Raw genomic sequence first — 69,788 nt, 5'->3', positions numbered from 1 at the left:
AGCACATGATTCGGTATCCAGTACCCAATCATTAAGAGAGTTCGCAACATTAATTTCAATAACATAAATACTTGAGACTGAGACTTTTGAGACATTCTCAAACTTCATATCTCCAAGATACTCCGGGCAGTTTCTCTTCCAGTGACCTTTGCTATTGCTAAAATAGCAGTCAGAGTTAGCAGAAACATTTATCTTGGGAGAGTTCGTTCCTGGAACCAACTTCCCTTTGCCTTTGTACTTAATCGCCGTTTTTCCCTTTTGCTTTCTTGATCTTCCTCCCACCTTCTTGGATCATGAGGACATGAGAGCTATTCTCGATGTCTTTATCAGTGATCCTCAGCATCCCTTGGGGCTCCTGCAAGCTCTTATCCAACTCTTGCTTATGGGAGTTCACAATGAACTCCGAATAACTGGGAGGAAATGAGTTCAGGATAACTTCCGTGGCCAACTTGTGGCTCCACGGACAGTTAAGCTTCTCCAGTTTCTCATCATCGCTTGTCATACGAAGCGTGTGAGTACTGACAGAGCTGCTCTCTACTATTTCAGCAGGGACCGGTGTATTTAGGATATATTCCTTTTTCTCATGTATGTCTACCTTTTCGAGTAGGTAGCGTAAAGAGAAAGACGTTTCTTTAGCCATATTTCTACAACGTTTTAAAGTAAAGATTTTAGCTTTGTTCATGTAATGTTTTATTCAATAATAAAACTCCCACTGCAAATTTGTTCTATTCCCGTTTGCAGTAGGACCAAGATCCATATTTTCACTAATAACCAAGGCAGTGTATGCATATCATGGCTGTTAGTTATCTTAGGTAAGCAAACTTACTAATCACATCTCTTTGTGATTCTTGGTTTCGTTAAAACATCACGTGTATTTAACGAAGACTTTGCCCCGAGCCCAAAACTGTTTTGGAAATCATCGGTAAGTAACCTCACTCTATTTGGTTTGATATGTCGGACATAACCCTCGACCACCAAAGGTAAAAGGCGATGTCTACTGAGTAGTTTACCCATCAACCAATGAACAGTGGTTTGAGGAGGATAGAGTGGGAAGGGCATACTACTTAATATTTAATGGGTTGGTGTTTATGCTTAACAGTGCCAGCAATCTCCAAAGGGGAATGTGAGAAAGAACGACTAATGTGATTCTATTCGTATCTTTATAGCGACTTCTTTCATATGCTTCATTAAGCAATTATGGAAATGAAGTCTTGAATACTGAATGTGATCTCCATTTCTTTTCTTATCTTATGTCAGAAAGAACGATTAATGTGATTCTATTCGTATCTTTATAGCGACCTCTTTCATATGCTTCATTAAGCAGTCGTGGAAAGGAAGTCTAAAATATCGAATGTGATCCCCATTACTTTCTTTTCTCAGCATATGTAAGAATGACTAAATGTGATTCTATTCGTATCTTTATAACGACCTCTTTCATATGCTTCATTAAGCAGTCGTGGAAAGGAAGTCTTGAATACGAAATGTGATCTCCATTAGTTTATGTTCTTATCAGTACCTCTTTGATACGCTTAGCTTTGTTAAGCAGTCAGTTCTTGTAACTGACTTTAGCTACCGTCTATCTTGTAGAGGTAGTTTATATGGTTTCTTATAAAAACGGTAAATCTAATCTATACGTTTTTATATGATAGCAGTAAATCTGATTTACCTATATATGTGACCGAGTCACGTATATTTCTTTCAGTTCGTAATGTTGACCTTGGTCAGCGTTACGGACACGTGAAAGTTGCTTGTCAGAAAAATATCGATTGTGATCCAATTCCTATCTTCCTCAAAGACCTCTTTCATATGCTTTACTAAGCAGTCGTGGAAAGGAAGTCAGACAGAAAGAATAGTGAATATGATCTCATTTACATTTTCCTAAAAGACCTCTTTCATATGCTTCAGCAAGCAGTCGTGGAAAGGAAGTCAGAAAGAAACAATGTCAAATGTGATCTCACATTCATATTTTTCTTCAAAGAAAGTTTTCTTTCACGGTTCCTTAGAAAGACGGTAAATCTAATTTTACTCATTTTTCATTTTAAAGCAGTAAATCTAATTTACTATAAGCTGTAAATCTAATTTACTTATATACAGGACCAAGTCGGGTATATAATCTATCAGTTACCAATTCTTTATTTTGCAGCTATGCTCAGTTCTTATTTATACCATTTAAAGCACATAAACAATTTATATGTTTTAAAATCAGATATTCTTTTCGGTCCATAAAGCAATTTGGTAACGTGACAAAGTTCCTTTTGGGCCAGTCATTAGGACACGTGAAAGGGGCTCCCAGGAAAGATTGGGGTCACGAGGACCGCTTAGACTCAATCTTTCCTAGACAGAACCATCTCTTTCTTGTGTGGAAATGACAGCTCTTACTCAGGTACTTTATTGCTTCATCACATTCTTCGATTAACTTTACTTATCCGAAGGTTTTCGAAAAGGCGAAAAACTTACACTAAATTTTGCCATTTCAAAAGCATAGAGTAATTTGGTAACGTGACAAAGTCCCCTTTGGGCCAGCTATCAGGACACGTAAACGAGGGTTAGACGAAAAGCCGAGACTTTTCTTGTCATTAACCTTGTCGTTTACGGGTGGAGATTAGCAGTTCTTACTTGGGTACTTTATTGCTTCATCACATTCTTAGATATACTCAAATGCAGTTGAAAGTTTTGAAAACGAAAACATAAAGAAAGCATAAAATCCTATTTTATCTTTCTCGGTCGGAAAACCGATCCAAGAAATGTAAAAGTTTACATTTCATAAGAAAGCATAAAGAAAGCTTAAATCTAATTTAACTTTCTTAGTCGGTAGAACCGATCCAAGAAAATCTCATTTCTAATCGGTTTTGGACTTAAGCTGCAAATGTAAGAATTAAACTGATATGCGGTATATGCACCTAATTTGCATAAGTTATAACTTTTAGAAAATCAATCAGCGGGAGAGCCTTGTGCTCTGATACCACTGTTGGGGTTTCGCGGTTCTAACCAAAACCCCTTTTAGGCTTAAGGTGCGGAATGACCGCAGAACAAAAATTTCTATGGCCAACTTAAGCTCAGGATTAAACGGGGTATGTCAGGAAACTTTCCAAGGCGGTCCACCTTCAGTATTCCTTTGGCATCAAAACCCAATTTAATCCTTTTACAGATCTACTCCATGATTGATTTCTAAAACTTTAATCTACTTACAAATTAAATAGATTAATATAACATATTTATACCTTGTTTCCAAATCACAGTTGGAATGCAGACCGAGCGAGTAGAGCCTCACCAGGGAAGGAATCGACTCGGAACGGAGCATCAGACGTCTGATGCCTCTATCGGTTGTCCACCAGGACTAACCGGAGAGCGGTTTATTTCTTCTGCCAGAAATACCGTAAACCGCGGAATTCTGCAAAAACACTATTCACGAGGAAAAGACGAAAACCCGTAAACACGAATTTTCGGTTGCTCAGTTTCATCAATATGCAAAACTGACATACCGCTAAATTCGGTAAAACACTATTCATCGATCCCGTAAATATTCTCCACAACAACCCGCAAGATTATACGTCAACTACGTATAACTTTCTTTTCTCAACCGAAACACTATTTGGGAGAGAAACCGAGAAAGAGAGAAAATACCGATTCGTTTCTGCACGAAAAGATACATGTGAATGTGCATATGTATATATGTGAATATGTCTTTCTCTCTCTACCCCTCCACCCCTATTTATAGTGTTTAGATTCGGTTGCAAAAGACCAAAATGCCCTCCAAGTTCGGCCTATTTACAAGATATGCCATTGACACCTCATCCTTTTATACGTGAAATGACCAAAATACCCCTTCCACACCCTTCCACATTCTTCTCCATGCTTCTACACATGCAAGGTGGCATAGGTGTGAAATGACCATTTTGCCCTTGTGGATAGGATTGATGACATGTCATCTGGATAGGATCAATGACGTGTCATGCGGATAAGCACGAATCTGAAAAGACCCGAATGCCCTCGGCCCGAACACAAATAATATTCGTATAATTATTCTGAACAATTATATATATATTTTTCTTTCGGTTATTTGTTTCGGTATCGATGACGTGTCATCTGGATAGGATCGATGACGTGTCATGCGGATAAGGACGAATCTGAAAAGACTCGAATGCCCTCGGCCCGAACACAAATAATATTCGTATAATTATTCTGAATAATTATATATATTTTTCTTGCGGTTATTTGTTGTTTCGATAATTTATACAATGTGTCCTGCACATTTATAAATTAACCGGTTAACTTTTATACAACGTGTCATACACGTTTATAAATTAACCAATGTTTTTGCTTGTTATTTTTACATAACATTTATAATTTAATTATAACACGTATAATTAATTATAACCATCTTAATATTAATTATAATCAATTTATAATTAATCAGTAAGATTCTCCGAGTAGCTCCTATATGGTGTGACCCAATAGGATCTGTGTTATGTTGGTAAACAGAGTTAAAACTGTTTTAACTTCTGTTAGTCATGGGTGGCATCTGGCAACACATCATGACCATCCAATTACACAGATGATGCTGTACTGTACAATATCACGATCCAGTAAACAATTTACTTGTGTCTGTTCTTCTGTCTCATAGCTATCAGATTAGTTTCAAGGTAGATGTGTGTCATCCTTGCTAACTTAATCTTTTCTTGATCTTGAGCAGATTATCAAATATAATTACTCTTGTAATTATACCGCTAGCAGATAATCTTACTCTATCAAGGGGCCCAGTGATGCTATAGCTCGTATAGAGATACGAGGGACAAATAGTATTCTTGGTAAACTATCACTTCCTCAGCTAAGCTATACATATGGAAAAGCTACCGTTATGACTGCTTTTTACGGACAGCGGTGGATAACAATCACACATACATATTTCTCAGTGGGAACGATAAATACCTCATACTGTAGAACGTGACACTGAATGAAAACATAAATGACACGAACACAATTCTATTTAATGTTTCATTCGAGGTCTGTCAAATACCATGTTTCTAAAACATGTATCTATGTGATTAAAATGACATCTCGTGTCAGGTGGTTTGTAAAACTTAACCATCTTTTAATCCACATACTAACCTTATCGCGGTAATTAGTGTTCCTGCTAATTACCTTGGTCAGTGACCTTTTAAGAGTATATATCATCTATATTATGGAGTTTCACAATTTCAGTCATGAACTCGAAATGATCCATAAATTCAATAATACTCAAGGCAACAAAATGCTATATAAATAAACATTCAATTCATGAACAAAGCTTTATGATAAATTATCGTATTATTGACTTCTAGATTATTACAAACTAACAGATTGTTGTTTGAGTATTCATTGTTTGCTTGATTGTGATTTCTTGATTGATTCTTGATTGTCTACTGTTAGATGTCTATAGCATCTCTTCTAGTAATTTGGCCTTGATGTATCTTGTAATTGTAATTGAGCACTTGAAGTAGATCTAAGATCAATAGTAACCGAGAGGTGAAATTTCTATTATCGAGAGGTTATAGATACTTCTAGTTAACCAGACAATCAATCTAGGTTAGATACCAGTAGGCGAGAGCTACAGGTCGAAGCCTCGCACAAGAAATCAACTTAGATACGAACTCATGTCAGCTCTGCTCGAGGGCCATGCGACCCGCATCAGAGATGATGCGAGTCGCATCACACAGGTCGCATCAGAGATGATGCGAGTTGTATGATAGGTCCAGAGAAGGGAAAGTTTGGAGATGAAGTCTGAAACCCTAAGAACACCTTTTATAATTGATTCAAAACCAAACCTTTTAATCACTTTCATTTACCTTTAATTGAATTGTCTTTTGAAATTTAGAAATTGAAACAAATCAAACCCAATTCTTCAAACTTCTAATACCTAACTTGGATTTGTGAAAGTCTAGAATTGAGTTTAACCGTCCCTGAGGATCGATACCTTATTTTACTACACGGATAGGATTGTACACTTGCAATCCTAGACGTGAGTGGATTCAAGGTTTAAAACAAGTACAATTAGTTGTATTTGGAATTTTGTAAGCACACTCTGAGAAGCGAACAATGGTCTGGATCAGTTGTTTGAACTTTGCAAAATAGAGATTAATTCATAGTACAAAATAATTTGTAATATGCATATTACCATAGCCGCACTCTTATAATTGTTATATAATTAGAACATTAAGACGTTTTAAAACATTATGTATAACTAACTAATTAACATGAAGGTTCCAATATTCATATATGTATTATTGCTTATCGGGATATGTTACATGAATCCCGGCTATTCGAAGTTTTTGCATGCAGAATTCATAGAGAGTTAGGGGCTAGATGTTCAGCCCAAAATTCGGCTGCAGAAAATTATCAACCAAATTATGAACCACACACTCCTCTATTCGTACCCGGACCAATGCCAGTACTAGAACCAGAACCAGAAATATACAGTATTTCACCCCAATCTCCACCTTTTATCCAACCCTGACCACAATGTCCACATTTTATCCCACCTATATCTGGAGGTTCTCCATCCTTACCTGGGCCTGAACCAAATCCTCACCCCAGACCGCCACGAGTACAGGAAGATCCAACGGAGTCGGAATTTGAATATATGAATGAGGTACCGGATGAGAATATGCAAATTGGGGATGAATGGGGGAAGGAGACTGGGATGATGAAGAAGATGATTCTGATGATGTGGAATACACATAGCCCACTGTGAGGCAAAATAGAAATATGCCGTTAAGTGGCCGTTCTGATACTCACCCGTTCGTAAACTTCAATGACACGTCTGCTTTTCGAGAAACAGATGTTTCTTACTATGGTCATCGGATTGAATACAAGAGTGAGCTCGCAAAAGGCTAATACTTTTCAAATAAAAAACAACTGAAAAAGAAGATCAATGAGTACTATGTTGACAAGAACCAGGAGATATGTACTCCGAGAAGTGACAAATCTTGGCTGTAAGTTAAATGTAGCACTCTGGGTTGTTGTTTCATTCTGAAGGCAAAAGCAACGGGTCATGGAGATACATGGATGATAACTGAGCAAGACATGTCTCACACATGCACATCTGAGTAGTCCAGGATCGACCATGCACAACTTACGGCATCAATCATCGCAGATATCATCGAGACTAGCATTAAGGTAGACCCTTGTATGAGCATCCAGAGTGTGGCAAACTGCGTGAGGGTTAGATTTTCCAGTATAACCCCCAAGTACAACCGACTTTGGAGGGGTCGTGAGCTTGCAGTAGCCCGACAATTTGGGAGTTGGGAGGAGTCGTACAATTTTATGAAACTATTGCTTATCGGGATATGTTACATGAATCCCGGCTCGAAGTACCATTTTCGGACCAGTCCGAGCATTGATAAAAAATAGGACTGGTCAAGCAAGGTGTTCAGGAATTTTGGGCCGTGGCATGGGCTTACGGACCATGCATCACCGCAGTTGATTACTTGAGACCGGTGATCAGTATAGATGCAGCCTTCCTTTTTGGGCGGTATGAAGGAAGGCTTTTGATGGCTTGCGGCTATGATGCTGACAACCAATTGCTGCCTCTAGTATTTGCAATTGTTTATAAGGAGGATGAAGAGAATTGGGGTTTTTTCTTGCACTGGTTTAGGGTTAATGTGATTGGTGTTAATAGATTCATATGTGTTAATATCAGACTAACACAAGGGGATCAAAGCTGCACTGAAACCTGAATACGGATGGGATGGGCAAAATTTTGTGCATAGGTATTGTATGCAGCATGTTGCTGATAACCTGGTCCAGGCATGTGGGAAGGACAAATGATATGGAACTAGGTTCAAACAAGGAGCCAGGAAGAAGAAGCCAAGAAGGTTGAAATAGATGTTCGTGGATTTTGCCAATGTATGATTAATTTTGTCTAATTTATATCATTTTTATTTAATTTATTTAATTTATTTAATTTTTTAAGTTTTACTTTGTTCTATTGCAGCAAAATCCTCAGGCTAATGCATTTTTGAGGAGAGTGGGCAAGACCCGTCCTAATGACTCCATGGAGCCGTCAAATTATGAGAAGATTTTCCAAACCTGTGATGGAGGATACCGATTTGGTATCATGACAACAAACGGCTCCGAGTCCCTGAACGCTGTCTTCAAGGAGAGCCGAATGTTGCTCGTGGCTGCACTTGTGGAGGAGACATTCTACAAGTGCAATAGTTGGTTTGTGCAGCGACGACAGGCAGCGATGGAACAAAGGGATGCAGAAAAACATTTTTTCCAAACGGGTACATGATAAGCTACACAAACGGTGGAGGAAAGCTGAAAAGATGGATGTCATCTCATACTCGCACAGTGAAGGTAAGTTCCAAGTTACGGGTCCAGATGAATATCTTCCAGTAGTCCAAACGCAGGATGGAACTATGTCCATGATTCACAGAAGGTTCCAGTATATCGTGACGTTCGGGCCCAACAGAGCAGTGGAATGTACATGCAGAGGTATACAATTAACTGGAATTTCATGTGCTCATGTGTTAGCGGGTTGTCGCCACAATAACTGGTCACCCGACTTATTTTTTGCCCACTGGTATAGGGTGGACTACATTTTGAGTACTTGGAATGCCTTGTTTGTTCCTTATGGTAATCCTGAAGATTGGCCCACGGCCACTACTGATAAAATTGAGCCATCCAAAGGTTGGATACGTCGTGGTAGGAGAAAACATATCCGTCAGGTAATGACCATGGATGAAATGCAAGGTAGGCGAATGGGGCACCGTCCTCACCGTTCCACTTCTGACAGGCAGAGGCGAGGCATGTAACATTCAACTCTAATTATATTTCATTCTAATCTTGAATAGCTTACTAACTAACATATTTGGGCTGCAGAGGATCATAGCGCAGCAAATGCAGCAGAAAATGAGCAAGTTATGGCAGAGGTAAGTGGCTCGCAAGGGTCGCGGTGAAGCACAGCCAGAAGCCGTACAATCTGCGAAAGTGCAGAAATGATGTATAGGGAGGCAATGGGAGAAGTACTGGCAGGAGGGGAGGCGGTTGGAATGCAAGGGCCTTTGGGTAGTACCCAGCGAAGAAGAAGCACAACTCAAGTAGGTAGAAGAGAGAGAGAGAAAGCAGCGGGTCAGTCTATATATACCCCCGGACTGCAGAAATTTTCCGCGAGGCGGAATTAAAAAGCCGGGGCGCGGATATTTTTTGTGGGGCGGAATTAAAATTTCAGGGTGCGGATATTTTCGTCGGACTAGGTAGTAATAAATATCTAACTCAGAGCTGGTTATTTTTAATGAAATATTTATGGTTTTGGTTATTTTTAAAAAACTCGGTCGTATCTAGAAATGTCGATGGCAGAGATGACAAGTACGTGTCCTGCTCTGATTGGCCATTTCTACGGTTGCAAGCTCCGTGCTATTGTGTGGCAGAAACACATTATTTCCCTTCCTCCACGTGTCGGATCCTTCGTGAATGAGCATAGTACAACGGATGTGATGTGAGTTTGTATAATTCTGTATCCGTTGGCCATTGCTTCGTTTAAAATGATTTGTTATACATTTAACTACAAACTAATGTTCACAGAATATTAGAAATGAAAATAAAATATGAAGAAAAATTATCCCAAATTTTTATTTATGTTCTTTAAAAGACAAAACACCCCAAAATAGGATAATTCTGTATTTGTTCTGCTAAGTCATCTCTGACTCATTTATAAAAATCTTCAAATTGGCTTAAAGATTCTTTCAAAATTAAATATATTCTATATTACAGTGTATGTTTTGGACTTTTGGAAGACCGCCAAGCTATGTTGCATGAATACGGGTACGAATATTGTATCGGTTATGATACGGAAACGGAAATTTTCAAAATTCTAGAATACAATACGTCTATTTTATATATATATATAGAGAGAGAGAGAGAGAGAGAGATGGGCTATGGTGAGTTGCGAAGTAAAACACGTTTTTACTTCACGCAATATCTTCATTTTCAAAGTTCAAATAGTTGATCCAAACCGTTAGATGTTTAATCTATAATAAAATATGCCTGGAAACTAAATTTTATATTTTTTGGAGTTTTTTTTACTATTTATTAAGTCACTTTGAAAATCTGAAAATCCGGGTGAACAGTAAAAACAGTAAAAAATTCTGAACCGCTGGATCGGTGATTTTCAAAGTGGCTTAATAAATAGTAAAAAGATTCCAAAAAATGTAAAATTTGGTCTCCAAGTACATTTCAATATGGAGATCATGTTGAACGGTTCAGATCGACGTTTTGAACTTCAAAATCGCAAAATATGAGCATGAAGTAAAATAGTCGCTTTACTTTGCAACTCACCGTAGCCCATCTCTCTCTCTCTCTCTCTCTATATATATATATATATAGAGAGAGAGAGAGAGAGAGAGATGGGCTATGGTGCATTGCAATGCATAGGCACCCCTGTGCATTGGACCATAAATCACTGATTCAAAGTCCAAATGACCGATCCAAGCTGTTCATCTTATTCTCCATATTAATATGTGCTTGGAGACCAAATTTTACATTTTTTGGAATTTTTTTACTATTTATTAAGCCACTTTGAAAATCATTGATCCGGTGGTTCAGAAATTTTTACTGTTCATCTGGATTTTCAGATTTTCAATAAATCTAAAAAATTGTAAAAAAATTGTAAAAAAATTGTAAAAAAATTGTAAAATTTGGTCTCCAAGCACATATTAATATGGAGAACAAGATGAACGGCTTGGATCGGTCATTTGGACTTTGAATCGGTGATTTATGATCCAATGCACAAGGGTGCCTATGCATTGCAATGCACCATAGCCCATCTCTCTCTCTCTCTCTATATATATATAGAGAGAGAGAGATGAGCTACAGTGAGTTGCAAAGTAAAGCGACTATATATATATATATATATAGAGTTAGGCTGGGGTGCTATGGATAGCATAGTGGCCTCCCGTGCTACGGCTCAATATTCAAGTTTTCAAAATCCAAACGGTCGATCCGAACCGTTCATCTTATTCTCCATATTAATATCTGCTTGGAGACCAAATTTTATAATTTTCTGAATTTTTTTACTATTTATTAAGCCACTTTGAAAATCGCTAATCCAACGGTTTTACTGTTTTGTGCAGCCACCGTTGGATCAACAATTTTGTAAAATACTTAATAAATAGTAAAAAAATTCAGAAAATGTAAAATTTGGTCTCCAAGCATATATTAATATGGAGAATAAGATGAACGGTTCGGATCGACCGTTTGGATTTTGAAAACTCGAATATTGAGCCGTAGCATAGAGGCCTCTATGCTATCCATAGCACCCCAGCCTAACTCTATATATATATATATATAGGAGGGTTCAAATGCCTCCATGTTTTTGTGCCTCCATCATGCCTCCATCTTTCTCCATCATTTTCAAAGTTCAAACAGTCGATCCGAACCACTCAACCTAACCTCCATACTAAAATATGTTTGGAGACCAAATTTTATATTTTTAGGAATTTTTTTACTATTTTTTTGGATAGGTACAAAAATATTGTTTTTAGATGGTTCAGATTTACTGATTTTGTACCTATCTAAAAAAATAGTAAAAAAATTCCTAAAAATATAAAATTTGGTCTCCAAACATATTTTAGTATGGAGGTTAGGTTGAGCGGTTCAGATCGACTGTTTGAACTTTGAAAATGATGAAGAGAGATGGAGGCATGGTGGAGGCATGGTGGAGGCACAAAAACATGGAGGCATTTGAACCCTCCTCATATATATATATATATATAGAGAGAGAGAGAGAGAGTGTGTGTGTGACTAATGTGCATTCGAATGTATATGGGCCGAAATACATACGGTCCAAATTTGACTTTTTAAAATCCAAACGGTCGATCCGAACCGTTCATCTTATTCTCTATATTAATATGTGCTTGGTGACCAAATTTTATATTTTTCTAATTTTTTTTTTACTATTTATTAAGTATTTTACAAAATCGTTGATCCAATAGTGGCTTAACAAAACAGTAAAATCAGCTGTCACCGTTGGATCAACAATTTTGTAAAATACTTAATAAATAGTAAAAAAATTCATAAAAATGTAAAATTTGGTCTTCAAGCACATATTAATATGGAGAATAAGATGAATGGTTCGGATCGACCGTTTGGATTTTGAAAAGTCAAATTTGGACCGTATGTATTTCGGCCCATATACATTCGAATGCACATTAGTCTCTCTCTCTCTCTCTCTCTCTATATATATATATATATAAAGAGAGAGGGATGGGCTACAGTGAGTTGCGAAGTAAAACGCGTTTCGACTTCACACCGTATTTTTATTTTGAAAGTCCAAACGACCGATCCTAACCGTTAGATATTTAATCCATATTGAAATGTGCTTGGAGACCAAATTTTACATTTTTTGGAATTTTTTTACTATTTATTAAGCATTTTTGAAAATTGCTGTTTTGCTGTGAACAGTAAAATTTTCTGGACCATCAGATCAGGGACTTTCAAAATTGTTTAATAAATAGTAAAAAAATTCCAAAAAATGAAAAATTTGGTCTCCAAGCACATTTCAATATGGAGAACAAGATGAACGGTTCGGATCGACGTTTTGAACTTTAAAATCGCAAAATATGAGCGTGAAGTAAAATAGTCGTTTTACTTCGCAACTCACCGTAGCCCATCTCATATATATATATGAGCAAAGCTAGGGTGTGATGTGGTCACCAAGAGGGTTTGGTGAGCATAACTCTAAAAGTATGTCGGGTCGACTTCAAACTCCAAATCCAAACCGTTGAAATCCATGTATTTTACGAGTGATGCACGTACATGCAAAATTTTGAAAGTTTTGAGTTTATTTGCTACAAGATCAAGCGGTCAAAGAAATGAACTTTCTATAAGTTAATTAATAAGTTGTTTTATATATTCAATTTTTACCATTCCTTTGACTGCTTGACCTTGTAGCAAATAAATTGGAAACTTTCAAAATTTTATATGTACATGCATCACTCACGAAGTATATAGATTTCAACGGTTTGAATTTAGTGTGTGAAGTCGATCCGGTATACTTTTGGAGTTTTACTCACCAAACCCTCTTTGTGAGCACATCACACCTTAGCTTTACTATATATATATATATATATTAGTTTTTATTATTTTATATATTGCATTTAAATAATTATAATAAGTGTAAAATAATCAATTTTTTTATTTATATCCAAAAATTAAATCAAATTATATGTATATGTATATGTATATGTATATGTATATGTATATGTATATGTATATGTATATGTATATGTATATGTATATGTATATGTATATGTATATGTATATGTATATGTATATGTATATGTATATGTATATGTATATGTTTATAACCATATGTATATGTATATGTATATGTATATGTATATGTATATGTATATGTATATGTATATGTATATGTATATGTATATGTATATGTATATGTATATGTATATGTATATGTATATGTATATGTATATGTATATGTATATGTATATGTATATGTATATGTATATGTATATGTATATGTATATGTATATGTATATGTATATGTTTATAACCATTTTGTTTATAACCATTTTTTTTATAACTATATTCTGGTTTTTAAAAAAAAATAACATGAATTGTTCCGAAAATTAATTTTCATGTTTCAGAAAAAACGCATAATTTAAAATTATAAAATAATTTTTTTTGAAATTTTTTTTTTCTGTATCATGGAGGTCAATTTGTTTTGAAAATTAATTTTCAGATTTTATTTACAAATTTTATTTATAAATTTGATAGATATAAATACGATGTTTATTTTTATAAAACGTATTTAATTGAGATTCATTGTTTTGGAGATTTTTTGAATGTATCTTTTGGAGATGCATTGAAAAACAATAATCTTGTATAGTGGAAATGGTAGATGCAAAGCAAAACCATGCATCTTTAGTTGTTTACGGATCTTATACAACTGGGTTGGACAATTTTTTGGTCCAAATGAATCACAACCATTCAAAGAACCATTTTTTCTTAAGAATTCTCGGAACTTGCCGAATTTCAATTTTTTCGGATTTGATGGTTCATGATCGGTGTGCACAATTTTTATACTTCTGAATTGTACAAAATCCATTTCTAGTTCAAACAGCGGCAATGGACGTGTCCATTATTGTAGGAAATGGAGAGGTCTATCCCACCGATTCAAGTTAAATGAACTTGGTCCATTTCTTCCTCATGAACCCCGAAAAAAGAGAAATTTTTTTACTCCCACTGCGGCTTGAACCCATGTCTCTTGGGTGGGAGTATACTAGAATAACTTTCTTGTTACCATCTTGATTCTTGTATATTATATATACGACTTGTATAAATTTTCTAGTCTATATAGTTTCAATATTTCTTGTATAGTGAATAATTTTTTTTTGAATGTATACTATATATATTCTATATATATTCTGTCCGAATATTTTTTTTATTAATATTCAATATAATCTATATACACTATATATATTATATATATTAGCGCCACTGAAATTTTAATTATGAGTTGTACGGATTTAAAAAAAAAAATATGTTTTATAATTTTTTTTGTTTGTTAAAATTATATATTAAATGTATAATTTTCAGTGGGAGTTTTGCACAGTGAATATACATACACATTGTTGTACCCTAAAATATTGCCAATTAAATATTGGTAATAATTTTAATGCTTGGAAAGATGCCAAATGTTTTAAAACATTCCCAAGACAAAGGGAAATGATATGCTAAAATTCATGGTAATATTCTACATTTAAAACCATGAATTTTGATATAAGATTCAGATTCTAACTCCAAATGGTCAAGGAGTTATGAATTTTCAAAGTTTGTGCTGATTTGGCAGCTTCTGAGTGGTGCCACCTCAGCCAGGGTACTCCTAGCAATAAACCTAGCTTCTCTGGGTGCAAATTGGGAGTTCCTAAGTTAAAACCTGACCCTGGGACCCATTGTCAGTCTCTCAAGGTTAAATTTCGCTGAAACTCGGATATGAGTGAACTCAGCGCATGGAGAATGAACTCCATACACCGAGATGACAGTGCAATGGTGCACGATGCACCCTGTCCAGCCAGATCAAACGAGGGAAGCGCTGAGTTTAAACTCAGCGCCTTTGACCTCTTCAAATCGCGTGCACCCAGAGTGCCATACACCGTGTCGCTGCCCTCTACACGGTCTATAATGCGCCAAGCGCAGATGGAATAAGGGACAGAGTAAAGAGAGAAAAGAAGGCACGTCAGGGTCACTGACGAGTGGGCCCCTTGCCCTGACAACTCCTTCTTCCTCCTCCGCGTCTTCTGAGCTCCAATCGGAGCTTGAAATTCATGAAAATTGAAAAGGAATTGAGCAGATGCTCACCTAAACTCGAAAGAGGTGCACTTCCTCTACTCCTTTCTATATTCTCCCAAGCCTAAGCAGTGGCTACTCTCTCTAAACAAAGCCGAGAAAGAGGGAAGATGAGAAAACGGGATGGCCGGTTAGGATCGCCTCAAGCTTTGAAACTTGGCAGGGTAATGCCTAAGGCCAACACGATGACCTTACAGGTGTCAATTTGATCTAACCAAGTCCAATTTTATGAGAATCATGAATCGGTACTATGAGAAGTCCGACTAATGGCTAAAGCACCAACCCAGCTGTCTAAACGGTAAATTGAGCTTTGGCACACGATAAACAAGTGAAGGCGATGCCATGTGTATATGCTTTGCACCCTGAAGCACAATAATCAAGGCAGGTGCAAGTTAAGCTCAAGACTAGCTCGGCACAGCACACCATATGCACTAACGGCTAATGAACAGCTTACAGGTCCCCAGGACACGTGTCAAATGAACCTGAGGTAATGCCAAAATAGGAGAATATACTCCTGGAGGCTGGGAGCATGCATTCCCTCATACCTCATCCACATGGCAGTAAATCAAGGGCTATTGATGCCCAGGGCTGTTGTTGATGCAATCTAAAGGCTCAAATGCATCCAACACATTTAAATGACATGTCAAAGTATAATTGGGTGATCCCCTACACAAAGCACACATGGAATGAAGCCAATCAAGCAGAGGCATTTGATCAAACACCTCTGGCCAAGATAAGACCACCTCAGCTGGGGCATTACGAAACCCTAGCTCCCTGCCTATAAAAAGGCACCTCAAATGAAGCTCACAACAACACACAGACAGAAAGAAAGAGACAGCTAGAGAAAGATACACACAATCAAGCTCTAGATACACACAAACACACACTTTACATACAAACAGTGGTGCACACACACACCATAGGCTTCCTCAAGCTTAATTCATAGGTAATTAAGTCTTGGATTCAATGTAAGGCCCCTAGGGGGCCACTTCATGTACTAATTTCATGAATAAAGCTTTATTTTTGCCATTTTGATCTTCTTTTTGTTATTCTTTGCTTTATTTTCTGTTTCTGATCTGATCATCTCTCTTTAAAATATCAAAAATATATATACAAGCATTTAAAATACAAAAGTTTATCATTCTTGTACAAATCTTTCATAAAAAAACATATTTTTGTACATTTTCTTCTATTTTTCTCTCATCTTTTTCTTTTCTGCCTCCTTGGATCACTTTTGCAAATTAATTGAGGGCTAGGATGAGTGTAGTGAGCCAGCTGGCATCCTTGCTCATCTAATCCCTTGATTTCTTTGATTAAAAGTGATTAAAAAAGGAAAAAAGTGACTTAAATCAAAAGATAATCACACAAGGGCTGTTTAAAGTGAGCAAGCATCCTTTGCAGTTCTCAACCCTAAGTTCCCTTGAGAGAGCCTATTTGCAATTAAATCCAGAGAAACAGTGAGGTTATGCCCTTTTAAATGGCTAATTTCATCATTTTAAAGGACCTAGTTGCAAAAAGTGAGAAACTGAGGACTAAGATGTAAATAGACAGCAGTTATACTGCCTCATGTCATTTACTTTCTTTATCCAACGAAGTTTTGATGATTTTGCTCTCTAAAATCAAGAGGACATGCTCAAAACATGATTTCAAAATAATCAGGGATCTCCCTGCATATTTCCAAGTCATAACCTGCTTTTTAAATGATGGTTCTATGAAAATTGAATCCTTTAATCTTCATTTTATGCTTACTGGTACAATAACAGTGGCTAAATGCCCTTGAAAACCTGTGTTGGACCAAACCAGACCTTTGATCTTGTATAAAATGATCTACACTACCTCCTGGTATCACACCAAGTATGGACCCAGCACAATATCACATGAAAAGCACCTCTGGTATAATGAAATTCATTGAAATGACCTTTGCTGATAGATCAGTCATTTCAGAACATTAGAAGGACCAAACTGAAAAAATGAACCTCACAGCTAAATAAAGCACTTTAAAATACACAAAATTGATATAAAGCTTGCATCATTTGGATATTCCTACAGAAAGTTATGGATCTCCAAAGTTCATCTTTAAAATATGGAAATTCTGTAATTTAAATTGGTAAAATTACCATCAATACCCCTGACATTGAACAAGTCATTTGATTGAGTAAATAAACTCAGAAAAGTTCCAAATTTGGAACAGAAATTCTTAATACATATATCTTTGAGATCATAAAATAAAATGGGCTCATCATATACATAAATCATGAGAAAATGGATCTAAAAGAACTGAAATAATAACTTCTAATATGTTTTCCATGATAAATTGATCTGGAATTCATTTCAATCCAATCCAATGCCTCTGACATGCTCAAACAACTTGTAAATGACTCAAATAAACTCTCTGAATGTCTAATCAAGCTTTGAAACCTCTGTACCATCCTCTGGTACCAATATGGTATTGAAACCGAAACCACAAAACCCAAATCATGTCTGAGGCCTCTTTGGATGAGAAATTGATGTCACCAAGACCTTCCATAGCCTCACACGATCTCAAATGACCAATCAATTGAAAGTAATTCTAAAGAAATCGATTGTAGTCGATCTGGAGTCCAATTGGTACCGATAGGTACTGTAGATACCTATTCCACCGTCTCCGATGGTCGTCGACGGCCGACACCGGCACCAATCGACTCCTAACGTCAAGACGATCACAACCATGCCTTTGGCCGGCACCGCCGTGACCTAGATTGGCCGGACTGAGTTCATCGAGGAAGAACCCTAGCCGGGAAACCCCCTTGCACGATCCTCAAAGCAAGAAACACAAATCCTAAAGCAGTCTTTGCAATCTAATGGATCAAATTCAAATCAAATCCAACGGGTCCTGACACTTGGGCCCCACATGTCATATGTTTAAATCAATTAAGAAATTAACCCGAATCTCAAAGTTCAAATGAATGGTGTCTGGGGCTTTGCACATTAATTAATGACCCAGTATACATCTTGAGGCCCAAAAGCCTAAATCTTGATATTAAAACCCAAATCTTGAAGCCCAATTAACCAAATCACCTCTGCACTAATCCTGAAGCCCAATGATTTCAATCCAGTGGCTTGTGCACATCTCAAAGGCCCAAAGCTCAAATCTCAAAGCTCTACACTGATCTTAAAGTCCACATATGACCAGAAGATCCTCTTTTGCACATAAACTCCTCTGTTTTATTAAAATATACAGAGAAGTCCTTGAAAATTTACATAAAGGTCCCTGCCAGCATAAAGTCTCCTCAAATAAGCCCTTAAAGGCCCAACTTACATTCCAGACCCTGTCAAAAGCCCAAATTACAGCCTCAGGTCCCTAGAAATTTACAAACAGGTCCCTGGAAGTACAAAATCCTCACAAATAAGCCCTTCCAAGTCCTTTTTGGCCATAACTTTCTCATACCAAGTCCAAATCGACTCAAACCAGTTCCAAATGAACCCAAATTCAATCCTCTTTAATTTGAAATAATATTTGGACATATTCAAATCTCAGCCATAATCTGAAATGACCAAAATGCCCCTCTCTTGACATGTTTTATAAACCAAAGTATAAAAGTGACATCAAATATTGCTTTTTCATACTAAAACTATACAAATGACATCTCTTATGAATATCCTATACACTTGAAATGTATAAAATCCATGTCTTCATGCATATATCATGACAATTGACCAAAACACGCTTATAAATTAAGTGAGAACCAAATATACGACCAAACAAACCATACATGAGTCCCTTTTTAGCCTCATTATTCAGTTCAATTCGAATAGGCACAAATCCCGGAATGCATGAGGTATTCAATCTGACCCGAAAGGTCTTTCTGATGTAATTAACGGCGGGTGCTTGCACCTGTCGGGAGTAAAACGTCCTCACAATCGAAAACAATAAAACCTCCGACAACTGATCATGAACATAGGTTGTCACAAGGGGTGAACCAGGAGGAACGCAGAGAGAAATCCCGAGTGAATGCCTTCCCCTAAGTTCGATGACCTGCTCACATTCGAAGAAGCAGAGCACTGAATCCAGCCGGGAGCATTACCACTCACACCCACATGCAAAAATACCGCACTGTTAGCTAACCTGACGCCGTGCAACTTTCTGCCACCTACACACATACACATACACATACACATACACATACACATACACATACACATACACATACACATACACATATACATATAAAATAAAATTCGTATTTAGATTTATCAAATTTACACAAAAACAATTTGTAAATCAAATCTGAAATTTAAAATTACATATACATATACATATACATATACATATAAATATGGTTATAAAAAAATGAGTTTAAAAAAAAAAAAAAAACCGGTTATTGGATAACCGGACCAAAACCATATTTCCGGTTATCCAATAACCGGACATTTTTTCCAATTCCGGGAATTGGGTAACCGGAAAAAAAAATCCGGTTACCCAGTAACCGGATTGGGTAGTTTTCAAATTTCAATGGTACTTCGGTTATTTTTGGTAATTTGATTTAATTTTTGAATATAAATAAAAAAATCGGGTAAAATAAATCACAAAATCTAATTTACTGAATAAAGTTATAAGAAAATTAAATGTTTAACTTGAGTATATTAACATGAGTATATATTAAATATTATTGTTACCAAGATATATCAGATATCAAACTTCGGTGGAGTGGTTCATAGTTTGGCCCACGAGTGCGGACGCGGTTCACGGCATTGATGGGTTGGATATGGCCATATCCGCATGTATTTAGACGTATCCAGCCGTTTCAACGAAGTATTGGCGTTCGTATCGATTGAGTAAAGATAAGTTACGTAAGCGGATATGCCAGCTGGCTGGCGTATCCGATACTTATTGGTGCCGTATCGAGCGCGTATCAGTATCCGATACGTATCTGACACAGGTACGAAGGTAAATATGAAGTATTCAAGTAACATAGCCGCCAAGCCAATCTGCACACTCCATAAATAGACAACAGATTTAATTGGCTTAGCAGTTCGAGTAAATGTGGAATTGAAAGTGTTTTGGATTAATTTTTTTTTTTATACTATTAGTAAAAATTTCGGAAAAAAAAATACAAAAGAGAAGATGTGTCGGCAGACCTATCGAAAATAGTATAACAGGATAAAATTTGTTGTTTCGCTGAGAAAGAAAACAGAGGATCTGAGATACAAGGAATGATGAATAAAGAATTTGAGACTTGGAAATAACAGAACTTCATAAAATTCCAAGGTCGTGTCGCTTTATGGAACCAGTGCAATAAGTGTAACAATCAATGAAAGATAGCCATTGTAAATCTGTAATTAATTATGATCCGCTGTTTTTTCGGTGAAGTACATAGAAGTTGTTTCTCCGAGTCTAGCCCATAGTAAAATTGGGTGTGGCAGTTTGGTTCTATTTTATAGTGTAGATCTGAACTGTTTGCCTTAATCAAATAGGTTAATCTGAATGTGATTATATTAAATACAGACCGAACTTTGTTGTAAGTTTCAGATTAAATAATTAAGATTGCACTTTGACAATCAATTTTCATCACATCCGAATTGAGATTAATAATAAGTTGCTAATAGTTAAAATCAACATGAACCGGCAACTCTAAATCGACCCGATTGATCTCAAGAACCAGGCCAACTACGATCGATGACCAGTGGAGGGTAGGGGTGTTCATTGGATCCGGTTTAATTGGTTTTGAACCGAACCGAACCGAATTAGTTTGAACCAAACGGTTCATTTTTTTTAGTTTAATGGTTCAGTTCGGTTTGTTTTTTAAAACCGAATTATAACTTCTGTTCGGTTCGGTTTGAAAATTTTCAAAACCGAAATAACCGAACCGATCGAACATTTATAAGAGAATATCGAAGAATCCCGTTCTCCATTCAAAAACAAAACATATCGAAAATAAACATCATTTCATAAGAGATCATATTGAAAAATGGGATGTAGAACTCCATCACATTGACTCCAAAAATCAAATTACCGATATATTCACAAAACCCCTAAGTACTCAACAACATATTGTTCTCCGCTACAAATTAGGATTACTAGAATTGGAAGACTAATTTCTGGTATACAAGTTAAAATTATAAATATAAAATATTCATTAATATCTCAAAAATTTAACAATAAAATGCTATATGACATCTACCGTTACCATTGTCCAGAGATCATCGTAACGGTCCCCAGCGGCAGACCAGAATTTGGACTGATTTTCTTCCAGTTTTTGTCATATTTTCCTCTCCAAACTTTTCAATTCTTGATTAATTGATTTTCTGTCAAAAATCATGATTCCACTTCCAAAATTTTGTGTATTTCAAAATTCTAAATTGATATATTCCTCAATCTATATTAAGTTGCCATATAATCAAAGATGTGTAGCCCTAATTACTTCTCCTATTTAAGCACATCTTAGAATACACATTTCATATCATCATTATTCATTCTATCTCACTTCTTTTCACCTCATAATACAAATAAAATATGTCTTCAAATTGCTCCCAAGACTCTCAAAATGAATATTCTTTTCATGCTTTTCTTCCCGACCTTGAGTCCGATGCCAAGTCTCATATTGAGTACTACACATGTCTTGTATGTAACAAAGATTCATGTTCACATGCAATGATTACAACAAAGCATTCCATCATCGTTGTGTACTCATCAATCTGGTCCATCCTACTGACCTGAGGTTCAACTTTTTTCTATGCGTTGATTACAAGTGCATTCGCGAAGCACAAGAAAATCACAAGAAGAAGCCTAATGAAGAAATCAACATGAAAGATGCCAAAAAGCCAAATAAGGAGAAAGAAATTGAAGTGGAGACTAAGCCCATGAAGAAATAAGTCGTAGGGTTCTTAGAAAGAACTCATTTAATTATCTATGCGTATATATATTTCTATGTTTTTGAATTAAATTTCATTCCAATGATGTATTCTAGGGTATTACTACTATTTTCAATATATTCCGTTAAATCATGTTCTCTAATGATCATCACGAATATGAAATCATTTCTACAACTAAACACACCCTAACCCTTAAAGAAATAAAATGATCAAATTTGTAATCCAATCTCTACATTCCGCCTATTTGAGAGGCATGAGTATCGGAAAGCATCTAAAATAAACAAGAATAAAATAAAATTTTAATTAATTAATTAATTAAAATTGACTCCATCAATATAACTTCAATAATTCCGCCTATTTTAGATGAACCAACACTTGATCATTTATTAAAGTTCAAATTTATACCGATTAAAAGAATCACCATAATGATCAATTAACAACCTTAAATTTTAATATTTTGCCTAAAATAAGAGGCATATGCACTTGATCAAGATTTAACCTCAATATTCTCTTAATTTAGAAGACTTGATTGATCAAGTTAGGTCAAATTTAACTTTAACAATTATATGACCGAAAAGGAGTTAAAAGTTACATATATTGCACTATATAACCTCAAAATTGATAATTAGTGCAAGTCTTCATGCTTTAAATTCAATATTTTATTTATATTTTTTATTGTTGGCCTTAATTTACAATTTTACCAATTTAAGGGGGGAGTGCATGAATTGAGGGGGAGCCCTCTCTTCGTTTTGAGCATAACTATGTTTTATTTTTTTACCCTTTTGACCATTTCCAAAAAGGGGGAGAGATATTACAAGTTCATGCTATATTAGTATTCCATGACATATACACAAACACAAGAACAAGGGAAAAACAAAAACTTCAAAAAATTGAATTTTCCATACTTTGTGGGAATAACCAATTTATGCACTCACTTGATATGCATGTTTTGCAAATCGTCAAAAGGGGGAGATTGTTGGCTTTTGGGAGCCCTCGACTTATCTGTTTGACTAGATTTGCAAAACATACATAATTGCATTTTACACTTTTCCTCTTGAGTATCTGTGTAGGTTCATGACAAGTGAAGAAGTAGTAATTACACATCAAGGATGAATTAATACACTGCAATATAACATCATGGATGTGGTCATGAATGCACAAGACATTGAATAGCAAAAGCATTAACTCAAGATTAAGGATAACGTATATGTAAGATTGGTAAAATAAGCTTGAGATTGACCTAACTGAGGCCTACCGTTGTCACGGTCCAGTGACCGTGATAACGGAATAAATAAATCATGTACAAATCCTGTGATGCATAAAATAGGTTTTAGCGTCACCGAACGCTAATCCTTCCAGAGGATTTCTGTGGTGGGAACCGTTGTAACGGTCATCTACCGTTATCAACAGTGATCACCGTCACACTCCAAACCACTCCGATTGACCTACCGTTGTGACGGTCCCCTGTACCGTTATAACGGTCAGCACCACTTACTTCTTTTTTATCAACTCTCTATAAATAGAAGCTATACCAAGGTTTGGAGTATCACTTTAGCCGCCTCCAACTTCAATATTCCGTATTTACATATCTAGAGAAAACTGTTATTGCTTGTGCACTCCAACTTCAATATACACAATCAATCTCAAGCTTATTCGATCAATCAACCAACTCCTAGAGTGATCTTGCGTGATCGAATCATTTACTACTTCGAGCCTTATGCTCATCTTGCAATCCTTGAAGTCCTTGTGACTCGGATTGTCCTTTCTAGAAGAATTGTAAGGGCTCACCGGTTCCACCTTGTACTCCTTTCTAATTGGGTAAAGAAAGGCACACCATCAAGAAGGTCGCGAGCCCCGGAGATGTAGACGTTAGTACCGAACTCCGTAAACAACTCTCGTGTTCAGTGTCTCTAAACTGTACTATTTATTTTATTTACTTTACATTTAGTTTAGGACAAAGTTATTATAATTTTTGCCAATAATAACTTATAAACACGCTAGAATATTATTACTTAGACCAAAAATATAAAAAGATCTATTCCCCTCTAAGTGCCTTTGGGACCAACACTAGGCCGGTTTTTTTTGTCGCTGAAATAGCAAGTCTTGTTTAATTTAACTATAGTAGCAAGTGGGGCGCTGGACCAAATATGTTATTATTTCTCTGGTCACTGACCGTGTTATTTTTATTATTTCTGAATCAGAAATATACTTTCTTTTTATTCAATAGACTCAACTAAAATTCAGAAATTTCTTTTTTAAACTCAAAATAATTTTTTAGAACTATAACTATAGTGATTGGATAAGGTCCAAAAAAAATCTACTTTTAGTTATTTTCTAATAATAAAAATAAATAAAATAAATAGTAAATTAAGTTGAAAGAATTAAAGAATAAAAACTTTTTTTATTACGACATGCTATTTTTTTTTCTATTCATTACCTTTGCGGATCAGTCGCAGTTTTATAGACTCTGCTAAAAATCTGGACGAATTTTTTCATTGTTGGATTAGAAATAGACACATGATATAAAATAGACACTTTGTTGTATTTCTGACGTGGGCTTTTTTGAACCCGCCCTTGGTGATAACCGTGATATATAAGTTCAAAACAATCATGAGTTAGCTTTTACTTTGAACCGATGGGTTTGCATTTATTAGTATTAGCTCTCTATATATAATTTAGGAGAGATTAAGGCATAATGTTCTAGACTTCTACTCTATATTACCACAATTTTTCTTGTAGGCGATTGTATTTGTATATATTGTATACATATCCATTGTTAATATCCATGCATGCTCGTGTGGTACATCTATCACATATCTTAATTTGCAAGTAAAAGCTCTAAACTTAGTTACATAGATATGTACTTTTCATAAATTCTTCAAATTTTGATTCTTACTCTATATACAAAATTAAAAATTAAGATATGGATTTTATATTGTAAAATGTATTTAGATGTTTGTGTTTTAAATAATTTTCAATTTGAGTGAAGTTTGTGTTAAGCCCAACCGATTCTTTTTGGAAGGACAAGTTGAGTGAGGCTATGGTACTATGCTTAGCGCAGATTGATCCGTACTATAAATTAATAATATCTTTGTTTTTAAAGTTTAAACAATCGATTTGAACCGTCTAATATAATCTTCATATGAAATATCAAATTTTATATATTTTTATAATTTTTTAACTATTTTATTATGAAGTAGAAAATCCCTTCATCTAAATAATTTAGATCATTTAAAAGTAATGATTTTTTATCTATCTAAAATAATAGTAAAAAAATATAAAATTTAGCCAGTAAATATATTTTAATATGGAAATCTTCTTGAGCCATTCAGATACACTATTTAAATTTGAAACACTGATATATTAATCGATCGTACAGACCAATCCTCGCTACATAATACCATAGCCTCATTCAGGATAAGTTTGCAACTGTCAATGGATGTAATTAATTGGATTGATTATCGTGCATGAATGTTGCAAAGAGTTATCTCTTTTTTGCTTTCTAAGAAGTAAAGATACATTTTGCTTCATCTTTGAATTTCTCATGTTATTGACTTGTAAAACAACTAAAAAATTTATAAATGTTTGCATTATCTTGCAAATAATCATAAAAAATTGGGCCTTGATAATTGTCCCCCCCACTCTCATCTCTTCATTATCCCTCCAATTTTATTTGTTCAATCTCGTCTGTATTTCTCACGATCTACAAGAAATTTTGCGAATCTAAAACTATGAACGTCTTCTACACAATTTTATCTTTCAAATGAGATCCATGATGACATACTTTCGAGCTCGTCATCATACAAGTATTTATACCTCGTCATTTAAGTATTTATACATAGTATTTTCCACATATGACACTGCTGACATTTAAAAGTATTAATATAAAGTATTACAAGTATTTATACCTATGTACTGAAGTATTTATACCTATGTGGTCAACTATTTTTATTAGATAAAGGTTGACGTAGGGATAATTGGGGAATGTTGATGCAGAGATGCGGGATCCGCGATTGGAGATAAATACTTACAAGTATAGGTATAAATACTTGCACGATGAGATATAAATACTTGTGTGACGATAAGTCCGAAAGTATGTCATCATGGATCTCATTTGAAAGATAAAATTGCATAGAATACGTTCGTGATTTTAGATTCGCAAAATTCCTTATAGATCGTGAGAAATGTGGATAACATTGAAAAAAAAAACTCACCTCTAAAAACGTGTATGATTCTTCTTCCCATGTAGTTTGAGTGATCCTCTCATATAGTCATATCAAGTTAGACATGCAAGTATAAATATCTTAGTTTGCAAGTATTAATTTATTATCTTCCAAGTATTTATACCTATGAATTTAATTAAACTTAGAAGACTACAGTGTTTTGAATAAATTTAATTAAACTAGTTAGTTCAGTTAGTTTATGGAAGTTAAAATATATTTAAGAGATGGGGGAATGATAGGGAGATGCGGAGATGCGGGGTCCACGATTGGGGATAAATACTTACAAATATAGGTATATATAAATACTTGCACGATGAAGTATAAATACTTGTGTGACGATGAGTCCGAAAGTATGTCATCATGGATCTCAATTGAAAGATAAAATTGCGTAGAATACGTTCGTGGTTTTAGATTCACAAAATTCCTCATAGATCGTGAGAAATGTGGACGACATTAAAAAAAAGAAAAAAAAATCACCTCTAAAATCTGTTTAAGAGATGGGGATGATGGGAGAATGGAAGTGAGGGAATTCACATAATTATTCTAAAAAATTTAGTTGCACTGATGTTCGCATATGACAAGGGTTTCTAATTAATTTATGCCAATTAAGAGATTGTCATATCCTTGAAGAGATCATTGATATTTGCATGAGTGTTGTTGATTGTAATATTATTTTCCACATTAAATTCAGAAATCAAATTCAAGCACTAGTGTTATTGGGTAATTTAAAATGTTGTTGGTGATGGAGGTTCATATCATAATATCGGTCATTGAACTTTATTGTTTTTTCTTTGATTTTTTTTCCTTTTTTTCCTTATAATTAAGCTATTTTTATCTTTTGTTAACGGTGATTGTTTTGGGTAAGATGTTTTTATTTTATTTGACGTAAATAATAACATAATCAATCAGTTATTTGTGGAAAAAGTTTAATAAAGCGATCAACTAAAATAAATTTAATATGATAATCATCTTTAATGTAAGTAGTTAAGACGTTGCTCTTTATATAAAAAAAAAAAGTTGCATATATCTAATTCGAACTCTCATCTCATATTGACAATAAATTCGAGGTGTATAGTTGATTGGGACTTGGGAGAGATTTCGAATTTCATTTTTAATTAGGAATATTTGATCAATTAGCTACCAGTCTACCACTGTAGAAAATTACACAGTAAATAAGATGCGCATTACAAACAGTATTCCTAATTAATGCAAGATACCGTACCTAAATAATATCACTTGGATGCTTCTCGGGACTTCAAGTCACATGTAAGATGTAACCTCTCAATTTCATAACTGTTGACCAATAGCAATGCTCACATGATTATTTTCATGAATATAAAAAAGATATGTTACTCTTCATGCACACGTGGCAACATTTAAACAAAAAACTGTGATCATAAATTAATTAGGTCTTCCTTCAGATCTTCATAGAAGACGCCTTATTGGTCGTTTGCCACCTAAACAATTTAATACTTATTATATTTATTGAAAATATAATGGAGCTACTCATTTGAGACAGCTAATTTAATTTAATTACAATTTTCGGACCGACTTTATTAGTGAAACTGATCAATTTTCATTTCTTATAATGAAATTAAATATGGTAGGTTGTTATGCCTCTATTATTACTTGTATTTTATTTGTCAAACTATGAAACACAATAGAAGAAGACCAACGTGTAGTAGATGACTAAAAGGAAATTAGTATCTGATAACCAGAGAAAACAATGGATCCAATTGACGCAATGTTGCCATTTATTATAACTTTGAATATAAATGAAACAAATAACTATAATTTTTTTTTAGCAAAGCTAACAAACATGTGTTATGTTCATCAAGAGAATTTGATAAGTATAATTCTAAAATTTATTGAATCAACTTTAAATGTTGAATCAAAATCATTAAAAATAATTTACTTCACAAGTAATGTGTATACATACAAAATTTTCAAATTTTCAAATTCATTCACTACAAAGTCTCAAAAAAGAATGAAAAATAAATGTATTAAAATAACTTATAAAACTTCATTTTTTTACTGCTTAACTTTGTACTAAATAAATTTGAAAATTTTCAAAAGTTTTGCATGTATGTACACACATCACTCATAAATTAGATTGGTTTCAATGATTTAGATTTGTCGTTTAAGTTAATATGATAAATTTTGTAGTTATCATTTCCAAACTCTCCTGGTAAGCATAGCACATTCCAGCTTTACTATATTTTTATTATATATAATAGAAAAGATAAATAAAAATAATTATGGGTCTCCCATGGCTTAAATTTTTTCAAATTATACTTCTATTTTTATTTTTTATTTTTGTTTAAGAAACTTATGAACCTGAAACTTAAAATAATTATAAAATTATGCTTCATTTATAATTAAATTCTCCATCCTATTAAATATTTTTGCTCTACCTTTGACGTTAAATTGTAATCTTCTTAGATTGCTAAGAAGCTTCAACTAAGTGCATGATCTGTTTTTTTTTTTCTCTTCTCTCAATTAATTTCTCTTTTGCTATACGTACTCTTTGTAATTTGGTTTATTTCTTCTCCTTCAAATAAAACTAATTGGTAAATAAGAAGAAATACATGAATACTTTTAGTCAATGTCTACCAAGTTCTTCTCGCCAGACGAAGCAAAGAAACTTTAATTCTTGATTTAACTCTGTTATGCTCATTTCTATTATCTATTAAATTAAAATGAGTTTTTTTCTAAAACTTAGTTCACAGCAAAGTCTGAATTTCTTTTTATAGTATTAGTACTATTGCAGCACAGATTTTGGGATTAGTCAGATTTGGGCTTCCTCAGGTTACAAGTTAGTTAGGTCCAAGTCAATTCTGATGTACAAATAAATTAGGTCCAGGTTTGTTCATGTTACAAATTAGTTGGGTTCGGATCTACTTAAATCCTCCCTTTGTCAATCATTAATGAACAACAAATGAATACTACAAACAAAATAACAGGACCCATACTGCAGCAGGGGCAATTTGGGACAAAAAGAAAACTGTAAGGGCATAATTGAAAAACATGTGGAAGCAGAGAAGATAATACTTTTACAAGTTCCAATTATCTCTGGCGGGAAATATCATTGTTTCCCTTATAAAAACAGCTTATAACAGATAACAAGATAAACAATTCAATATGAACAATAAATCAGTAAAAGAAAGATATCTTTCCTGTCTCAAAGAAGGCAAACAACTAGAAAAAGAAATCAAATCCATGATACCGCGCGCTATATATATATACACACCTCTCTGTTTGTCATCCATATCACTAGAGCAAATCCCTTCTTGGCTTCTATATATCCTCTCTAACGATCACCTCTCCAGTCTCAGCCATGTGCGAGTGCGGTGCAAACGCTCAATGCCACCATCAACAACCCCCGCACCTCGCCCCTCTCATCAATAAACAAAGCCCCAAAACCCCAAATGAACCCCACCAAGCGAATAGCCTTGTACCGGTCATGGCTGAGGTCCGGTCTATATTAGCGCTATCTTTACCAATGGTATTGTCAGGGCTGTTACTGTATCTCCGGTCGATGATTTCTATGCTATTTCTCGGTCGGTTGGGCCGGTTATCGCTTGCTGGTGGCTCGTTAGCACTCGGTTTTGCCAATATAACCGGTTACTCTGTTCTCTCTGGTCTTGCCATGGGTATGGAACCAATATGCGCACAAGCTGTTGGTGCCGGTCATCACAATGTCCTCAATCAGACTCTACGGCGTACAATTGTTCTATTGCTCACCGCCTCTGTACCTATTGCTGCTCTCTGGTTCTCCATGCAAGACCTTTTACTGGCCTGTGGCCAGGACCCTGATATAGCCACTGCTGCACATTCATACATTCTTTTCTCCTTACCGGATCTCTTGTTACAATCTTTCCTCCACCCAATCCGTATCTATCTCCGTACACAATCAATCACCCTTCCCCTAAGCTATGCTGCATTCATTGCACTTCTATTCCATTTTCCTATAAACTATTTGCTTGTTTCAATTCTTGGCCTTGGTATAGAAGGGGTTGCAATTGCCTCTGTTTTGGCCAACTTTAACCTTCTTCTATTCTTATTCTTTTACATTCTTTTCTCTGGTGTCTCTAAAAGCACCAGAGATATTGATACCGATAATTCAAGTAGTGATGAAGAAACCTTATTAGAGTGGAAATCACTATTAAACCTTGCGATACCAAGTTGCATTTCAGTTTGCCTAGAATGGTGGTGGTACGAGATAATGATCTTGCTCTGTGGCTTACTTGCTGATCCAAAATCAACCGTTGCATCGATGGGTATCCTCATCCAAACAACATCTTTGATATACATTTTCCCCTCTTCACTAAGCTATAGTGTGTCGACCCGTGTTGGAAATGAACTCGGAGCGGGCCAGCCTGACAAGGCCCATCGAGCTGCACGTGTCGGGGTCGTATGTGGGGTGGTTTTAGGCATCGCAGCACTTTGTTTTACAATAATTATAAGAGATATATGGGCAAGTGCATTCACATCAGATGCATCAATTCTACGACTCACAGCGACAGTGCTTCCTATATTAGGCATGGCAGAGCTGGGCAACTGCCCTCAGACAGCCGGATGTGGTGTTTTGCGTGGAAGCGCAAGGCCGAGTGTGGCCGCAAACATAAATATGGGTGCTTTTTACGGGGTTGGCATGCCGGTGGCTTTAGTGTTGGCATTTTGGTTGAGAATGGGATTTACCGGCATGTGGCTCGGAATGCTGGCAGCACAAATGGCATGTGTCATGTTCATGCTAGTCTCGGTGACTGGTACCGACTGGCACCTACAGACTCAAAGAGCACAGAGGTTAACTGGCAGAGGCAGTAGCAATAAAATAGAGAAAGATAACAAAATATGTGTGTTTATTGATGAAAAAGATGCCAAAGAACGATTGAAAAATTTGGATGCAGTTGATGGAGAGGAGACAGGATTGGTGCGGTTGTTAGATTAGACACTAATTATGATTTGGTAATTCGCTGACTTGAAATTTTTGCTTTTTTTGTATTGTTTAATTATAGCAATATTGGTCTCATAAGAAAAGTTCACAGGAGTAAATTGTTTTATTATAAAAAAAAGAGTGGATACAACTTTTTTTTTAATCTGTATTGGGATTTTTGTTCAGCTTTCCCACCTAATTATATATGATAGGCTTCTTTGAAGGCTGCAATGTCATTTCTAAATCTTCGGTCTAACAAATATTTTATTTGGATTGAAAATGAAAGATTAAATTATTACTATCAAACAAATTCGATGTGCACATTATATGCATGCTATAGCTATTGGAGACGCCAGATTTGGCTGAGAAACGGAAACTTAATTTAACCTCACGTGAATGGATTACTTGAACGATCTTTTGTACTTTTTGTGGCAAAATTAGTTGTGTAAATCACTTTCAGCTCACGTTCAAAGTGCATATATAATTGTAAGAACTTGAAATGGTCTCAAATTGGAAAAGCCCATGTAGAGTGGGAAAAATGGCACAGCGGAGCTGGCTCCATCATGGAACGGCACAGTATATGTATCAGTTACGTGCTGTGATTCACGTGTTCCGTGCCGTGATCGTTCACGTGCTGTGATCATCTTTTAAAACTTTTGCATAGTACGGCACGACACGACACGTAGTCATGCGAGTCACTTGTAATTAGAACCATTAGATATTGATTAAATGATGAATCTTGAATAAACTAATTTAAATTATGATTAAATGGTCACACAAGTCACGCGAGGCACGTTTGGGCACGGCGTGACTCACGTAGTGTGACCACCCCTTAATATTTTAGTCATGGCACGGCACTAGACCAAAGTCACGGTGTGTTAGTCACGGCACGGCACGACACGGCACATTTTTTTCCACTCTAAGCCCATGTATGAGTTTGGTCTAATGATGAAGAGATGAAATTTTTAAATATATCATTTGTACAAAAAAAAAAAACAAAAAACCCATGTTTATGGAAAATTCCATTTCAACTGTGGCCGCATACTGCATAGTGTGGTCCTAAATAAATCACAGTATCTAACAAAAAGATTTATTTTTGAAATTAAAGCCTACTGGAATTTTTCTTCTTTCTAATTCTTCTTCTATGTTAGATCAGTTTTTGGAATAAAATACTGGAATCAAAGCCTAAACCCTATAAATATACCATTTATTCAAGAGTAATAAATCAAAAAACCCTTGTTTCTAGGAAATTCCATTTCTATCATGGCCACATCCGCATAGTGCAGCCCCAAATAAGTCAGTATTTGACAAGATGGTTTATTTTTGGAATCAAAGCCTACTGGAATTTTCCTTCTAGTTTCTCTTCTATGTTACATCGGTTTTGGAATCAAATACTAGAATCAAAGCCTACTGGAGTTTATCAGATACTGGAATCAAACCCTAAACCCTTGAACAAATGTTTATTTTTTGAGAAAAAGTTATAGTACTCAACGTTTTGTACTCAATTTTTATTCAAATGTTTGGATAAGGCTTCTTAACTGTCTTATAAGTAACTTTCTATCTCCCATGTTCTCTCTCATTTCCTCAAATTTCTTTCTCTCCCGCAACCACACAAAATCAAAACCTTCCCAGATGGAGAACTCCCTCCTCTCACGCTGCTTTCTCTTCGGTCGCCTCCGCCTCCCATCTCCATCCCTCCACCTCTTCTCCTTTCCTTCCTCGCGTCATGTGCGTCCTTTTGAGACGCGAGAGCTCGAAGGAGGAATGGATCTGGGCCTTTTCAAGGTGATCTTAGTCGGGAAGGTTGGTCAGGCACCGATGCAACACCGTCTGAGGAACGATAAAGAGATCATGCTCTTCTTCATCGCAACCGTTGGAATCTGCAACAACTGTCGGCCCAGCCGCTGCTCTGACCACAGAGATAGGAAGAGACAATCTAAGAGAGGCAATTTGGAGGAGCGATTTAGAGGAGAAAGATGAGAGAGAGATGAGAGAGAGACGATCTGGAGCATAATCGGGTTGTTTTATAGTATCCACCTTGTGATTTTATGATATGCATCTTATGGTTTTAGAGTATTCATCTTGTGGCAATCTGGAGGAGAGAGATGAAAGAGAAGCAATATGGAAGAGATATGAGGAGACGATCTGGAGGAGAGAGATGAGAGCGAGGCGATATGGAGTATTAATCTTGTTGTTTTACAGTATTCACTTATGGTTTTACAATATTCTTCTTGTGGTTTATAGTATTCATCTTGTGGCAATCTGAAAGAAAGAGATAATAAAGAGGCGATTTGGAGGAGATAGGAGGAGATGATATGGAGGAGAGAGATGAGAGAATCTGGAGGAGAGAGATGAAAGAGAGGCGATATAGAGTATTAATCTTGTTGTTTTACAGTATTCACTGAAGCTTACCACTTCTCTCTCGTTCGCACCACCTTACCAATGCTATTACGGCGCCCGATCATATTAGGTCTGCTGTTTCTTCTAGTTGTTTCTTTCTATTTAGATCCATTTAGATCGTTCTTTTATATCTAAATGTCTCCTTCTATTTAGATCTATTTACATTGTTCTTTTACATGTTATATGACTAAGATCAAGGATCGTATCTTGATCTTAATTAATATTTATTATGCAATAGTTTACAAGATCTATGAAATAATTTCCATTTTTTATTTTACATATCTAGATTAATTCATGCATCTTGTTGAGTTAGTATTCCAGCTGATGCAATTGTTTTACATGATTCTTGCACTAGTTGTACATGATTCTTGAACTAGTTTTACAAAAAATTTACAATTGTTTTACATAATTTTTGCAATTGTTTTACATAATCTTGAACTAGTTTTACAGGATTCTTATAATTGTTTTACATGATTATTACAATTATTTTACATGATTCTTGCAAAAAAAATTTCAGGATTCTTGAACTAGTTTTACAGGATTCTTGCAATTATTTAACAAGATTTTTGTAATTGTTTTATGAGATTCATGAAATAGTTTTACATGATTCATATATATGTTAAAATGTGCTTGCATATCAAATTTTATATTTTTTTGAATTTTTTTACTATTTATTAAGTATTTAACAAAATCGCTATATTCAGACCATTGAATTTTTGTACCCATCTTAATAAATAGTAAAAAAATTTAGAAAAATGTAAAATTTGATCTGCAAGCACATTTTAAAATATCCATCATATTGAACGGTTTGGATCGACTGTTTGGACTTTGAAAACTTTGAAAATACTGATCGTTGAATGCCTACCGTTGAACGAAAACTTAAACTGAATTTTTGAGGCACTAAACGAGGGTTCCAATGCCTCATTTTTTTTTATACCTCATCATACCTCATATTTTATATCTTCATTTTCTTCGTATTCAAAGTCTAAATTGTCGATCCGAACCGTTCAACATGATATCCGTATTAAAATATGGTTAGGGATGAAATTTTATAATTTTTGAAAAAAATTTACTATTTTTTAAGATGGGTAGAAAATCACTGTTTTTTGAACGGTTCGGATCAAATAAAAATTTTTGTTGAACGGTTCGAGTCGAATAAAATTTTTAACATATATATTATATTATATATACATATATTATATTATATATACATATACATATATAATATTGTGAGGAGGGATCAGATGACACCCTTTTTTGGTGACATCGGATGACACCGTGCATTTTCAAAGTCCAAACAGTTGATCCAAACCATTCAATTTGATGGATATGTTAAAATGTGCTTGCAGATCAAATTTTACATTTTTCTGAATTTTTTTAGTATTTATTAAGATGGGTACAAAAATTCAACGATCTGAATATAGCGATTTTGTTAAATACTTAATAAATAGTAAAAAAATTCCAAGAAATGTTAAATTTGACCTGCAAGCACATTTTAACATATCCATTATGTTGAATGGTTTGGATCGACTGTTTGGACTTTGAAAACTTTAAAAATGCACGATGTTATTCGATGTCACCAAAAAAGGATGTCATCCGATCCCTCCTCTTATATTATATATACATATAGATATACATATATTATATTATATATTTTTTTTACTGCCGTAAAAAATCCGACATGAAAAATGTTGATCCGAATTATTTGTAGCAGTCTTTTAAATAAATCAAATTATATAGTATTCCATCTATTTTTTTTTTAAATATATTAAATATTTGTAATACTTCAATACAAAAAATAAATAAATTATAAATAAGAACTAAAAAATGAAAAAAAAAATTCCTAAAAAAAAAATCCTAAATCCGGAAAAAATTATTCCGGATTTAGGAAAAAAAAAAGAAATCCTAAATCCGGAAAAAATTATTCCGGATTTAGGATCCAATTTCTGGAAAAAAAAATTTTCCGGAAATTGGTATTGAAACTGGAAAAAAATTTTCCGGTTTGGGTAGTTTTCGAAAAAAAACAAGCAGTTTGATTAGTTTTTTAAATTAAAATTTTTTTTTTGATATAAATAAAAAATCGGAAACATTGAAGACATATAATGATAAATAACACAATTAATCATGTAATAGTTCAACCGAGGAACTTAAAATAATTTTATGTTTTAATAGTTATATTATATCTTACATATTTTAACACATCTTTTAAATGAGAAGGAAGAAGTATAATAACACGATTAATCATGTAATAGTTCAACCGAGGAACTTAAAATAATTGTATGTTTTAATAGTTATATTATATCTTAGATATTTTAACACATCTTTTAAATGAGAAGGAAGAAGTATAATAAGTACATAAGTCATTCGATCAATAAAGAAGGATATAAAAATCGAATTGAGCAAATAAAAATATTAATAGGGTGGTATAAATAAAAACTTGAAGACTTAACATTTTTTATGGAGTATAAATTAACAAAACAAAAGTACATGACTTCAACAACAAAAAAGAAAAGCGAATTTATGCAGTAATTTTTTATCCACATCACTGAAGAAAATTGTTGAATTACTATTAGGAAAATAAAAAAATTTGCTCAAATTCAGAAATGTAAAGAGATACTTGAATGTAGACATGTACCTAGTTGAAAAACGCAGTAAATCTTTAATATTTTTTCCGAAATTTAATTTTAATAACACGCCCTGTTGTTTTTTTTTTTTTACAAATAATTTTTATACTAAGTATTTAAAGCAATCTCCTCGTTTTTTGCAATACTTAAATGACAAGATCTCATTGGTCAAGACCTCTTTATTCTTCCAACACACAGAAAATAGCTAGAGAATCTTCTGAGCCTAAATCACAAGTTGGTTATCTTTATTATTGTCAATAAATTATGTATAATTTCCGTTTATTGAGGCCACACATGACTTCAACTTCTGTTTAAATATAGTGAACGTCAACCGCGTTTCTATGACAAAATTAATTGTTTCTTTAAAATCATTACTTGTTTTGTCGTTCGTCAATAGTCCAAATTAGCTATATCTCACTTCATTTATACCTTAGTGAATGAGGTGGAATTCATGTACACCAATCAAAGCAAATCCATTTATTTATTCTTTCCAAATTAATAAAATCATATTTCTCCAACCGAAAAAGTCAAAAAAATAAAATAAATAAAGATAGCTTCACTATGAGAAATTCAATTGTTAATTAATCATAACCTAAATTAATTTTTCATTCAATTGTCCTTGTCTAGTAAACACCTTAATGCTATATATAGAGTTGATAGTGCCCAAGCCCTAACTCAAACACGTAGAGATTCTGTTTAATTGTTATTAAATTTAAATTTAAGAAGGATTAAGTTGCTTATATTTTTTGTTGTTGTTGCAAACTTTAATGCATGTAGGCCAATATTTTACTTCTCAAAGAGCAGATCGAACACAGTGATGGAGAGAGTTCTAAGTCACTCCTATAAATTTAAGCCCCTTCTATAAATTAGAAATTTGTATTTGAGTCCATTAAATTTTGTAATTCACGTAACCACCATTGATTTCTCATATTTTATATCTTGTTTCGCAGTTTAAATTAATTCACATGAAGTAGTAAGATATTGCAGAAAAGATCTCTATCTATAACAGAGAGCCTACAAGTGAGTAAGTACGGAGTAAGTTAATCCGTTTAGAGCCATGAAGTAAATTAAATTACTCAAGATTAACTCATCTCTTACTCCATTTTAATCATTATTTCTTAATTACTTCTTATTTGACAAAATTAAGTGTGGAGTAAGAGGTTAACTACACATGCAACCAAACATGACCAAGTTAAGAGTATTTTGAGCTTTTACAACTTGTTTGTGTCTGCTAGGTCCACCTCAAAATACTTTGGATCTCACCTCAGTAAGTTGTCGTTGAGTTCGAACATCATACAACTATATATAAGACAAGCTAGAGTACTGTTAAGATAATCTTTTTTCACTACTATAAATAACTATAAATAATAATATTTATCATCATTTTTGCTCACCGATACCTACTTAGAAACACCATTCTAAATAATGTGCAAATCATAATTTTGACCTCAGTATTAATATTATCATGGACAAAAACCTTGTCCTAATCAGGCGTTGTACCAATGACAGGATGGGGAGATACTTGCCTACTCCTGACTCAATTTTTTTTTTTTCAAAATATACTTATTTTGTCATTGCTTTTCAGAAATAAATACAAAATATGATTGTGTTTAATATAATTATATAATTATGTCCTACTCTGAAAATTTTACCCTCTTGTTTTTCCTGACTCTGCCCCTGCACCATACCATATATGCATATATACCTAGCCTAATCATCTATATATCAACGCTAAATTACTTGTTATGATTCATTTATTTTATGAATAAACTTATGATGATTCAAATCCAAAAAAAAGTACTGTAAGGTTTGTTAAAATTTTGTAGGGACAACCTTACCATTAATTGTTTCGAACTGTAAAATTATATTTTTACAATTTTTTTCAAAGAATCATAGCAAAAATAAGTGTGTATATATTTATAATTTTTTTTTTTACTTAGAAAGGACAAGTGTCTTCCCCAAACATCATTTGACTTTGCTATTCCAACTTGCATGTTGTAGATTTTGATCATATAAATTACCATTGGGAATAGATTGTAGGTGGTAGCTAGCTGGAGAGTGAGGTGCATGTATAAGATGGAGAGCTACATATGTCAAAACATTTATTTGTCGGAATTAAAGATCTATATGCATTGTGTCTAGATATTTGAACAACATAGTCCATGGTTAAGTTTTCAAGACTAGCTCAGTATATCAAAGTGCATGATCTTTTAAGTGTGTCGTTTGCTATTATTTAAACCATGTCAAACACATAAACAATATGATCATATTAAGTTATTAACACATCCTAACATGCGACATCTTGTGAGATTGGCCAAGGAAAAAAAAAATGAAATAACCAAACAAACAGCTAATTTGAGGACAAACATGTGAATCCTTATTCTAGAGTTACCAAAATATACTTCTAATTAATAAAATATGCAATTATAAGCTATATGTTAGCGAAATTTTCATTATGAAAAGCCTTCTAGATATATATATCACGAACATTTTCTTTTAGAAAAACGATCTCACAATTTCCCAACATCTCATCATTATCTCATTTTCTCAAACGTAATAAATAGAAAATAAAAAAAATAAGGCAATTCCTTTTTTTAAAAATATGGTATATATGCTGATCGATTAGGAAAACTAGTACAAAAATTATCTTGCATGTTTAATTGCTGTGGTGTCCAAAACTAAGATTTTTTTTGTCTTCTAAAATATTCAAAGTTAAAATTATGAAAGGAAGTTACTATCTTTAAACCGAATAAACGAATATAATTAACATGTATTTAAAAGTTAAAACTTTTCTAATGACTTCCAAATTCGCAAGTTTTTCATTATAATAATGTTCTTTATTAAAGTCTAAGAAGAATCAAAATCTGAGAACACTCAACAAACATTATGCCAACTATGGCATAAAAGTAGGGACTTCAAATTATGACAGACATATCAGATACATTGCTTATGTATGTACGAGCAACTGATTTTTCAATCTGTCGACCTACCTGTAGAGAGAGCAATTAATTTCTAAATTATGTTAGATGTGAATATAGTTTGTAAATAGTTTATTCTGAAATTCATGTACTTGTTTGCAATGGTAGCAGGGGCGAATCATAGTGGATGCTGGAGGGTGCTAAGCCACCTCAAGTTTTTAAAATTTTATTATCAAGTATATTGAAATCTTTTTTTTTTTTTTTAAATAGTATATTGAAATCTTACTTAATTGTTTCTTTAATTTACATGTATTAGCCCCCTCTATTATAAACAAGTTAAAGGGGCTTGAACATAAGTTTTAGAATCCAAAATCACGGACTGGGCTTGTTATTTCCTTGTGTGCACAGTGAAAAAAGGAAAATAATATTTTTCAATTTGAAATTGGGTTTGTTATTTCTGTTTAGACGCATTGATTTATGTGTGTGTGCAGTAAAAAAAAAGGAAAAATATCTTCTCCAATTTGGAATGGTCATATAGTATGACTCGTACTGTTGTGTTTTTTGTTTAATGAAAAGAAGGAAAAAAAATTATGGGGCTTTTCTTTGTTTTTAATTTTTTATGGTAAACAGTAGGCTGCTTGCTGACATTCTGTTACTTGCTGCAAATCTATGCATGAAGATTTAGGGTAGCTCATAGGATGCTTTCAAAGCACTTTAATTTTCATCATGTAATGTAATATGTTGTTTAGTAAATATGGAATTCTAGGGGATTATACGCCAAAATAAAAGTACGACTCATACTCAAAAAGAGAAAATAATGTCTGATTCAATAAAAAAAAATTAAGATATTATTTAGCTCCAATATACTCAAATTTTGATTCCGCCCCTGAATGATAGAACTTGTTAATTGTTTGCTGACCGTTAAGACAGAGCTTGGTTAGATTAGAATAAATATAAAGTGGAAGGAGTAATTTAAAGAATAAACAGAGGCAAAAAAAAATGTATGGGAGTTTGCGGGTTCGAAATTTGAATGGGGAGTGATTCATGTATATTGAAATTTGGAAGACTAGATATATTTATCTTTCTCTAAAAAAAACAGAGGAAAAGTAGGATATTAATATATATGTTTGATAACAGAGTATGGAATAGGCTGTTGAATTTAGGCGATCATTTAATCAATCCTGTAGAGCTGGTGTCGTGGCCGTTAGCAACCATAATATATAAGGTTCTACTAATTTTTGTACCATACTCACATGTGGCTTCATGTTGTATTTCTTTTATGGTTTTCCACACAGATCTAATAATCTCTCCTAATTGGCAAGAAATGCTCCTTTTTATATATATAAGCCAATGTCAATGTCCATATCAGTTATTTTCCTGATGACAACGCTTGATTCACTGATGAAACTATTAGCTAGGATTGTAGATTAATAATGTACATATATCGGAGATAGATATAATAATTAGAAGACTAAGCCTATGTATCTCTATGATAATCCCAATAGCATTCAATATATGTATATGAGATAATGAGAACAATAATTTTGTACTTTTACGACATATATTCAAAATCCGAATACAGAGGGTTTCATTAATATTGAAAAGTAGAGACATTGTTATATGTCTTTATAATAATTAAATGGCTATGCACGAATCTCTATCTCAGATATGAAAAGTTTACTCTCCACCCTTTCACACAAAAACAATTCTGTACTTTTCACTATATATTGCTACTTTTTAACATAATTAAATGTTTTCTCTTTTCTTTTTTTGCCCCGCAATATTCTTTCATATCTATTTTCTTATCCATCTCATCACACGCTTTCCCATTTATTATCTTTTTTCCTCCACTTGTTTTTAACACCACGGTTTTTAACAACGATGCTATATGTGAATACTTATATGACTCTCTGATTTGTTTAGATGTTTTCCTTGAGCCCTGTTAATTACAACTTACATTCATACATTATTGTACAATTAATTTTTTTTCACAGGCTACAAAATTATTTTTCGTCTACCAAAAGTACTAAATTCATCATATACTGATTATTGTAAATTATCTTACAAAAACAATAAATTTTGACAAAAATATATTGTTAATTTTAATTTCATACGGATTCGTACACCTTTTTATTACCTGTATAATTAAGAAAATGACTTTAAGTGGTTCCTATTGATTAATTAGATTTATAGATGGACAGAAATTATAGAGCAGCTTTTTGGAAGCATCCAAAAGCCAATTGCCAGTTAATATTCCTCGATTTATAATAATGACAAAATAGATCTCTCTTGATCTTATTTTCTACAGATTAATTAGCAAGCTTTGTCCCCAACCTCCCATTTTCGTATTTTATCAACATTTAATTATGTTTGTATAATCTAAGATTGCTGTCCAAAGTACATATTTATTTTCGAGAGACTTTAAAATTGATTGCGTTGTACTTTGGGTGCATTAATCAATTGGTTTCATATGAAGTAAATATCACTATTTAATGAAGGAGAACTTGACCTTACAATATGCATGATATCGTGTTATCATGTTATTATAGATTTATAGTACAAAAATAAACCTTTTAGTAGAATAAATTCCAGCTGTCTACAACATAAAAGTCTGGGACTAAATGATATTTTGACTTGGGGGATTGTCAAGATAACCTATTTTAAGTAAGATCTTGCTATCACTGCATTTGCACCTAATATTTATAACTATATTTGATAGTAGGTGTTATTAAAAAAAAAAAAAATCATAACAGAAAACATTTAAGTGTTTTCTAAGTCGTGTACCAAAAAAATGCATGATCTCAAAGGAATCATTTACTTAATAATTGTTATAGGTCAATTATAGTTCCATATTCTACGGGTTGTTCAGGTCAACCTAGCTACGTACAATACAGAATTGATATTATGTTCATATGATTCCCCCTCCTCTCCCTTCCCCATTTAATTTTTCTAATTGGTCTTATTGTTCTGGTAATATGCAACTTAACTGTACCAGTACTATCTATGATAGGTACCTACCTTATGTTTGTATGTGTACTGTGCACAATTAATAGATAAAAATAGAAAGAAAAGAGAGGGCAAAACAAGAGGGGCACCAAATATTTTCTGAACGAAAAAAAATTGTGTCAACATGTGGTGAACGGTACTGATACTACCTTTGACATGTAATGTACTCTACACAAGCTGCCGCTATAAAAGCAAGGAACCAAATGTAAGGCCTTTTTACGCTCATGCAAATAATATGTATCATATGCAAAAAAAATACTTCTTTGGCTTGGGTAATTACCAAAGGAAATTTAATTAGAGATTGATGACATCAGGTTTAGATACTCTATCCCTTTCAGAGCCTACTAATGCCACCCTTTCGACTGGACCTCTCTTGATTGCCCCTGTACTGGTACTGTAAGATCAACCAACCAATTTCACTAGCATGTAAGCACCTAGCTAGTTGTTCATGATTTGTAAGGCACAACTCAATTAGTTCCGGGACCATCCGACTAGGGAGCTAATCATGTAACTCGTGCTGGTTGTTTAGTAGGCCGGTCGGATCGCAACGCACATGTGGTAGTGGCCTAGTAGAGAATGACATGCCATCTAACTTACACATGTGTTGTTCTTGTAATCTAACAAAAATTACTATATGCTGTCATAATCCAAGCAACTTATTGGATCAGTATATAGTTGATCTCATTAAATTGCTGAACTGGCATAGTATATGCTGATTTTATAGGCCTCACAAAATCGTCCGATTGCCTATATAATTTGGTATGAAACATTAATTGATATATAGAAGACAAAAACCATTCTGGATACTACTAACCATTAATACTATATATTAATTGACATTAATTGATACTACTAAACATTAATTGACAACACCTTGTTTCTAGAAATCTTGTACCAAACTGTACTACTAACCATTAATACTATATATGTATGTGTACCGGTATACAACCAGCAGTACTGCACGCCTTATATAACCCAAAACATAGAGATATCACATATGCATGGTAACTTGTTATATTTATGTCAACCGAAAAGGGTTCCTCTTAATTAATTGCCATGGTACTTGAAAAGTTATGGTAATTTTTTTGTTACAAATAATAATGAAAGTTATAATGATCATTAAATATATACAACAGGGGAGGAGAGTCCACATATATAGGTGGGGTTAGCTAGGAGAAATGCCAGTGCATAGCTACTGGTAAGCTAAGTTACAAAAAGGGTTGCATTATATGTGCATCTACCCCTTTCCTAGCTACCATATCTATTCATCTATGCATGGGGTTAGGTTAAAGAAGTGAGGTCCAACCATCCAAGGGATAAGGGAGAGGTGGATGTGGGATTGTGGGGAACTCAAAAAAGGAGAAAATTTTGTCAACATGTTATTTTATTTTAAGGGCCATAACTACAAAAGGACAAAAAAAAATGTCAAAATGACCCCTATATCAGTGTATAATATTAAATTCACGAAAGGGCCGGTATGAATGTACGTGGAGCTAGAGCGAGGTGATTGGATAATAATATCACAGATATTGTTAATTATAGTCCTGTTATCCTGTGGCTAGTTGACTTTGTGCGATATATATAAAAGCTATATATAAATGTTTGAATTAATGAACTGTATGTTTGATTTTGGATTAGAAAACTATGGTCGGGCTTGCTTTAAAAAATGGTTTGGAGCGAGATATATACTCTGTACTATATATTTTTCATTCAAATAGAAAATTGTTCATCTATAAAAAAATATAAATCTTGTCCAATGGAACTTAAACATATATACATTTGCATGATTTGTGCATTAATGCCGCCCCAGATACATAACAATTGGTTTGACATAATTATACTACGTACTTGATAAGGAATATATATATATATTTGACATTACCGTAGGAATAGGTAGTCTACATCTATCCTAGTACATTCGTATACATAAAATACAGAAGACTTAATTGGTAGCTAGTATGTATCTCTCTGCACACCTATCTGATCAGTATACACAGGTTCAAAGTAGAGTAATTAATAACCAAAATCTAGCTAAAATTAATTTGCTTGCTGTTGGTGAATATAAAAACAATTATAGTCCTACATCTTGCATGAGTACCGAACTTGATGATAATGTATATTAAATGCCTATTTTAGACATAATTCTATAAAAAAGATTATAGTGCTAAATAATTCATAATTCGTTATAAACAATGAACTCTAAGCTTCAAAATTTCAATGTGATGAATCCATTTTTAGTTCTTGATATATAGAACAGAACCAAAAGCTTTGAACTTGTCGTTTTTATTATCTAGATTTAAAGTAAAAATAATAGATAGGAAGCCAAACTAACAAATGTTGGAGAATCATAAAGACCAAACAATTACGCCTTATCTAGAGATCAAACAATTACATCTCATCTAGGGGTCAAACACTTACACTCCAGATAAGGAGAAACAGTTTCCCACATTAACTTAAGGACCGTCCTATGCTAAAGAGACCCAAAATATAAATCATAAGTGTGGAACATAATACCTGAATCCATGTCATTTGTCATGAAATAACCAAAGCGATAGTAGAGCAAGCCGTCTCCGTGAGCACCAGACAAGTCTTCAATGGCAAGAAGTCTTTCTCACATTTTTGTCGTCGGGTCGAGGAATAAGTTTTCCAAAACAGTAAGGTGTGGCCCTTGAGAAATCCTCTCCATATTTCCTAATGAATTTCTATTCTCTATTCTTTGATGGTGGAAGAAGAAGAGAAGACACACAGAACTGCATTTTTCTTAAGAGAAAAAACATATGTTTAGTTTCTGTGTTTTTCTTGATTATCTTGTGCCTTGGGGACCAATTCTTATATATAATAACCATATAATAACCTTTATAGTTATCTGCCAAATTGAAAAAGGTATAATGTGATGTGCATCAAAAACCGTGCTGGCGCATCAAAAGCTATGCAACTGCATCGATATCCGTGTGGACAGCACAACCCTCCATAAAGGCAGATTTCTGACCTCATGAAAGATACTTTTATGAATTGCAAATTTCTAAATCAGTCCATCAATGATTTGATCTTTGCCTAAATTGTTCTACACATTTATGGACTACATCCTAATGAATATATTAATTGTCTATTATCTTATTTAATTACTTTAATTGACAATCATATATGACAGTAAACAATTCATAATTAGATTACATATATGTTCAATGTTGACATTAAATCCAACGAGGTTAACAATAAATCCAACAACAAAAAGTATGGAGATTTAATCCCTATACATTAAATAAATTTTGGAATGAAGACTGTCTTCCCTTATTTAAATGGACAGCTACATTTTGCCGCCACAGAATCATTTGAAATGACTTTTTGGGTTTTCAAAAGATAGCTTAAAATAATTAAAGTAAACGCAGAAAAATATTATAGTTATCCTCCCTGTCCTTATCTCTTAAATTCTCCCAAAATTTTACAAAAAAATTTAACTGTGAATGCCATTTTGTAATAATTAAGCCAATATGTATATTTTGCAATTGACAATGTACATTTTGAAATAGTTAAGTTTGTAGTTTGAGGATTTCAGAAAATGTATCTTGATTTGGCAAAATCTCATGTCAGCTGTCCTAAATGTATATTTTATAATGAGTGAGGCAATGGTAATATATTTTTACGGGCTATGAACATATTTTATTTTGAAAGCTTAAATGTCATTTCGAACAAATAAATATCATTTTCATATGAAAATGTATTTAAAAGATACACTAATTATTTCTAGCAAAGCGCCAGTGAAAATTTAGCGATTCCAAAATCTAGCAATCACCTCCCTGGCCTTTTCATCTCAGTCCGCCTCTTTTACTCCTTTTAGGCCTTACCTAACACAACACCTCTACTCTCTCTCGGCTCTACTTTCTCGAGTGGAGAGAAAAATGAGGGAGAGTGAAGCAGAGTTGCACAGTATCATTAGAGCTCAGAGCATCGAGTGATCTCTAGCTCCATCTCGATCGAAGCATGATGATGAGAATATCCGATCATCGGAGTGCGGCGGTCGAAAAGCAGATCCGATCATGGAGAGATGGAGATTATATTAGAATAATTATGAGTGTATACAAGTAGAATTAGAAGAGTAGAGTAGCTTAGAGTAATTTATAGAATTTTGTGAGAATAAAAATGTAAATTTATGAATTATGATTATTTGACTCGTTGGAAATATATTTTTATCAATAGAATTGGTAGTAGGTATTTAAAACCATCAATTAAAAAAAAAAGTATTTGAAGACCAATTTTTTACATCTTTTAGAATCTTTATAATATTTTTTAGATAGTAGAAAAAAATAACTAGCTACTTTCGATATAAAATAGTAAATAATTTTAATTAAACAATTTAAAATTCGGTTTGTAAAATTTATTTTCAAATAAATATATATCATGTTGTTAATTATAGTATTGTTATCTTTTGGCTGGTTGACTTTGTACCATATAAAAGCTATATAGATAAATGTTTGATTTTGGATTACAAAACTATGGTCGGGCTTTAAAAAATGGTGGACTGTGGAGATAATGTACGATTTATTTTTAATTCATTAAAATATATAGAAAATTGTTATATACAAATTTAGATCAGCCTTTTGTTCTACTATTAAAAAATATAAATTTTGTCCATGGAAATTAAACAGACATTTGCATGTTTTGTGCATTAATGCCGTCATACATAATAATTTGTTTAACATAATTATATACTATACGTACTTAAGGAATATTTGGCATTACCGTGGGAATAGGTAGTCTACGTCTATCCTAGTACATACGTATACATAAAATACTAGATGGAAGACTTAATTGGTAGCTAGTAGTATGTATATCAGTATATGTATCTCTGCACATCTATCCCAGTATACACAGATGTTCTAAGCAGAGTGATTAATAACGAAAATATAGCTAAAATTAATTCACCTGCAATTAGTGTCAAACTTGATGATTATATTAAAGTGTCCCGTTATACCCTTTTTTTGTTTTTGAAGAGACTTCAAATGCTTTAATTTTTTGTGTTTTCAATTTTAAAATGTTAATAACTTAAAATTTAAAATTAACTCAAATATCAAAATAAAACAGTTAGATTTGATCTATTTTATTTTTCTCTAAGCACATATAACAAATGACACATGTAATTTTGTTTTGATCGTTACCAATAACTTGCAAAAGTACATAGATACTGATAAATTTTGAATGTTGAATTTTCAACTTATTGATTCATATAAAAGCAAAATCGAAAAATGATAATTTTTTATGTGCATGTAGAGAAATAATATAGATCACATCTAACAGTTTTATTTTGACATATAAGTTTAAAAAATAATAATTAGAAAATTAAAGCATGATAGAAACACAAAAATAAAGACATTTGGGCCCGCATCTTATTTTTATTAGTGTTATAATTAAAAGCATTACATGACAATTTCAAGCCGGTCACGAATAGTTAATATCACAAATAATAAAATTTAGACATGATTATATAAGAAAAATTAATTAAGAGCACAAATATTCGTTGTTCGTTATAATTAATAAGATTTGTTGAGTTTTTTTCTCGTTATAATCTTATAAACAATGAACTCAAAACTTCAAAATTTCAATGTGAATACATTTCTAATTCTTGATCTAGAACAAAATGAAAAGCTTCAAACTTGTCCTTTTAATATATAGATTTGAAGTTAAAAAAAAAAAAGATATGATACCAAACTAAGAAAAATAACGCAGATTTTATCCCTCTACATTAAATGAAATTTTCAAATGAAGATTGTCTCCCCTTGATTAAATGGACAGCTACATTTTGCCGCCACAGAATCATTTGAAATGACTTTTTGGGTTTTCACAAGAAAGGTTAAAATAATTAAAAGTAAACGCAGAAAAATATTATAGTTATCCTCCCTGTCCTTATCTCTTAAATTCTCCTAAATTTTAAAATAAATAAATTTAATAGTGAAGTTCCATTTTGTAATAAGCAATATGTACATTCTGCAATTGTTTTTTTTAAGGTTAGCTGGTAAGAAATCAGCTGACAATATATTGATAAAAAAATTATCTACATATCCAATTGGGTTTTTCTAATACAATTCCTACACATTAAATAGTAAATAAAGCACTAATTAGCACCGTAAATTATCGGTTTTGATCATGAGTACCCATTTTTTCCCTTACAAACCCCCTCTTAACAATTGGATCCCCAAAAAAAAGTTTCTTGTACCGATTCATTAATTAAACTCATCACTTGTTTGTATTTCTGAGAGAAAATCCTCTGATTCCTCTCCTTTCACAACTCTCACACTTCTACTGCCCAAGCAACATCCCATCGTTTCTTGGCCTCTTCTGAGAACCCCCGCCTATGCTCCCACCATGCTTCTCTAATTGAGTTGTTGTTTATTGGGACCATAATATTTATTTACTATTTAATGTGTAGGAATTGTTAAAAGTACATTTTGAATTTGTTAAGTTTGTATTTTTGAGAAATTTAGAAAATATATTTGATTTGGCTAAATCTAATGTCAGCTGTCCATTGTTGTTTGTCAAATAAAAATAGATAAATTATATTTATAATACTAATACATATTTTATAATACTAATACTAATGCATATTTTATATATATATCTCCATTCTATTATTAAGCACGTTGGGTGTCCGATCCGCCAACGGCTACGATTGAAAGTTGAAATTTCAGATTTAATCTCAGCCATTCAATAACATAATCTGTCTTTTTTGATTAAATGCATCTGAATAATGTGTAGAAGTCTAAATTTAACTAAAAATATACTCGCCACACGTACCGCCACATGATGGATTACAATTAAAATTAAATAAACTCTAAAATTTAACAATATAATGTATTTCCTTATTTCATTCATTCCTTATTTCTTCCTCTCCAATTTAGCGATATAATTATGTTTCCTTATTTCTTTCATTCCTTATTTCTCTTCTATGTTTCTATAGCTATTGCCGTGAAAAATCTAGAAATGTTATCAATTTTGTTTCTATACATATCAGGATATTTGATAACAAGTTATCTGGCTTTTAGCGATTTTTTTCTTTGTTTCCTTGTTTCTCCTCTTCAGATATCTACATACATCTCTTGCATCTTTTATTTGTATGAGAATACGTTAGCATATTCTTTTATTGTTAAATAATTATTTTTATTAGTCTATTTTTTATGAAAATATGTTATTTTGTATGAAATTTGTTTTCTCTTATAATGTATTTCGTTGCAACGCACAGGAATGATACTAGTATATATATAATATTTTACTATTTATTTAAAGAGTAGGGTTTAAATGTCTCATGTCTTCATGGCTCATTTGTGCCCTATGTCATTTTTTTTGTTTTCAAAGTTCAAACAATCGATCTGAACTACTTAACATGATCTTCATATTAAAATCTGCTTCGAAGTCAAATTTTATATATTTTTTAATTTCGTTTTACTATTTTTTAGATAGGTACAATATCATTATTTTTTATAAGATTTTGGACCATCCAAAAACAACAATTTTGTTTACATCTAAAAAAGTAGTAAAAAAATTCCATATATATAAAATTTGATCTCCAAGCACATTTTAATATGAAGATCGTGTTCAGCAGTCTGAATATGTTGTTTGGACTTTAAAAACAAAGATAAAAATGTGACACACGAATGAGGCATGAAAGACATGAGATATTTGAATTCTACTCTTAGAACAAATAAATAGAAAAATCACTCCGAAATTTTTATTTATACCATAATAAAAAAAAAAACCAAATCACCTTAGATTTTGGGAAATTCGAGAAATACCCAGGCCGCTAAACTATTTTGAGACCCCAAAGACTAGGGGTTGCCAATTGGCCCTGCGGTCCCAGTCACTCCAAATGAAATAGCAGGCCCAGACAAGACTTTATGACGCACCATCGTGGCAATTTTTTGGCCATTGGAATGTATTAAAAAATGAATCATATGGGTAATAAAATATTTTTACAATATAATGGTCCCACACAATTATTTGAATGCATTAAAAAAATGTTTCCAGCAAAATGAAATTCAAATTTGATTGTAAAATAATATTTTTATATCTATGTGGGTCCCACCAAAATTGTTTGCATGGATTAAACCATTGTTTGAATGATTTCCTCCAATAATGAGTCCCACACAATTGTTTGAATGCATTAAAAATGTTTTACGCAAAATGCAAAATGCTACGTGCCACTTATATATATGAGGAGGGATCAAGTTACAACATTTTTTGAGTTACAACAAGTTACAACAAGCATTTTCTACATTTTTAAACTCCAAATCGTCGATCCAAACTGTTAGATGTGATCTCTACAATAAAATGTGCTTGGAGACCAAATTTTATATTTTTTGGAATTTTTTTACTATTTATTAAGATGGGTACAAAATTCAATGGTTTGAATTTGACTAGTTTTTGTACCCATCTTAATAAATAGAAAAAAAAATTCAAAAAATGTAAAATTTGGTCTCCAAACACATTTTATTGTAGAGATCACATCTAACGGTTTGAATCGATGATTTGGAGTTTGAAAATGTAGAAAATGCTTGTTGTAACTTGTTATAACTCAAAAAATGTTGTAACTTGATCCCTCCTCTATATATATATATATTGGGGCCGCAGGGTCAACTGGCGGCCCCTAGTCTTTAGGGACACTAAATGGTTTGACGACTTGGATAAAATTTGAATTATGATTAAATTGGAGTGTTTTGGTTTTTTTTTTTGTGAATATGGAAAAATTTCGGAAAAATTACTTGATTTAAAATTCTCGATCATTCGAAAGTAGTGATTTTTTATAAATATATTTTTATATGAATATATTAAAAGCTTTGAGCTTGTTCTTTTTTTTTTTTAATCCTTGGCAGCGACAACGACTTCAACTTGAAAAATAGAAATATAAAATCACAGCATAGGTGGATCCATAATATGCATAGTTCTACTCTTTTATAATAGTTAAGTGTACCTTATAATAATAAAATGTATAATTTAAGTTGCGTGAAAAATTGTGTAAGATATTGAGTTGATGAAGAAATTGATGGCCTATGGGATGGAGAAGGATCCGTGTTGGAAGGAAAGAGGCAGAGATGAGGTTTGACCAGGGAGCGTGTCATCTGCTGCCCTGCCCCCCTTTCACCGCCTCTCTTCTCTTCGCCAATCAAATTAAATCCTACCACAAAACTAACCAATTAGATATCAGCATATTCATTCCATGTAATGTGATCTTGATTGGGTTTACAATTTGCTTTAATTGAGAGAAGGTCTGCCTCCAATAAATGGAGATCCTTTTTGAATTTAATAATAAAGTCCAGCTCTCATATATTTTTAATTCGAATCGTGCGTATTAAAATGCCATCCATCATATAAGACCTAGGAATATAATTTGTTTTTCCGTAGACTTATTCTAATAAAATATGATATCACGGACCTCTGACTTGTTTGGCATATAGGAATTTGATAGTATACAATATATCGCCTTAATTTCAACATATATATTGTATGAAATGTTAGAGATGTTCGCCGCTAACCATCAAAAAAATAAAAATTAGAGATGTTAAAACCCAATAATTGCGGCCACCTTATCTAAACGAAACCAGATAATTAATGAAGGTCACTATGAATTAGGATTTCTACCTATCTACAAATATAAAACATATTAGGTACGGTCATTGTAGCGTGGTTAACTCAATTGGTTTATTGGGTTTAGATGTGAATAATTGTTGTTCATTGCAAGTTGCTTTTAATAAATATATATAATTGGAGTTTCATTTTTCTAAATCTTTGACATAAGCTTATACGTCATTTTGCTATATTCTGAAGTATGAACTGGTCATGTTCTATATTCATATTAAATTTTGCACGGAATTTTTTGTACCAATTGATTCAATTATCTTAGCTAGGGTTATTTTTTCAAGTACTTGCAAAATATTAGAACATAAATTAAAAAAAATATCATGAAAATTACAGCACTATATAATTAAACTTGTTTAATAATACAGCATACAACTAATCATATCATTCTGAAAAAAAAAGAGAGTACATAATCATGTATATTCGTTGACATGTGAGAACATTTAAAGGCCTAAAAAGACAAAATGCCTATCATGTAAACAGAATCTCATTTAGGCCATTACATATCTCAGCCCAATACTCCCTCCAAGCATTTTCCTTTCCTCTTTCTGAATAAAACCTAATACTCCATCCATGATCAAACAACTCTAATTTCCTCCGACCCAGATTAAGCCCAGTTCAATATTTTCACTTCCCATTTCACTTGAGTGTTGAACCTCTGAAGTAATTCAAGTCTTGTTTTTATAACTGGATCGTACGATCAGAATCCGGCCCAATCCGCCCCTATATGGAATTGACTGGTCCCTTTAATATGCGTGCAGAAAAGATCCAACTGTCCAGATCTAAACTCCAAATTTGAGTTAACTCAGGCTATGTGAATTCCTTTCTCCTTCGCAATTGCTAACTCGCAACCGGCTGCTCCCAAGTCGCACCTCCAGTGCTAAAACCAAAAACCCTACCAGTACCACCAGGGCAGATCTCTCTCCGACAAACCACCATGATTCGACAATCCCTTCTCGGCTCTCTCAAAACGCTCTCGCAAAACCAAACACTGATCCTAACTCGATCCGTGAGTGGCACAGCGAAGGGGAAGGGAAAGCTCAAGACCGGCCAGGTGCTTAAGCGTGCCTCCTTGCCAAAGAAGAAGCAAGGTTCCGACGAACCTGATTCGGAGCGCGGAAACCGGGTCGACAAGGAGACGGGGAATCGCATTTCAACCATGGCCAACTCTTGTCTCTCCGCCCCAACCCCGATCCGCTACCTCACAGCCCAACAGAGAGCCAGGGAGGTCGAGCGTGAGAAATTGGGTCTGATTTCGAAGGAGAGGCAGAGGGAACTTGAAATGATCAAAGCTCAGAAGAAAGCCGCTAAGGATGGGAAGAAAGAGGAACAAAATAGGCGTGTCCAAATGGGTAATTATCACAAATCTAGTTCCTGATTTGATCTGATAAGGTAGTAACTGTAGTGAACACAGATTTTGGTTTGGTAGTTGGACCAATATATATAGAACAAGAAGTTCTTGTGATAGCATTTGTACATAAGAGTGTTGTGCTGCCACTTTGCAACAGGTTGTTTGCTAGTCTATACTCAGTATGAGCATTTGTACTGTGACAGTAGGTGCATTACAGTACCAGTATTGAACAGCATTGCATACATTGTTTGAGTTTCCAGTGGTACTGATGAGGGGACCTACTTATCTTGTCAGGGTGAAATTCTAGACCCACAATCCTTATTAAGGGACCCTCTTTAGCTTCAAGCTTTGTGGGTCCCAATTTCAGTCTCAAACCAACATTGTATCAATCCTGTATCTTTGGGAGATAATCAGATGACAATATCTCCATAACAGGTCCTCCTGGTTTAGATTACATATCTCTGGGTTTAGTAGACGAAGACGCGATACCAAAATACGAATTGACTGTAGAGGATGGTAGGAAATTGGCAAAGGAATACAGTAGGGTTTTGATGAGGCGGCACCGTGCCAGACAAAAGGCCGAGACAGAATTTCTCAAGCTAAAAAAGGAGGCTATCGAGGCATTGCCAGAGAAGCTCAAAGAGGCTGCTCTAGTGCCTGATCTTACGCCATTCCCATCCAACAGATTGATGGCTACGCTTACACCACCAATTGAAGGGTATGCTGAAATGGTCAAAGAGGCAGCCAGGAACCAAAAGGTCAATACGAAGCTTCGGTGAAAAGAATTGGGTTGTTTTCTTATATTATGTGATCTTTGTTTTGTTTCATGTTTTGACTAGAGATGAAGCATTTCTTGACTTGTATACTTGTTTTTGTCGATTAAGGGACTAGTTTTGCAATAATGCCATAGAACTTTCTCTACAGAGATGTTGATTTGCAATTTCAACTAATTTAGTTGTTGCTGAAGATTTTTTCTTTTTCTTTGTAATACTTACTCAGTTTGGCAAATTATTGAGTAAATACTGACTTGGCTTATGGAAAAATCAAATGTAGTATTTGCCATTTGTGCCTCCTTCATGGATTTTCTTGTGAGATAATGCTTGTAGCTCGCAGCTTGTTCGAGATCGGTTCAGAGAAGTCTGGTAATTAGCTCATTCAATGCTGGCTCAGCTTTTGAATAGCAGTTTCATTGTTCTGTTCAAAGGAAAAATAAACTGTTTCAATTAAAAATTTTATGCAATCTGATTCTGATTCTGAATTTGAATCCAAATCCAATTCAACCTAATTTTTCATAAAGTTAAACTGATTCAATCTGAATTGAGACGACCTGATACAAGATACTGAAATTAAGATGACCTAAAGCAAAAGGACAAAAAAAACTATTTAACTTAAACCCGAAAAATGACCAACAAATTGGACCGTTTGAAATCCAATCCGATTCAAAATCCTAGTCATTCATAATTCAAAAAATGACCTGATCCTTAGACGAGTCTAACTCGATCCATCCAATTTAGTTTTAGACGATCGGGATCTGAAATAACAATAGATTGAAAACAATCAGATGTTAATCTAGACAACTTGATGATATCCGACTGAACACGAGACAAATCAAGACCTGAAAACAATTCAAAATCCATGACTACTCAGTCCATTATAATCTGATGTCAAACAACCGGACCAATCCAAAAACCCAACAATAACATAACTTAATGCTTTCAACTATTTCATAAATAAGGCCCACTTAAATGCACGTGAGTGAAACACATCCGAATAATCCTATGTAACATCTACTTTGTATCAATGAAATTGTCTACGGATTTTCAGCTAAAAAAAAAATCCGGACCATTCAATCATAATATACACAAGTATTGAAGGGACCCATGAATACTATCTCGAACTGGGTTGATCTAGATTTTAATCGGACGGTCCAGATCCAATCAAATTTTGAGTTGGTACAGTATAATTTAAAATTAGTCATGTTGTTATTAATTTCATTACGTCACGCAACTAATTTTTTCAACTTTATTTCTTTATTATAATTTATTTGTAATTATTATTATTATATATATAATGTTGGATGGGTTGAGCACTGTCACCTTCAGTAGCTTCCTCCTTATGCTTCCTCTGACCCGTATTTGACGGTTGATGATAGATTTTGTATTGTTTAATTTACAGAATTTTTAATATTAGAAATTAGATAAAAATAATATATAGAAATGGATGATTGTCTGGGATTGAAAGGCAAACTAAAACTAATATTTCTTGTAATTTTGTATTTTTTTTTCAGTATATCTTGTTATTATTTTCTATAAACTAACTTAAAACTGAGAAAAACAAATTGAATGTGATCATCAAATTTTTCAGCTTTATTTCTTTATTATAATTTTTTTTTGTAATAATTTCATATTTTTTTAGTACTTATTATTATTATTTTCTATAAATTAACTTAAAACTTAGAAAAAAAAATTGAATGTGATTAGTAACAGTCACGTCACATAAAAAGAAATTGATCGCGTCACATGATAAAGTCAGAACATATTAGTCATGTTACGTCACGTTTTTCCTTGAAAGAAATTGTACCGTACTTTTGAAATGAACGGACCAGATTTATATAAAGCTAGTTCTAAATCAGATCAATCCGGTCCGTTGGTATTAACATCTCCTTAAGTCCTTCCTTTCTTTACATGACTACAGTTTGAGCTAGAAAAATAAAGCTGGTCCCAGCCCATAGAAAAGGCACTTCTGATAGCTGTTTGATTCCAAACGAAAGCATATCTGTTATACCTATTACAATTAATCAGGCTTCTTTAATTCCTTGCCATATTGCAAAGCTATTCCTAATCCTAAATGGCAGTCAAACTATCAAATCCCTTATTTGCATTTCCCATTCTCCTCCCCCTTTCCACCATTCCAAACCAATTTTGTCCATGACAAACAAGTTGATGATATGCTAGACTCTGGGTTGAATCTCGCAACGACACTCGTTGGGTTCGTTGTGAGCTTAGGTCTAATCATCTTTGTTTGTGCACGGGTTGTATGTGGTCGCAGCGAGTCCGTTGATCTCCGGACAGTTCCTTACGAGTTTGAGATGCGCTCTCAAATGCGGGCAACACAAAATATCATGGTTTTCTTGCTATACTTTTTTTTTTTTTTGCATTACCAATAATGCATTAATCTTTGTATTTCAATTTTATTTGCATGAAAATAGTAAATTAATTTCTTTTTTTTCTTTTTTATTTGTACGTTAAATTTATGTCCATAGTTTTCTACATTACACTAAATTTAAGAATATCCAATATGTCAATCCAAAGCCAGATGTATTAAGCAAAATTAACTGCAGTATTAACCCATTTCAAGTTTGATTGAAAACCGAAATGAAGAATCCATTTCAGTAAATTTTATTGTCTTTTCGTTTGGGATTGAATTGGGGAGGGTGTTGGCAGTACAAAATTTATATAGCTGATGCGGAATTAATTGTTGCCGTGTAATATCAAAACATCAATGAATGTGACTAAAGTTTTCTCAACTGATATGGAACTTTTACTTCTCTGAATTATTTACTTTTATTCAATATTCTGAAATGAGGCATTTCAGCAGCCAGAGTGCATTGTAGATGGACTTGAACCAGTTGTCATTGCTGCAATGCCAACATTGAAGTACATCAAGCAGCCTCCCTGTGTAACAGAAGACCAGTAAGTGAAATTGAATATATCTAATCAAAGAAAATTATATCAAATAATATATGCAGTGTAAAGTAGTGCCTTTTTTCGGCCTTAAAATTCTTAGGTGTACCATATGCTTAGGGGAGTATGAAGAGAGAGACATACTGAGAATCATGCCAACCTGTGGCCACAACTTTCATTCCGGCTGCATCGATGTCTGGCTCGAGTCACACTCAACGTGCCCCATTTGCCGAGTCTCGTTAAACCATCTGTTTGCGGGTAACTATGTGACTACTTCAAGAAATACAATGAATAGAAATGCATTTTTTCGACATTTTGTCAACCAGTGGGAAACATCCAACCATAGTTCTCTTGAAATAGCCGAGTTAGATAGATAAGGACCATTCTTGCTACAGCCAAATATAGAATTATAAATTATTTTAACTGTAAAGATTAGCTGAACTTCTAATCAGAATTCAGTAAAACCACATGTGCATATTATTTTGTAAATTCTCTGAAATTTGTACTTGTACATAACATAATTCTTTATTCATTCAATATTTGACATCTTCTTCTATATGTAACCCAATAAACTTAAATAGTACCGTGTTGATTACGGTCTTAAAAGGTCGTATGCAATTGTTCATACAGAGCCCAAAGAACAACACCAATTATGGTATCTCTAATTAAGCCTTTAATTAGACTCTTCACCCAGCTATTAGAGCTCTCCTGTGATGTTCTTCCAACGAGATCACGGAAGCGCAAATCTCCTTGGTCCGCCATTAATGCATAGACCACACCATTCATGTGACCTTTCCCTATGACCCCGACCACTGTTTTACAATTATTCACAGCTTTGCTTCGCTTTAGAGACCATGCAAGATACTGAAAGTACACATAATTATTAAGTTTAATTGAGAATGTTTAAATTTAGTTCATTGACACTCAGCTGATTCTTGGCTGCACAACCAAGCCTTCATTGCATGGTTAATACTTAATATAAGCATTTGGGAGCACTCAATCTAGTACCAGTCTCAGTCTCAATAATGGTACACACATCAAAATTTTCAATGTGAGTTTGTGGTTAAAAGAATGAGATATACCGTGTCACGCTCGTGTATTAAAGGTTGTAGAAGGGATGGGTATGTATTGCTCAGTTGTTCGTATAGCTTAAATGGACTAACTCCCTCATCTTCAATCTGCGTATTTAATATGCTTGATTAAGAAATAATGAAAGATAGCATAGTTTAATTAAAACATAGAGATATTGGCACAAAATTCACCTCAAAATCCCCCTCTTTACTTTCGAGAGAAGGAGAAGTTATACCACGAAAAAGCAAAGTCACGAATCTCAATTTTTCATTCCAGTTGAGAGAATTCCAAGCACGTTGAAGCTAAAATTAGCCATGGCAAAATAAAATATTTGGATAAAATAGACCATTGGAATGAGATACTAAAATAATTAGGAGAGATACATACTGTTATTTCAATTGGTCGATCACCCAAAACTACTTGAGCTCCAATTTCTTCAGCTGCTTTCCTGGCAGCTCGAAACTACCCATAATATTAAAAATATAACATATCAATAGTTATTATAATGGAAGGGCAGTCGAGAAATGTCAGAACCAGAAGCTTCTAGAAGATGTCAAATATAACCTCATCTCCAAAAATTTGATTTGTGCCAGAAGTAATTTTCGAAGAAAACACAGCCAAGAGCAGCCGTAGTGCAAGGGCACTCTGTCCCCCTGCAATTGCATTAAATGTAAAATTTCACACCTTGATACCATAAACAGGTACCTGGTACATGTAGTTAAATGTTTAACATGGGAAGAAGAAAGGTACCCAAGTTTATACTACGGCTAATTGCTCCAAAAAATTTGGCACCACTCAAGGAAAACATGTTTGAATTCAAAAGTGGGGCATTCTGGTCATCTGCTGATGCATACATTATTCCAGCTCTGAAATAGAATTCTGCAGATACACGAGTTAGCTTAATCTATATTGATTTGGTACAGACAGGAATCTCCAAATAACAATCTAGGAGTTGAAATATTACTGTTATAACTTATTACCTTCGACCTTTCAAATACCATATCCATAGTGCATAACACTGCATATGCACTTTGGCTAATGAATTTATGATTGTAGCAAGGTTTTGGATTAAATTGTTAAATCTTAGTGGTTGTTTCAATTAAAAAAAAAATCCAATTAGAGAATGAGAATAGCATAAGCCTTTCGTCTAACTTGCCTGCTGCGACATAGCTCCACAACCACATTATCGGGTCGTACCGCCCGCACGACCCGTTCCACGTCAGCAGCTGATCTCTCTGACAAGTGAGAGGTCCCAAGTAACCATATCCTCTCTGGTTCTACAAACCAGCGCCGCCACTCCGGTACCGGCCCAAACCGTCGCTTCTGTACCAGCACCAGAGAGCCTCCTTGGACCAGGTCCATCAACTCTGGGTGCGCCACAGCCACGGTGGACCGCGTCTCGGTAAGTACTGCCGTCTTATAGTCAAAACAAGGTGGAGGAGGTCGGATGAAGGCCTTTAAGGTTTCCATTTTCTCTTTCTTTTCTTTTACTATTTTTCTATGGTTAGAGTCTTAGAGATACTAATGTCCGCTTATTTACTCAGCTCTTCTTCTACTTGCTCTGTCTTTCTGGAGGAGAACGAAGATAAGAGATTTTTACGGAACTTCAGATAACTCGAATACAACTGAAATTAATGGGCTAATTTGTAGGCCTGTTACAGGCTACGAACGCAAAGCCTGATAGGGTCATAGACTCTATTTATTGTGGGCTTGGGTTAGTTTTAGACTGATTTCAAGCATGCTCTTTTTTATAATAAAAGTCGATTTGATTGTAAGAAAGACCACTTGTGAAGTTGTGATGAGATAGGCTATTTTTGGAGTCCTTTTAATTCTGGTAATGATACAGATTTAGTTCTTAATTTGAATTCATTGGAGGGACTATGGGAAAGTTGCATGCAGATGTCAATTGTCAAAGGAACGCAGTGTTGCTTGTTTGGATTATAAGAAACAAACGAATTTTCCAATAGGGGGAGGGGAGAGTAGGAAAAGTATCCTCTGCGGAGTTTTTCCGTGCGGCGCTTTTAATCTGGTCCGTTCATTTCGAATCGGACGGATCAGATCAGATCTTGCCCGAATTTAAAAAAAAAAACTCAAAATTTGGTGAACCCTTAATCCAGTCCGTCCGATCCGAAACGAACGGACCAGATTAAAAGCGCCGCACAGCACCACACGAAAAAACTCCGCAGAGGATAGTGTTTCGGAGAGAGTAATATTACTCTAGATAAACGATGTGTGATAATATTTTTTCACTTTTAACTTTTTGGACAGAGGAAAGGTCAGATTTGTTTAATTTGATTAATTTGATTAATTTGATTAGGTATTTCAGCATGTGAATTTTGGACTTTCCTATATTTGTGTTTTGTACACTGTGATCTTTTGGTACTAGATATGTATCCGGGTATTCGGCAAATATGGTCAAGGGAAAGTTATCACTGTGCCTTACCTCATGTAATTATCCTTTCTTTTGTTTTATAATATTTTAAGCTTTTAGAAAGGATTGGGAACTGGCTAAGAGGCCCTAGCTATTACACGTACACAGTCTGTTTCACATCAGCAACTGATCTGTCTGACAAACAAGAAATACCAACATTTCGAAACAACGCTTTGCTACTGGCCCAACCCATCCCATCTGTAACTGAACCAAAGAGCCTCCCTGGAGACTTGGACCAGGTCTATGAGTTCTAGACTTCTTGCTATTGAAGGTCGAAAGAAGTTGAGAGAAATTTCTTGGACAGGTACCAAAAAGGATTCAACTGAAAGATGTAATGGGCACAATATAGGCTCTGGATGTAATCCTAGCAAGGCATCGGATTCTATTTGTTGTGGGCTTGGATGGGTTGTAGAAGATCCACAAATTGCAATTAATGGGTTGAATATTTGTGAAGATGTTTTCAGCTAAAACTTCATATGAAACCATCCACCAATTAAAGTTAAAAGGGAAAAAATAAAACAGGTGTTTACTTGACAATCTAGAATAAAACTTTGAATTTCTGGAACCAAAGCTATCTCTCAAGACTCAAGAGCCATAAGCCGTTGCAAGATCCAGTGAACAAAAGTATGGTTGTTTGGATTTACATTTAACACGTGCCATAATACCTAGAAATATTATGCTAGAGAATTTGACTGTTCCAGCTAAGATGCCCTTTGGCTATGGGACTATCGTATATTCTTCTTTTTTTCTGCTAAAAGACTATCGTATATTCGTATGCTCAAGTAGGAGATTTTTTTTTGTCTATAGAAAATATTAAAAAAGAAGAGAGAGAAATAGAAAGAATATACGATGCGGGAGGAACCGATTTGAAAGACCGGTGAGAGAGGAACCGATGCAGAAACACCTCAATGTTAGATCGGTGGAGGAGACACCAATCCTAACCTAGTTTTGTATTCTGTTTTCTGTTTTCTCTATTAAAATATGAAATTTTTTAAGTAAATAGATAGAGTCTTTCTATTATATCTAAATTCTAAGATATTTTATGTATTTTCTTAAGAATTTTGTATATTTTAATAGAGAAAATTAAAAACAGAAACCATAATTGGGTTAGAGTCAGTGTCTCCTCCACCAATTCTAATAGTAGGTTTTTTTTATCGGTTCTTCCTCCACCGTTCTTTCTACTCTTAAAAAAAATTACAGGTACTCTTTCTATTTCTCTCTCGTTTTTAATATTTTCTATACACAAAAAATTCTCCTCAAGTAGTTATGATTTTGGATACACTAATTATTTTATATTAGAAATATTTCTTAATTTCTAATACAACTTTTTGAAATAGGACCATCCTTAATATCTACGAGAATAAAAGTGTTTATCTTTCAGTTTATTCTTAATAATAGTTAGTTTTTATCTTAAAAATTAATGGCAGATTTTTGTAGTGGATAAATGTAATAAAAATATTGCATAAATAATAATGAAACCATTTTTATCATGTATTATCATCTAATTGGAGTATACAGAGTAGATCAAAAATTGAAACCAAATAAATAAATTATGCACTGAAAACTAAGAATTTAAGTAATACAAAAATTGAAGTTCGCATTAAACATAAACATGATTTACATTTGCAAGAAACATGGTACACGTTTTAGATGGACGAGTGTGAGGAACAAGAATAGTAATTTTGAGTGTCAATGAGAATTATTTTTCTAGGGTATGTTCGGCTGGAGACAAAAAAAGGGGAATAGATTAAATAGAGGAGTAGAACTATTCTTAAGTTCATCAAGTTTTTTGGTGAACTTAAGTCTAAAACTAGTCAAATCAGTTTTAAATGATGAATCCGAACCGTTGAAACCTGCCTATATTACATCTACATGTGAAAATTTTAAACATTTGAATTAATTTAGTATAAAGTCAAGCGGTCAAAAAATATTCAAAAAAATGAATGCATTAAAATTAATTTATTAACCTTCTAATTTTGACTGATTGACTTTATACTAAATTAATTTGAATGTTTAAAATTTTTACATGTAGACGCATCACTCATAAGATAGGGGGAGGTTTAACAGTTCAGATTCGTCATTTGAAGCCAATTTAACGGGTTTTAGACTTGAGTTCACCAAGGGACTTGGGTGAACTTAAGAACACCCTAGTTCTACTCTTAATAGAGATTCTACTGAATTGAGTGATGAATTGAGTGAAATTGTGAAAATTGAAAAAATAAAATTGAATTTCAATTTTTACGTGAAAAGTCCTTCCTTTTACAAGTACCTCTTTTAAACCGTCATGAACTAATTGTCTATTTCATCGGAGTGGTGGATAGTTGAATTGATTTTTTTCAAAAAAAAAATAAATAAAATTGACTTATTTAACTATATTTATAACTCTTATACTATTTAACTTTTTCATCTTTAACTGATCAAAATAGTACAAAATATAAGCTTATTTCAAATTCTATTTTTCTTCTATTCTTTCACTATGTCACCTCTAGTCAAACAAGTCCCTAAATTCTATTTAAGAGTCAAGAGGGACATTAATTCCTTTCACTTTTGGACTAAACCAGAGGCATCCATACTTTGACTTAATTAATGATTACATTCTTAAAGAAGAAGTCAAACATGTTAAACTTGCATGAAAAGTTGACATTTAAAATTTATCCTCAATTACACGACAAACTCTGACTTTTTCAAGAGGAACCCTTAATTAGGTGTGTGTGTTCGATCGAATAAGAATTCACACTAATTGAGAAGTACACGCTCCAAAAATATGAGATCCATATATTTGGTTTACTAAATGTATTCAATAGAGATGACAACTAAGTTGAATAACAAACTTGTTAAAAATCGTGACAAAATCATCTTGGCTTAATTATTCACCAGCAAGGGACACGTTATGTGTGTGAATGTGTACCAAATTTAAATTTAAAAAAAAAATCATTTACAAATAATTTTGTATTTTTAAATGTTTTTGCATATGATCCGTACTAGTGATCTGCCCTAGCTGACAGAGGCGGAAGGAGTAAGAGTCAATGGGGGACAATTAACCCCCACTTTTTTTTAAAAAAAAAGAATTGTATTGACACATAATTTTCTATATAATATAGAGCAAAATGCTACGAATATAGTAAATTGACCTCCATTCACAGCATAAAAATTTTATATGATTGATCACATTCACAATTGACCCTCATAATCAGAAAGTCTGACTTCGCTCTTGCTTGCTGTTGAACGAGTCTGAGATAATTTTGGTCCAGACAATAAATATCATATCTCATTCAATAAACATAAACCCAAATTAAATTAACTTGACACACCTTGACTTGTTTAACCTACTTTAAAATTTGTCTTACAAACACATTTGCCAAGTCAAATCCAATATTATTAGGACTATTTTGGAAATTATTTAAAGCTGAGTTATCAAGGGTAGGCAATGACGTCAAAACCTCATTACAAATCTGAACTTCAATCCGGATATCTTGAGACACAAATCAATCAAACCACTAGTCAAAGTTAGTTTGCTATCTCTTTATTGGACTAGCAAGATGTAGACAGCCTCCAGTGGTGCCTCCTTGACTCTCGTAATAATTCAATTGCAAAAGTTGTCTTTTGAAATCTAACCATTTAAAGCTAAGAAGCGTGATTCTTCTCATCCTCTTTTTTACCAGAATAAAAATAAATATATTTTAATTTGCGTTGCACTTGCCACTCGTACGTCATCTAGTATGTATGAATTGTTGGCCTGATTTACCAGTACAACACGCTTCCCTCGTAATTCATCAATTGACCCAAATTTAATGCTTCTATTATTTGGACTTTAAAATGTTTCACTGTCGTTCACACAAATTATGCTGTTGTAACTTCATGTTATAAGTGACTTTATATTGACTTAAACTTCTTTAAAGGATAAAATTGTCTTGTCGTCAAGCCACAATTTTAGTAGTTGACAACTTCGATTAGTGCTTCCTACACAATTGAATTTTTTTTTTATTTCTTTATTAGATTATGAAAAATTATGTTGACATTTTATTTATGGTGAGCTAGGTTATGGTAATATGTATATTACAAATCACTTCGTTTTATATTGTAAAGTTCAGACAATTAATTTGAACCTCTAAACATAATCTTAATATAAAAATCTACTTGGATACATTATATTTTATAATTTTAAGATTTTTTTTTTGGGTAGGTAGAGCGTCATTTAATTCATAATTTGAACCATTCGAAAATAGTGAAGTTCAACCATGCAGTTTCTGTAATGGTTATAAAAAAATAGTTAAGTTCTTCCTACTTAAAAAATAGTAAATGTAAATTAAAAAAAAAGAAATTGATTTTTAAGTACATTTTTATACAGGACATTATGTTGAGCAATTTAGATATAGACGGTTTAAACTTTGAAAATATAAAAATATATATGAATTCAAAATACAGACCGATCTGTATCTCACAGGAGCCTCACTCTTTTAATAATGTTATTGTCTTTTACTGATATCTAAAATGTATTTCATAAATTTTAGTATACAAAGTACAAGCTAACATTGATTTTTTTTTTAACGAGGATGTATGTTTTTTTTTTCTTCTTTTTTCTAAAGGATGTCCATCAAATCATAGAAATAAGACTTATATTAGTTCTTACCTGAAAAACATGATAAAAGGACTTTCAATAAAAATATTAATAATTTGAAAGTCAAATTAAGTTTATTGACAGAATATTGAGGATTTATTGATCAGTTGTACTCGCTTAACAATGAATATTTTAACGATTTTGGAAATATATTATTAAATTAAGTTAAAAATAAAAAGATAGAAAAAAATATAGACATATATGATAGTACAAATTTCATATAATTCGCTAATATTTAATAGTTCGTAAAAGATCGTGTAATATAAATTGTTGTAAGTTTCAGTCAACTAATGAACAATAAAATTTATGCAAATCATATCATTTTTCATGCGCACCACAAATATAAAATATATTATAATTTATTAAACATAATTTATAATTATAAATTATTTATTATTGTTGTTAAAATTAAATTTATTACATGGTAACTTGATCCCCACACTTTACTAATTTACTATTTAAAATATTGGGCATAATGTGAGGCTCAAGTCCCTCATATGACTTTGTAAGCACGGCGAAAGGTCATCCAATGCGTTATGCGTTGTAGCCTGAATGTCTAACCGTAAGGCTGTAGACCTAATGTGCACGTGAGGAAATTATTTAATTGATATTTGAGAAGAGAGGTTGAACTTGGATTAATTATAATTTCCATCGATTCGGATACGGTGTATCCAGCTGCTCAAAAAGTGCTATTTTGTCTTCTTCCTATCCAATGGGCCTTTATTGTTTTTAAGTTGTTTGATCGCAAATCAGGATCGAAGCAGCTGTGAAATCGTCAAGATCAGAATGCTGACGCAGACCCTTATCTTGATAATTTCGTTAAGTAATAAAATGCAATAAATCGTGTAGGCGGGTAGTATATATATTGGAGTGGAAATGAACTTAAATATTATGCGTTACAATCAAACCTATCCAAGGTTTATAAAAATAAGTAATTCATGTCGAAGTATTATCCGATGATAAAGCACCTTGGAAAATAAGGAACCTATCCTTTCTAATTAGGTCAATATTTTTGTATGTGCAAAATATTTGTTTAAATAAAAAAAACAGAAGTTTAAACAATAATAGTGACATAAGTTCTTTGTATTGAAAATGTAGTTTACAAATTTACATTTTAATAATAACCACATAAAATTGACTGGGACTGTAAGTAATTTAGTTATGCTATGTTATTTTCACAACCAACTGTCAAATAGTCTAATCCTTCTCATTATTTTGGTGGGGTCATGTGAGTAGTATATCTGCTTCTGCCTGCTCGTTATGAAAACCAATATTTAAAAAAAAAAAATTCTAATAAGTATTTATTTCCAAATGAAATTTGAAAAACGATTCTACTTAAATCATAAAGCCTAAAAAAATCTCTGTCGTGGTGTTAGATAGTTGACAAATAACCTCACAATGTACTGTACTCCTAACGGCCATACAAGGCTCATCAAAAGTAAACAGTCAAAATTCAAAAACAGTGACCCCCGTCATAATTCCGAGAAAATAATTGTTCTGAAAACGTGAGCGCTGACGTACGATTTCAACTCTCCCAACTGCAAATTCATGACAACAAAGCCACTTGCCATAACAAAAGACAAAAATACCCCCAAAATGTCTGAAACCAAGCAAAACTCCTCGACAAATCCGGATTCCTCCCCCTTTCCTTAGTTTTCAATTTTTAATGCTGTTTCTCAAAAAAAAAAAAAAAAAAAAATATATATATATATATATATATATATATATTTAATGCTGCCGCTGCCTCTTCATCTCTATCTCATTTGCGCGTAGACCGCAAAATACTGAATTACCCCCCTACTTAACCTATAAATACCTCCACTAAAGTCAGACCCTCGAATAAACTCAACACAAAAGCTTATCCTCTGTTCTAGCGAATTCACAATCAAAAGACAAAAACGAAAATGGAGTCATCATCAAGCGAATCGTGTTCACCGACAACCTCATCAGAGTATGCAACAGTCTGGTCCTCTCCTCCCAAGAGACCGACCGGCCGAACCAAGTTCCGAGAAACCCGCCACCCGGTTTACAAGGGTATCCGGCGTCGGAGCAACTCGAACCGTTGGGTTTGCGAAGTACGAGAACCCAATACAAGATCGAGAATCTGGGTTGGAACATTTCACAGTGCCGAAATGGCAGCCCGAGCTCATGACGTGGCAGCAATTGCGCTCAAGGGACGTGCCGCTTGCCTCAATTTTGCTGACTCGGCATGGCTCATCCACATGCCTTCGAGTTTCTCGAGTGTGCGAGAGCTTAAGCGCATGGCAATAGATGTCGCTGAGGCATTAAATGGGAGGGAGACTGGGGACAGGGTGTCTGATACTTTGTCTACGTCAGCAAGCCAAGTGTCAGATGAAACTGAAGTGGTTAGTAGTGTAGCTTCGTTTGGTGAGGATGCGTCTGATTCCAATAGGTTGGACCAGATGGAGTTTGATTTGGATAGAAATGGAGAGATGAATTTGGGGCTGTACTATTCAAGCCTTGCCGAGGCGTTAGTGATGGAGCCTCCACTGGGAAGTTATGGAAGTTGGGATGATGATGAAGAGAACACAGAGGTGACTTTATGGAGCTACTCTTTTTGAAAATTGAAGATATGATGAATTTATGGTGCTCCACTGTTTGAAATTTGAAGATTTGATGATTTTATGGAGGTACTCTGGTTGAACTTTGAAAACTTATGAGCTACTCTGTTTGAAATTTTAAGATTTGATGAATTTCTGGAGCTGCTCTGTTTAAAATTTGAAGAATTGGTAAATTTATGGAGCTGCTCTATCCACAAGGTTACAGAGTTCCCTATCTCTGTAGTTTCTAGTTTCTATTTTTTTTTTTTTTGTGAGAAAACTGTAGAATGTAGTTATTGAATATTCATTTGGAAGTTAGAGAAGATGTAAATATAACGGTAAAAAGCAACGTTCATTTCTGGAAAGTCAAGTGTCATGTGTTGTTAACAAATCTCCCATTTTAAGAAATTGAAGAGACTTTCTTCCTCCTCAATCGTCGCTTCCTTCTTGTTTCAACCATAGTAGGAATTATCGGTATCGGGATCGGTTCTGGCCGATATCGATACGGTATCAGAGTATCGGTTAGTATCGGCCAATTCAGATCAGAAAATCAGTTTTTTGGTCAGAAACTTGTTTTACACTAAAAAAATAAAAAAAAATTGATAAAAAAATAATTTGTTAATAATTTATGTTTAGATAAATAATTACAATCAAATAATCCACTAACACAATATAATACAGCATTAAAACTATAAACACATTATTTCACTGCCAGAAACTATGTCGTGCTGGCTGAATCACTTCATTATCGTTTGTATTATGATAAAAATAGAGATATTATTGTCCAAAACAAAAAAAAGACATTGTAGAACCAAATAAAATATTATTAACATCTTTAACCACGGGTTCATATTTCTCTATTTCAACATAGTTGATACTTGATACTCTATTTAATCAATGAATGTGATGAGTTTTTAGTATTGCATAGTTTATACTCTATTTAATTTAATCAATCATGAGTTCAAGTTTTCAAACGAATAATGACCAAAATCGAATCAAAATAGCAGAAATTGAATGAAAAACAGAAAATATGTGAGTATCGACTCAGTATCGGATCAGTATCAGTCGATACTGATACGTATCGGCCGATCCGGATCGATATCGGCTGATAATTCCTACTATGGTCTCAACCCGTACCTCCCCTCCGACCTCCATAACTCTAAAAAAATTATATCCGTAACGTTTGATCTCTTCATCCTCTCTCTATTTCCTTCCTCTCAAACCATCTCCCAGGATCCCTCGCCTGCCATCGTCATCATGCTCCTCTCCACATCATCTCCGTACTTGCTCTATTACCTCCTTTCTCTTATTACTCTTCTCTTTTTTTAGCTCCCATGCCGCTTCTCCACTCCATCGCCAGCCTAAACTTATCTCTTTGATTCAACAACCGTGTGATCTCTTCTCTGTACGAGTGCGAACAGATTCTGACAACACATCAATGACTGCCGTGAGTAGGATCAAACGGGGTATTAGTTGCCAGTGGTTTGAGTTTGAGCACGAAGTTCAGAGAGATCATGTAAATGTTGAAGGATTTGAAGCGATGAATAGTGGAGGTGAACAAAGAGGTCGTGCTCGAGGTGGTATTTTATGATTTTTATTCTTACTGATTTACTGGTAAGAAGCCATCAGAAGAGGTCAAGAGTGAAATTGGTAGTTGACTATTTAAATTGCTTTTACGGATCTGAAACAGAAATAAATCTAAAACTGTATGTATCCCAACATATTTGACCTAAATTGGAATTTTTTTTATAAACCATAATTAGAAAAAGTTTTTTATAAAACCAACATGATTATTTTTATTTTACAAAAATGATAAGAAATGAAATTTTTTTTTTGGATCAAAATGACAATTTGATCCTATTTATTTTTATAATTTTTTAATGTATTTTTTTTCGAAATATGTGAAAATGGCTGAGATCAAAATATCTTTTCGGTTAAAGCAAGAAAAACGAAATAACATTTCAATTCTTATAATTTTTATCTCGTGTTTACATTATTTAGTCAAAGTTGATTGGATTTGATTAAATGACTTTATTTTACGCTATGCTTATATGGGGAGGTTCAGTCTTGCTCTGGCTAGTTAACTGACTTTTGTAATTATTATAATTCAGTAATGAAAAAAAAAATTTGACTTTTACTTGA

At 33.6% G+C, this 69,788-nt stretch overlaps 4 protein-coding genes, 1 long non-coding RNA gene and 1 pseudogene across 8 annotated transcripts; 4 read left to right on the top strand and 2 right to left on the bottom strand.

Annotated features, from left to right (window-relative positions):
- Positions 1-29,556: 29,556 nt before the first annotated feature.
- LOC144567368 (protein DETOXIFICATION 49 pseudogene) lies at positions 29,557-31,595 on the top strand (annotated as a pseudogene). The gene has a single exon (XR_013515404.1). The product of XR_013515404.1 is annotated as a protein DETOXIFICATION 49 pseudogene (transcript).
- Positions 31,596-52,758: 21,163 nt separating this feature from the next.
- On the top strand, positions 52,759-54,232 carry LOC144567594 (uncharacterized). The gene is made up of 2 exons (XM_078317757.1): positions 52,759-53,283; positions 53,718-54,232. The coding sequence occupies exons 1-2, from the start codon at positions 52,869-52,871 to the stop codon at positions 54,059-54,061; spliced, it is 759 nt and encodes a 252-aa protein (XP_078173883.1). The 5' UTR covers positions 52,759-52,868; the 3' UTR covers positions 54,062-54,232.
- Positions 54,233-56,090: 1,858 nt separating this feature from the next.
- Positions 56,091-57,480, top strand: LOC144567444 (RING-H2 finger protein ATL57-like). The gene is made up of 3 exons (XM_078317582.1): positions 56,091-56,406; positions 56,877-56,974; positions 57,069-57,480. Exons 1-3 carry the CDS (start codon positions 56,230-56,232, stop codon positions 57,340-57,342), a joined length of 549 nt encoding a protein of 182 aa, XP_078173708.1. The 5' UTR covers positions 56,091-56,229; the 3' UTR covers positions 57,343-57,480.
- On the bottom strand, positions 56,641-57,245 carry LOC144567445 (uncharacterized). Its single transcript, XR_013515412.1, has 2 exons — positions 57,110-57,245; positions 56,641-56,956 (listed from the first exon to the last, which is right to left on the bottom strand). It is a non-coding gene; the product is annotated as an uncharacterized LOC144567445 (long non-coding RNA).
- A 41-nt stretch (positions 57,481-57,521) lies between the features above and the next one.
- LOC144567443 (TraB family protein) lies at positions 57,522-59,616 on the bottom strand. Of its 3 annotated transcripts, none has more exons than XM_078317581.1 (7): positions 59,193-59,616; positions 58,787-58,915; positions 58,601-58,689; positions 58,424-58,498; positions 58,228-58,338; positions 58,048-58,143; positions 57,522-57,829 (listed from the first exon to the last, which is right to left on the bottom strand). In XM_078317581.1, the coding sequence occupies exons 1-7, from the start codon at positions 59,218-59,220 to the stop codon at positions 57,566-57,568; spliced, it is 792 nt and encodes a 263-aa protein (XP_078173707.1). In that variant the 5' UTR covers positions 59,221-59,616; the 3' UTR covers positions 57,522-57,565. The 3 variants fall into 3 exon arrangements, with proteins under 3 accessions (XP_078173707.1, XP_078173704.1, XP_078173706.1); XM_078317578.1 differs by having other exon boundaries at positions 58,787-58,902; positions 59,193-59,589; XM_078317580.1 differs by lacking the exon at positions 58,228-58,338 and having other exon boundaries at positions 58,787-58,902; positions 59,193-59,593.
- Positions 59,617-66,918: 7,302 nt separating this feature from the next.
- On the top strand, positions 66,919-67,807 carry LOC144567326 (dehydration-responsive element-binding protein 1A-like). Its single transcript, XM_078317430.1, has one exon. It carries the CDS (start codon positions 66,990-66,992, stop codon positions 67,665-67,667), a length of 678 nt encoding a protein of 225 aa, XP_078173556.1. The 5' UTR covers positions 66,919-66,989; the 3' UTR covers positions 67,668-67,807.
- The last annotated feature ends 1,981 nt before the right edge of the window (positions 67,808-69,788 follow it).

Source organism: Carex rostrata, chromosome 16 (genome assembly GCF_964058835.1).
Source record: "Carex rostrata chromosome 16, lpCarRost1.2, whole genome shotgun sequence".
Taxonomy (NCBI): Eukaryota; Viridiplantae; Streptophyta; class Magnoliopsida; order Poales; family Cyperaceae; genus Carex; species Carex rostrata.
This window is presented reverse-complemented; position numbering and strand designations above follow the sequence as displayed.

Bases quoted from the DNA above. Each gene is read 5' to 3' on its own strand.
- LOC144567443 (XM_078317578.1), bottom strand. From the start codon at position 59,506: ATGGAAACCTTAAAGGCCTTCATCCGACCTCCTCCACCTTGTTTTGAC. The intron at 58,903-59,192 runs GCAAGTTAGACG...ATTCTATTTCAG, and splicing joins GTGGAGCTATGTCGCAGCAG to AGCTGGAATAATGTATGCAT. The intron at 58,144-58,227 runs GTGAATTTTGTG...TTAAATACGCAG, and splicing joins GTAAAGAGGGGGATTTTGAG to ATTGAAGATGAGGGAGTTAG.
- LOC144567594 (XM_078317757.1), top strand. From the start codon at position 52,869: ATGATTCGACAATCCCTTCTCGGCTCTCTCAAAACGCTCTCGCAAAAC. The intron at 53,284-53,717 runs GTAATTATCACA...TCTCCATAACAG, and splicing joins AAATAGGCGTGTCCAAATGG to GTCCTCCTGGTTTAGATTAC.
- LOC144567326 (XM_078317430.1), top strand. From the start codon at position 66,990: ATGGAGTCATCATCAAGCGAATCGTGTTCACCGACAACCTCATCAGAG.
- LOC144567444 (XM_078317582.1), top strand. From the start codon at position 56,230: ATGCTAGACTCTGGGTTGAATCTCGCAACGACACTCGTTGGGTTCGTT. The intron at 56,407-56,876 runs GTTTTCTTGCTA...GAGGCATTTCAG, and splicing joins GGGCAACACAAAATATCATG to CAGCCAGAGTGCATTGTAGA. The intron at 56,975-57,068 runs GTAAGTGAAATT...TAAAATTCTTAG, and splicing joins CCCTGTGTAACAGAAGACCA to GTGTACCATATGCTTAGGGG.